General features: G+C 39.7%; 2 protein-coding genes across 2 annotated transcripts; both read right to left on the minus strand.

The window, feature by feature from the left end:
- Positions 1-28,024: 28,024 nt before the first annotated feature.
- LOC140949380 (aristaless-related homeobox protein-like) lies at positions 28,025-32,427 on the minus strand. Its single transcript, XM_073398538.1, has 4 exons — positions 31,024-32,427; positions 30,466-30,647; positions 29,734-29,990; positions 28,025-28,920 (listed from the first exon to the last, which is right to left on the minus strand). The coding sequence occupies exons 2-4, from the start codon at positions 30,605-30,607 to the stop codon at positions 28,390-28,392; spliced, it is 930 nt and encodes a 309-aa protein (XP_073254639.1). The 5' UTR covers positions 30,608-30,647; positions 31,024-32,427; the 3' UTR covers positions 28,025-28,389.
- A 133-nt stretch (positions 32,428-32,560) lies between these two features.
- On the minus strand, positions 32,561-57,418 carry LOC140949379 (importin subunit alpha-3-like). Its single transcript, XM_073398537.1, has 24 exons — positions 57,009-57,418; positions 55,179-55,223; positions 54,971-55,048; positions 54,678-54,704; positions 53,885-53,937; positions 53,378-53,425; positions 53,155-53,202; positions 51,991-52,076; positions 51,254-51,340; positions 50,517-50,599; positions 49,282-49,368; positions 48,608-48,652; positions 47,090-47,152; positions 45,881-45,949; positions 44,037-44,093; positions 43,537-43,608; positions 42,708-42,761; positions 42,085-42,135; positions 40,963-41,034; positions 40,006-40,074; positions 39,472-39,513; positions 38,301-38,352; positions 36,365-36,456; positions 32,561-33,573 (listed from the first exon to the last, which is right to left on the minus strand). The coding sequence occupies exons 1-24, from the start codon at positions 57,069-57,071 to the stop codon at positions 33,475-33,477; spliced, it is 1,542 nt and encodes a 513-aa protein (XP_073254638.1). The 5' UTR covers positions 57,072-57,418; the 3' UTR covers positions 32,561-33,474.
- Positions 57,419-58,457: the final 1,039 nt, after the last annotated feature.

Consider the following 58,457-nt stretch of genomic DNA (forward strand, 5'->3'; position numbering starts at 1 on the left):
TTGAGATGACTATAGTCATCAGCAGTAGCAAAGCAACCAAGAAAACGGTAGATAATTATTAATTATAGCGAATGAAAGATGGCGAGACTGGGTAACTGTTTACCAAGTTGTTGATGCGAGTTCGCAAGTTTACGAAGGCGTGCGATCGAAAGTTATATATATATACCTAACAATTATACATAACAATTTCAGAATGCATTAATACAGATGCAAGATTTAAAAGATTAAGGTAACGCACATTGAAAGGGAAGTTATGAGGTTATCCCTGTGCTGAAACTCCCCAAAATTTAAGCAATGAAAGTGAACCTTGACTACAGCACTCTACACATTACATGAACATGAATAATTTTTCACTGCTACTCAATTTAATTTTACAACAACACTTAAAGTTAATATAAAAACATATTAAGTGTTTAAGAGAACATACAGCATCTAACAAGTGTACGTATCTCAATACTGTGGTTATAAAACCAGTTTTTAACTTTCCCACCGATGCATTACCACAGCACCTTCAGTAGAAATAAAATGTCCGTTTAATAATTCAACAACTGTCACAGCTTAAAATAAAATTTTATCAGCAAATATAGCATCTACCTTACATAAATGGCTATTTCTGCATTATTCTAAATGGCTTATCCTTGACATTACATATTGCACTCATCATACTAATACTCTTTATTGAGATAACTTTTTCATATAAAAAATGTGGTTTAAAAAAAAAAAGGATCTCGTAAAAAAAAAATCATGCATGTGCAGTATATCAAAAACATCAATTTTATCTCATTCACATTGAACGCACTGCAAATCTCTTCCCTCGAAAAGAGAGAGATTGTTAATTACCCAATTGACAATCGTTAATGTCGTCACGTAGTCGAATGTTTATAGTCATCACAGTCACGCGCAACTTTAATTAATGAGTATTCAGCACTATAAAAAGTTTATTTAGATATTCTCGCAACTCCATTTAAAATTTAATCATTTTGAGATGACTAAATTCAAGCCGAAGCGAAGCAACCAAGAAGAATGTCGATAAAATAGAGAATGAAAGATGACGAAAATGGGTAACAGTGTTGTACTGTTTTTTTTGTTTTTTTTTTAATACGAGTTCGCAAGTTTACGAAAGCGTGAGATCGAAAGTTACATATATATAATTATTTCAGGATGCATAAATACAGATGCAAGACTTAAAAGATTAAGGTAATGCATATTGAAAGAGGGAAGTTATGAGGTTATTCCCGTTATCCCCAAAGTTTACAATGAATGCAATGCAAGTAAACGCTAATTACAGCACCGCTCTATACATTACAAGAGCATGTGTAATTTTTCACGGCTACGGAATTTTACAACAACACTAAAAGTTAATATTAAAAAATAGTGTTTAAGATAACATATAGCAGATAACATATAGATAACATATAGCGGAATTTTACAACAACACTAAAAGTTAATATTAAAAAATAGTGTTTAAGATAACATATAGCATTTAAGAAAAGTGTACAGATTTGGTTAAACGTGGCGATAGCTATTTAGACGTTTTGCGGGAGCGCGCAAAAATCGATGCGCAGGGCGGTACCCGACTGTAATGTAATTAAGGTGATGCATAATGAAAGAGAAGTTATGAGGTTATCCCTGTTATAAAACTCAATAAAGTTTACAGTGAATGCAGTGCAAGTAAACGCTGATTAGTTCAGCACTGGCTTAAAAGTTTTTTGGGAAAATTTTATTCTCACAATTATTTTGACGATGTCAGTGTCGAGAGCAATTTCGAAAAGATCATTTAGTTGTACGTGAAGGGTCAAGACGTACTTGCGCTCTACTATGCAAGCAGAGAAGCTCTCTGGGCTCGCGCTTCCGTATGTGCACAGGGACACACATGTACACATATACTTCCTTTGGCTTTACAATTTAGAATGCCACGCTAACACAGCTTCTGTATGTGCACAGGGACAAGGGTATTGACACACATGTACACATATACTTCCTTCGGCTTTATATTTTAGAATGCCACGCTAACACAGCTTTGTCTTTGCGTTCATCATATTAATGTATAGAAGTAGGGAAAAACGTTTACGTAAAGTGATTGTAATTTAAAGGTCCAACTTAAGTTACTTTATGGCCTATAAAACCCGGCTCTTATAAATTGTAAATTAAAGTAAAGTGTAAATTAATTAGCGTATCCAGCAACATTTTGGTAGCGGACTTAAAGCTGGAAAATGCCCAGCAATGGTCCCGATGAGAACGAACAAAATTTGTAATTTTCTCTATTAGCGATTAATCACTTACGTGCGCTGTGAACGATTGGACGTTGGGTTGAAATAATCATATATTATGATGATGTCTGGAAAAACGAACAACTCAAAAATTGATGTTCGTGTACCAGTTTTTTTTTTACTGTTTTGTTTCAAACCTGTTATTTTTTAAATTATTAACGTTTACTTCCCGCCTCGATTAGCTAGGCTATTTTGCGGGCAAGGGTCAATATGTATCCAAAGTGTTTTAGTAAGAGAATTTGTGTTAATAAAAGAGTACAAAAGTTGAAGGCGGAACTATGCACACTTACAACGCAAATTAAGTGACAACCATGTGGCCTTAAAGTGTGCGATTTTGGAGGCACGCTAAGCCGATTGCCGGGAAGCGTAACACTTCATTGTATAACAAAGAACTCGAGTTAACACAAGCAAATGATAGTCGTAGGAGCATTAAGGTGTTTATATACATTTAACGAAATTGATAAACATATGATGGATTTAACAAACTTTATACGAATACACCGAATGTTTACTGATTGCAGTTTGTGCAGTTTGACGAAGACATAGGTAATGGTCAGTAAACAAGAACATAAACGAAAGCCGAAGTACGTCGACGATAGTTGTCGCAAGTTATCGACAGTAACCCGAAGGGCGGACAGTGTGCAATTGGCAGACACATCAGAGTTTACGATAGCGCGCGCTCATTGCAATGGTAGGTAAATACGAAGATTAATGCAAGTCGAAGTAGTCGATAGTGGTCGAAAGTAACTGAAAGTATCCCGAAGGATGACGAGAAAGTTCATTACACTGTACGCATTTTGACTAAGTCAAAAAAGAGTGTACGATAGAGAAAGTTCGGTAAGTAAACACGAAGATAAATGCAAGCCGAAGTAGTCGATAGTGCTCGCAAGTTACCAACATAGCCGACAATATCCCAAAGGATGGCAATTGCATTCATAACAGTGTACGCAATTAGGCAAAAGGATCTATTAATAAGCGATTATAATATACTGCGCGGTCTTAGTAATGATGAGTGAAAATGGAGATTAACGCAAGCCGAAGTAGTCGACGTTAGTGGTCGAAAGATACCGTACCCCAGTACCGTCGAATAATGACAAGATTGTTCAGTACAGCATACGCCATTTGGCGAAGACAAAAAAGCGTGCGATCGTAGAAAATGGATAAAGGAAACAGACACATTTAACGGAAGCCGAAGAAGCCGACAATGTAGTAGTCGAAAAGTGACCAACAGTGCCCCGAAGGTTAGCGAGAGTCCAACATATTTGACGGATCGGCATTAAAAGTATTGAAACACTCTTATCCTTGCAATAAAGTAACTTCAAAACAAAATAAAAAGGCCATTGATGCTTAGTAGCAGTCATCTTAGCAAGAAGGATATTCCTCCTTTACAAAAATGACTGCTAGTTAAGCATAAGTCTACAAAGTTTTTATTAATTTGGAAACATTAGATTAAGATCCTAAAATAATTCATCTTGAACGATGCATCTTCCTGATGACAGCCTTGACTGTAATTGTCTTGTAAGTCACAGGCACTTTTCCGTTGGGGGAATCCGACAGCCAGTGAGATGGTGGCTATGAAGTCCATTTAGGAAACACGTCCTAAAACAGAAGAAAGTGCAACGTTAATTAATAGACCGTAGATCAGTAATGAAGAAATTTTAGTCCTGGTATTATTTGCTCTTGTTTTTTATTGCAATGGGTAGTTATTAAAAAACTATGATAAAATGCCTCGGAATACTCCTGCTCGAAAACCTTCGGAACAAAAGCTAGTAAACAAATCACATACCTTACAGTGTTGATATTTTCGCATCAATGACACGACTTTCCTCAGATGAAAAACAAGTGCAGTTGGGAACGAACCTAAACTCAGCGAAGATAACGACCAAAGCAACCATTCGTTAACAAAATAAAGCATCTAAAATAAAAGAAAATACAGGTACTCGAGCAACACCCATAACCATTTTCTACCCGTACTTGGTATGATAAGCGTAAAAAGAAACTTTCTTTCTGGCTCCGGTTTTGCAACAGGGATAAATGAGTTCATTTTTTTCTCTGTTGTTTTTTAAGTTCTCTATTCTCTGACTACAATGTACTACCTTACACTCTTATTCTAGATTTTATCGTCAAATAAAGGATAAGTATTTAATATCAATCCTATCTTCATAATTGGTATCAGTGCTTAACTCGGGCCATGGGGCTTGATATGCAAGTCTAAAGAGAAAATCGGGGGGTTAATACCAAGAAAAAAAAACGTTATATTACAATATACCTGAAGCTTAAAAGACGTTTTCCCACTTGATGAGCGAAGTCGGCTACTCAGTTTCATTCCAACGTATTTTGGGGATATATCTAATCTACAAAATAAATATTCTCAAGAAAAAGAAACAATCGGTTAGAAAATGTTACCAGCAGATATCAGTTACACTACTATTGAACCTTTGATGCGGAATCCGTTGATTCTTGCAGACCGGTCTTATTGACCGCGTCATTCCCGTGCAAAGAGCCCCTAAACTGAGTTCTAGAAATCTGTCGGAGTAACGTATCTAGTTTCTTTAAGACCCAATAATAAATAACTTCTACATTCGTGTTGCCATTTTAAAACAGTCCAATATTGTTATTACAGGTGGAAAAGTAAGGCACTTCAATTGCTTCTAGCAATACGGCATAACAAGAAAGTTCAATCTACATATATCATAGACTGAAGTAAAAATCATCGACTTCGAAGACTAAGCATTACCGGTAAATCAGTCTGGAAAACTCCTGTCTATCTCCCTCGCTGGGTTGGAATCCCACTTTCTCTAGTTTAAAATAGTAAGTTTCAACTATAATAGACCGGAATATTAGTTCACGAAGCTCCTCTCTCCCTAGCTCCCTGGCTTGGAATCCCAGTTTATCTAGATTTAAAAGGAAGTTTCAAATATAAGAAAACAAAGAATCAGTCGTGGAAGCACCTGTCTCCCTTGCATCCTAGGTTCGAATCCCAGTTTACCTAGATTTAATAGTAACCTTAACCTATCATAGACTAGAGGATCAATCCAGAAAGCTCCTGTTTCCCTTCCTTGCTGGGTTGGAATCCCAGTTTATATAGTTTTAATAGTAATTTTACACCATAATAGAATAAAGTATCACTCCAGGGAACTCCTGCCTCCCTCGCTTGCTCGGTTAAAATCCCAGTTTATCTAGTTTTAAAAGTAATTTTAAACAATGATAGACTAAAGTATCAGTCCAGCGAGCTCCTGTCTCCCTTGTCTGCTGAGTTGGAATCCCAGTTTTAATAGTAATTTTAAACCATAAAAAAATGAAGTATCAGTCCAGGGAGCTCCTGTCTCCCTTGCTTGCTGGGTTGGAATCCCAGTTTATCTAGTTTTAATAGTAATTTCAAACCATAAGAGACTGAAATATCAGTCCAGGGAGCTCCTGTCTCCCTTGCTTGCTGGGTTGGAATCCCAGTTTTAATAGTAATTTTAAACCATAATAGACTGAAGTATCAGTCCCGGGAGCTCCTGTCTCCCTTGCTTGCTGGGTTGGAAACCCAGTTTTAATAATAACTTTAAACCATAATAGACTGAAGTATCAGTCCAGGGAGCTCCTGTCTCCCTTGCTTGCTGCGTTGGAATCCCAGTTTATCTAGTTTTAATGATAAGTTTCATCTATTATTGACTGAAGTATCAGTCCAGGAAGCTCCTGTCTCCCTTGCATCCTGGGTTGGAATCCCAGTTTATCTAGTTTTAATAGTAATTTTGAACCATAATAGACTAAAGTATCAGTCCCGAGAGCTCCTGTCTCCCTTGCTTACTGGGTTGGAATCCCAGTTTATCTGGTTTTAATAGTAATTTGAAACCATAATAGACTGAAGTATCAGTCCCGGGAGCTCATGTCTCCCTTGCTTGCTGGGTTGGAATCCCAGTTTATCTAGTTTTAATAATAATTTCAAACCGTAACAGCCTAAAGTATCAGTCCAGAGAGCTCTTGTCTCCCATGCTTGCTGGGTTGGAATCCCAGTTTATCTACTTTTCATAAGAATTTTCATCTATTATTGACTGAAGCATAAGTCCAGGGAGCTCCTGAATCCCTTTGCCTGCTGGGTTGGAATCCCAGTTTATCCTAGTTTAAATAATAAGTTTCATCTATTATTGACTGAAGAATCAGTCCAGGGAGCTCCTGTCTCCCTTGCTTGCTGGGTTGGAATCTCAGTTTATCTAGTTTTAATGATAAGTTTCATCTATTATTGACTGAAGTATCAGTCCAGGAAGTTCCTGTCTCCCTTGCTTGCTGGGTTGGAATCAGAGTTTATTTAGTTTTAATAATAATTTTAAACCGTAACAGACTAAAGTATCAGTCCGGGAGCTCCTGTCTCCCTTGCTTGCTGGGTTGGAATCCCAGTTTATCCAGTTTTAATAATAAGTTTCATCTATTGTTGACTGAAGTATCAGTCCAGAGAGCTCCTGTCTTCCTTGCTTGCTGGGTTCGAATCCCTATTTATCTAGTTTTAATAATAAGTTTCATCTACTATGGACTAAAGTATCAGTCCAGGGAGCTCCTGTCCCCTAGCTTCCTGGGTTGGAATCCCAGTTTATCTACTTTTAATAAAAAGTTAGATCTATTATTGTCTGAAGTATCAGTCCAGGGAGCTCCTGTCTCCCTTGCTTCCTGGGTTGGAATCCCAGTTTATCCTAGTTTTAATAATAAGTTTCATCTATTATTGACTGAAGAATCAGTCCAGGGAGCTCCTGTCTCCCTTGCTTGCTGGGTTGAAATCCTGGTTTATCTAGTTTTAATAATAAGTTTCATCTACTATTGACTAAAGTATCAGTCCAGGGAGCTCCTGTCTCCCTTGCTTCCTGGGTTGGAATCCCAGTTTATCTAGTTTTAATAAGAAGTTTCGTCTATTATTGACTGAAGTATAAGTCCAGGGAGCTCCTGTTTCTCTTGCTTGCTGGGTTGGAATCCCAGTTTATCTAGTTTAAACAATAACTTTCATCTATTATTGACTGAAGTATCAGTCCAGGGAGCTCCTGTCTCTCTTGCTTGCTGGGTTGGAATCCCAGTTTATCTAGTTTAAACAATAAGTTTCATCTATTTTTGACTGAAGAATAAGGCCCAGGAGCTCCTGTCTCCCTTGCTTGCTGGGTTGGAATCCCAGTTTATCTAGTTTTAATAATAAGTTTTATCTATTATTGACTGAAGTATCAGTCAGGGGAGCTCCTGTCTCTCTTGCTTGCTGGGTTGGAATCCCAGTTTATCTAGTTTAAACAATAAGTTTCATCTATTATTGACTGAAGTATCAGTCCAGGGACCTCCTGTCTCTCTTCCTTGCTGGGTTGGAATCCCAGTTTATCTACTTTAAACAATAAGTTTCATCTATTATTGACTGAAGTATCAGTCCAGGGAGCTCCTGTCTCCCTTGCTTGCTGGGTTGGAATCCCAGTTTATCTAGTTTAAACAATAAGTTTCATCTATTATTAACTGAAGTATCAGTCCAGGGAGCTAATGTCTCTCTTGCTTGCTGGGTTGGAATCCTGGTTTATCTAGTTTTAATAATAAGTTTCATCTACTATTGACTAAAGTATCAGTCCAGGGAGCTCCTGCCTCCCTTTGCCTGCTGGGTTGGAATCCCAGTTTATCCTAGTTTAAATAATAAGTTTCATCTATTATTGACTGAAGTATCAGTCCAGGGAGCTCCTGTCTCCCTTGCTTCCTCGCTTGGAATCCTAGTTTATGTAGTTTTAAAGATAAGTTTCATCTATTATTGACTGAAGTATCAGTCCAGGAAGCTCCTGTCTCCCTTGCTTGCTGGGTTGGAATCCCAGTTTATCTAGTTTTAATAGGAAGTTTTATCTATTATTGACTGAAGCATCAGTCCAGGGAGCTCCTCTCTCCCTTGCTTGCTGGGTTGGAATCCCCATTTATCTACTTTTAATAATAAGTTTCATGTATTATTGACTGAAGTATCAGTCCAGGGAGCTCCTGTCTCCCTTGCTTGCTGGGTTGGAATCCCAGTTTATCTAGTTCTAATAATAAGTTTCATCTATTATTGACTGAAGTATCAGTCAGGGAGCTCCTGTCTCCCTTGGTTGCTGGGTTGGAATCCCAGTTTTAATAATAACTTTAAACCATAATAGACTGAAGTATCAGTCCAGGGAGCTCCTCTCTCCCTTGCTTGCTGGGTTGGAATCCCAGTTTATCAAGTTTTAATAATAAGTTTCATTTATTATTGACTGATGTATCAGTCTAGGCAGCTCCTGTCTCCCTTGCTTGCTGGGTTAGAATCCCCATTTATCTAGTTTTAATAATAAGTTTCATCTATTATTGACTGAAGTATCAGTCCGGGAGCTCCTGTCTCCCTTGCTTCCTGGGCTGGAATCCCAGTTTATCTAGTTCTAATAATAAGTTTCATCTATTATTGACTGAAGTATCAGTCCAGGAAGCTCCTGTCTCCCTTGCTTGCTGGGTTGGAATCCCAGTTTATCTACTTCTAATAATAAGTTTCATCTATTATTGACTGAAGTAACAGTACAGGGAACTCCTGTCTCTCTAGCTTGCTGGGTTGGAATCCCAGTTTATCTACTTCTAATAATAAGTTTCATTTATTATTGACTGAAGTATCAGTCCAGGGAGCTCTTGTCTCCCTTGGTTGCTGGGTTGGAATCCCAGTTTATCTAGTTTTAATAAAAAGTTTCATCTATTATTGACTGAAGTATCAGTCCGGGAGCTCCTGTCTCCCTTGCTTGCTGGGTTGGAATCCCATTTTATGTAGTTCTAATAATAAGTTTCAGAAATTATTGACTGAAGTATCAGTCCAGGGAGCTCCTGTCTAGCTTGCTTGCTGGGTTGGAATCCCAATTTTGTAGTTCTAATAATAAGTTTCATCTATTATTGACTGAAGTATCAGTCCAGGGAGCTCCTGTCACCCTTGCTTGCTGGGTTGGAATCCCAGTTTATCTAGTTCTAATAATAAGTTTCATCTATTATTGACTGAAGTATCAGTCCAGGAAGCTCCTGTCTCCCTTGCTTGCTGGGTTGGAATCCCAGTTTATCTACTTCTAATAATAAGTTTCATCTATTATTGACTGAAGTAACAGTACAGGGAACTCCTGTCTCCCTAGCTTGCTGGGTTGGAATCCCAGTTTATCTACTTCTAATAATAAGTTTCATTTATTATTGACTGAAGTATCAGTCCAGGGAGCTCTTGTCTCCCTTGGTTGCTGGGTTGGAATCCCAGTTTATCTAGTTTTAATAAAAAGTTTCATCTATTATTGACTGAAGTATCAGTCCGGGAGCTCCTGTCTCCCTTGCTTGCTGGGTTGGAATCCCATTTTATGTAGTTCTAATAATAAGTTTCAGAAATTATTGACTGAAGTATCAGTCCAGGGAGCTCCTGTCTAGCTTGCTTGCTGGGTTGGAATCCCAATTTTGTAGTTCTAATAATAAGTTTCATCTATTATTGACTGAAGTATCAGTCCAGGGAGCTCCTGTCACCCTTGCTTGCTGGGTTGGAATCCCAGTTTATCTAGTTCTAATAATAAGTTTCATCTATTATTGACTGAAGTATCAGTCCAGGAAGCTCCTGTCTCCCTTGCTTGCTGGGTTGGAATCCCAGTTTATCTACTTCTAATAATAAGTTTCATCTATTATTGACTGAAGTAACAGTACAGGGAACTCCTGTCTCCCTAGCTTGCTGGGTTGGAATCCCAGTTTATCTACTTCTAATAATAAGTTTCATTTATTATTGACTGAAGTATCAGTCCAGGGAGCTCTTGTCTCCCTTGGTTGCTGGGTTGGAATCCCAGTTTATCTAGTTTTAATAATAAGTTTCATCTATTATTGACTGAAGTATCAGTCCGGGAGCTCCTGTCTCCCTTGCTTGCTGGGTTGGAATCCCATTTTATGTAGTTCTAATAATAAGTTTCAGAAATTATTGACTAAAGTATCAGTCCAGGGAGCTCCTGTCTAGCTTGCTTGCTGGGTTGGAATCCCAATTTTGTAGTTCTAATAATAAGTTTCATCTATTATTGACTGAAGTATCAGTCCAGGGAGCTCCTGTCACCCTTGCTTGCTGGGTTGGAATCCCAGTTTATCTAGTTGTAATAATAAGTTTCATCTATTATTGACTGAGGTATCAGTCCAGGGAGCTCCTGTCTCCCTTGCTTGCTGGGTTGGAATCCCAGTTTATCTAGTTTTAATAATAAGTTTCATCTATTATTGACTGAAGTATCAGTCCAGGAAGCTCCTGTCTCCCTTGCTTGCTGGGTTGGAATCCCAGTTTATCTAGTTTTAATAATAAGTTTCATCTATTATTGACTGAAGTATCAGTCCAGGGAGCTCCTGTCTCCCTTGCTTGCTGGGTTGCAATCCCAGTTTATCTAGTTTTAATAATAAGTTTCATCTATTATTGACTGAAGTATCAGTCCAGGGAGCTCCTGTCTCCCTTGCTTGCTGGGTTGGAATCCCAGTTTATCTAGTTTTAATAATAAGTTTCATCTATTATTGACTGAAGTATCAGTCCAGGGAGCTCCTGTCTCCCTTGCTTGCTGGGTTGGAATCCCAGTTTATCTAGTTTTAATAATAAGTTTCATCTACTATTGACTGAAGTATCAGTCCAGGGAGCTCCTGTCTCCCTTGCTTGCTGGGTTGCAATCCCAGTTTATCTAGTTTTAATAATAAGTTTCATCTATTATTGACTGAAGTATCAGTCCAGGGAGCTCCTGTCTCCCTTGCTTGCTGGGTTGCAATCCCAGTTTATCTAGTTTTAATAATAAGTTTCATCTATTATTGACTGAAGTATCAGTCCAGGGAGCTCCTGTCTCCCTTGCTTGCTGGGTTGGAATCCCAGTTTATCTAGTTTTAATAATAAGTTTCATCTATTATTGACTGAAGTATCAGTCCAGGGAGCTCCTGTCTCCCTTGCTTGCTGGGTTGGAATCCCAGTTTATCTAGTTTTAATAATAAGTTTCATCTACTATTGACTGAAGTATCAGTCCAGGGAGCTCCTGTCTCCCTTGTTTTCTGGGTTGGAATCCCAGTTTATCTAGATTTAATAATAAGTTTCATCTATTATTGACTGAAGTATCACTCCGGAAGCTTCTGTCTCCCTTGCTTACTGGGCTGGAATCCCAGTTGCCCTAAGTGCATATTACTTTGAAAATCAGTGATAATCTTTTTAGAGCAACAACTCTTTCCAAGAAAATCTGAAATTATACCTAAAATAACTGAGATTTTTTGTTATTTAAACAACAACAACAAAAAAAAATTTAAAGGCTTGAAAAAACCTGTTTCGTTCCAGAAGCTGAGATATGGCATGACCTAAAGAAAAGGGTGTATGGCCTGTGCAGTATCCGAGACGCACGTGAGTGCAACGGCCATATAAATTGGGGGACCTCCGCTTGCGTCCATACCGGGACACCTGGGCATGAGCGCTTACAACAGACTTGTTTCGTGCCAGAAGCTGAGATATGGCATGACCCGATGAGCGGTACACCGCTACGGCCCGTGCAGTATCACTCGTAAAGCTCTGCACCACTACAGAATGAGTCGATAAGCACTTGAGTGCAACGGCCGTTTTCTTATCAGGTGCCCAATACATCACCTGTCGGTCAGAGGCGACCACCCAGACCTCGGTGTAACTGATGGCTCAGTACCACTCTCACCGCATAAGTAGACAAGCACCCTGTGGAACGCACGAAACCCTCCACCTGGCTTGAGGCCACTGTATTGGCAACAATAGGCCAACTTTGTTTTTGGAATCCCCTTTTTCTACTTACGGCTGCTATTAAATTTATTGAAAGAATTGCTGCTGCTCGAACATTATAATACTATAAATAATAATTAAAGCTAAGATCTAATGCACTTCATTTAGTTCTAGAATTAGGGTATTAAAGGTTCTACCACATGCATAATAGACTGTAGTATCACTCCAGGAATTACTTATCTTGCTTGCTGCGTTGGAATTCCAGAGAATGGTTTCTTTTACCAGTAAGTTTCATCTCTCATTGACTAAAGTATCAGTCCAGGGAGCCCCTGTCTCCCTTGCTTCCTGGGTTGGAATCCCAGTTTATCTAGTTTTAATAGTAAGTTTTATCTATTATTGACTGAAGTATCAGTCCAGGGAGCTCCTGTCTCCCTTGCTTGCTGGGTTGGAATCCCAGTTTATCTAGTATTAATAATAAGTTTCATCTATTATTGACTGAAGTATCAGTCCAGGGAACTCCTGTTTCCCTTGCTTGCTGGGTTGAAATCCCAGTTTATCTAGTTTTAATACTAAGTTTCATCTATTATTGACTGAAGTATCAGTCCAGGGAACTCCTGTTTCCCTTCCTTGCTGGGTTGGAATCCCAGTTTATCTAGTTTTAATACTAAGTTTCATCTATTATTGACTGAAGTATCAGTCCAGGGAACTCCTGTTTCCCTTGCTTTCTGGGTTGGAATCCCAGTTTATCTAGTTTTAATAGTAAGTTTCATCTATTATTGACTGAAGTATCAGTCCAGGGAGCTCCTGTCTCCCTTGCTTGCTGGGTTGGAATCCCAGTTTATCTACTTTTAATAATACATTTCATCTACTATTGACTGAAGTATCACTCCAGGGAGGTCCTTTCTCCCTTGCTTCTGGGTTGGAATCCCAGTTTATCTAGTTTTATAATAAGTTTCATCTATTATTGACTGAAGTATCAGTCCAGGGATCTCCTGTCTCCCTTGCTTGTTGGGTTGGAATCCCAGTTTATCTAGTTTTAATAATAAGTTTCATCTATTATTGACTGAAGTATCAGTCCAGGGAGCTCCTGTCTCCCTTGCTTGCTGGGTTGGAATCCCAGTTTATCTAGTTTTAATAATAAGTTTCATCTATTATTGACTGAAGTATCAGTCCAGGGAGCTCCTGTCTCCCTTGCTTGCTGGGTTGGAATCCCAGTTTATCTAGTTTTAATAATAAGTTTCATCTACTATTGACTGAAGTATCAGTCCAGGGAGCTCCTGTCTCCCTTGTTTTCTGGGTTGGAATCCCAGTTTATCTAGTTTTAATAATAAGTTTCATCTATTATTGACTTAAGTATCAGTCCGGGAGCTTCTGTCTCCCTTGCTTACCGGGCTGGAATCCCAGTTGCCCTAAGTGCATATTACTTTGAAAATCAGTGATAATCTTTTTAGAGCAACAACTCTTTCCAAGAAAATCTGAAATTATACCTAAAATAACTGAGATTTTTTGTTATTTAAACAACAACAACAAAAAAAAAATTTAAAGGCTTGAAAAAACCTGTTTCGTTCCAGAAGCTGAGATATGGCATGACCTAAAGAAAAGGGTGTATGGCCTGTGCAGTATCCGAGACGCACGTGAGTGCAACGGCCATATAAATTGGGGGACCTCCGCTTGCGTCCATACCGGGACACCTGGGCATGAGCGCTTACAACAGACTTGTTTCGTGCCAGAAGCTGAGATATGGCATGACCCGATGAGCGGTACACCGCTACGGCCCGTGCAGTATCACTCGTAAAGCTCTGCACCACTACAGAATGAGTCGATAAGCACTTGAGTGCAACGGCCGTTTTCTTATCAGGTGCCCAATACATCACCTGTCGGTCAGAGGCGACCACCCAGACCTCGGTGTAACTGATGGCTCAGTACCACTCTCACCGCATAAGTAGACAAGCACCCTGTGGAACGCACGAAACCCTCCACCTGGCTTGAGGCCACTGTATTGGCAACAATAGGCCAACTTTGTTTTTGGAATCCCCTTTTTCTACTTACGGCTGCTATTAAATTTATTGAAAGAATTGCTGCTGCTCGAACATTATAATACTATAAATAATAATTAAAGCTAAGATCTAATGCACTTCATTTAGTTCTAGAATTAGGGTATTAAAGGTTCTACTACATGCATAATAGACTGTAGTATCACTCCAGGAATTACTTATCTTGCTTGCTGCGTTGGAATTCCAGAGAATGGTTTCTTTTACCAGTAAGTTTCATCTCTCATTGACTAAAGTATCAGTCCAGGGAGCCCCTGTCTCCCTTGCTTCCTGGGTTGGAATCCCAGTTTATCTAGTTTTAATAGTAAGTTTTATCTATTATTGACTGAAGTATCAGTCCAGGGAGCTCCTGTCTCCCTTGCTTGCTGGGTTGAAATCCCAGTTTATCTAGTATTAATAATAAGTTTCATCTATTATTGACTGAAGTATCAGTCCAGGGAACTCCTGTTTCCCTTGCTTGCTGGGTTGGAATCCCAGTTTATCTAGTTTTAATACTAAGTTTCATCTATTATTGACTGAAGTATCAGTCCAGGGAACTCCTGTTTCCCTTGCTTGCTGGGTTGGAATCCCAGTTTATCTAGTTTTAATACTAAGTTTCATCTATTTTTGACTGAAGTATCAGTCCAGGGAACTCCTGTTTCCCTTGCTTTCCGGGTTGGAATCCTAGTTTATCTAGTTTTAATAGTAAGTCTCATCTATCATTGACTGAAGTATCAGTCCAGGGAGCTCCTGTCTCCCTTGCTTGCTGGGTTGGAATCCCAGTTTATCTAGTTTTAATACTAAGTTTCATCTATTATTGACTGAAGTATCAGTCCAGGGAACTCCTGTTTCCCTTGCTTGCGGGGTTGGAATCCCAGTTTATCTAGTTTTAATACTAAGTTTCATCTATTATTGACTGAAGTATCAGTCCAGGGAACTTCTGTTTCCCTTGCTTGTTGGGTTGGAATCCCAGTTTATTTAGTTTTAATACTAAGTCTCATCTATTATTGACTGAAGTATCAGTCCAGGGAACTCCTGTTTCCCTTGCTTGCTGGGTTGAAATCCCAGTTTATCTACTTTTATTGGCTACTTATAACTATTATAGACTGAAGTATCAGTCTAGGGTGCACCTTTGTCCCTCGCTTGCTGGGTTGAAATACATAATTTTAATAGTAGATGTAGACCCAGCAGGCTTTAATATAATCATATGAAGTGTGACATGAATGTTGAGGCTTTTTGAGGAAATTATTTTTCGGATACAATGATAGTTTAAAGTCATTACAGGACGTAAAACAATGGTGCAAATAGCACTTACACTTTCAAACCTCTCAGCTTCATGTTTCTTGAGTTGAATTTCCTTTTCTTCAGACATTCTGTCTCCTTTTTTTCTAATCCTTGATCTGCTAAAATGAAAGGGTAACAAATTGAACAAATCAAGATACCATATTAATTTTATTCGAATAAGCGCTCAACTTCTAATTAGCACCCACTTCGAATAAGAGCCAACCCCCACCTCACCTCCCTTCCACTGAAACTCAAACTTAAATAAGCGCCCACCTCCAACCCATTGACCAATCAGAGCATTCAGATTAAAATTTGATTAGAGAAATTAGCGCCTGAAAAATAAATGACGCTATTGCCGTGGGTTATTGTTTTTCTGCCTGCTTCTTAGCTGCACCATTATCAGTGCTGTCAACTCTCCCAGATAATCCAGGAGACTCCAGATGTTGGACCGTATCTCCCAGTCTCCACATTAGAGTCTGATATCTCCAAGATATTCGTCAAAGTTGCTATTTCTTGTAGACTCCACTTTCCGACCATAAAATTTCAAATATTTTGCATGGTTTGAGCTACTGTTAACATAGAAAGTTTCCTCATAAATATTATTCTTATATGCCACTGTAATTTAAGCAATAATGTGGCTAAATATGTTTATCTGCTACATACGTCGATCAGAATCAACAAGCATTTTTGGCACAAATGACGTCATTTGTCGCGCGATATGACGTTGCCTAACATCCCTTCCCTATCAATTCTCAATTATATTTGATGACGTGGGGAGTTGACAGCCCTGCATTACTTTTAAAAGCAGCCCCTGAGTGCAAAGTGCAAAGTGTTATATCATATTAGCTCCGGCGTTCCAGCGTTTGTATGAGCGAAAAATCGGCACCTTGAAAACTGGCCGCTTAATAGACCTTGTCACAGTTTTCGACGCCATCTTGACGAGTAGGCAAACGCGTGAGAAATTACAGTGTTTGTATGAGAATCTAATTTCGAATAATTTCCGTAAAACGACTGTTCTGAAAAACATATGATTTTTAAACCAAAACTTCACTCCTAAGGATTCTACTGAAAAAATCTGAGGGCGTTACGTTCACTAGAAGACCTAGAACCACTTTTTAAATTTCCTATACATTTGTCTGTAAGTAAGTCCCGGGAAAATTACAGACAAATATATGGAAAATGTAAAGCAAGCCTCTGGAGAAATTTAAGCACAGGTAAGCCTCCAAAATGTTTTAGGACAATCCTTTGCACTGTAGCTTTAGTTTACAATTGATATTTTTTTCAGAACAGCCGTTTTACGGAAATTATCCGACATTAGATTCTCATACAAACACTGTAATTTCTCACGCGTTTGCCTACTCTTCAAGATGGCGTCGAAAACCGTGACAAGGTCTATAGAGGGTGGCCGCTTAGTACAGGGACGTGTATATTTCCTAAGTGTCAAAAACATTGAGATTTCACTCTATACATGCGCAAGCTCGACAGTTGCTTCTACTTTCAACCCAAGGCAATACTTCCTTTCGCTTGAGATTCCTAAACAAATATCTTACTCATTCTGATCATACTCCTGTATCATATATACCCCGCATGGCAGATTTAGAACCTACTTGTAACTTCATAATTGATCATAATTGTCATAATTGCGAAACGAGAATTCTCACACGAGAAATAACAAACCTCTACATGCAAGTCCTTTGTGTAGCAAACCAATAAAGGTCGGTCAATCAGGTCAAAAGTCAAAACTCAATTAGTATATTTTCTTCTTAGTTGTACGAGAAACGCCAAATTATTCGAAAAAAGTCTCTTCCATTGCAGCTGCCGGGTTCCGACAGCCATGTTGTTCTTAACACGTGACTTGTAATGGCGCGAAATAATGTGACATGCTACCACCAACGGTACCCCTGGGGGAGACCATGAGGAACTATGATATTTATGTCAATTTAATTTTGATGAAATTGCTAGTATAACAATTCATTTATCATCTTCATTTTTGTTTTTGAAAATTCATGAGAAAAATTTTGGACGGTGTCAAGTGTTCCCAGGAAATTTTATTGAAGCTAATTTATAAAACGACAAAATTTGTCATTTGTACTTACATCTCTGGGCGTTGTCTGTATTTAGGCGGCTGAATTCCTTGGCCCTAGTAATCTGTAAACGGAGAGAGGTAACAACAGGAAATTAATCAATGCAAGACTACGGCCTTGCCAAAAAAAACTACATGGCGGAAAATAAGAATGGATCACTCTAAGTGTTATGGTAAATCAAAACTGATACAATATAGTCCTGCATGTATTCTGTATTTAGAATACTGGCCCCGGTTGTTCTAACGTTGGATAGCGCTATCCCACGGATGAATCAATATCCAGCGGATAAGTATTACGGAAATCAACTACGCTCCCCGCTGGATAGTGATTTATCCGGTGGATTGCGCTATCCAACGTTTGAACAACCGCGGCCTAGTGTTACTCGAGTTAAAGAATGGAATTCTGTTGCTTATGTGTGAGGTGCGAGTTAACTAAAAAAATACTCGAAAGGTAGTATTTTGAAAATAAAATAGAAACACTAAGATAAAAATTTTTAAAACTTTCATAGTGCACGAATTCCCATACTAAAAAAAACGCAACTGAGTAACTTCGCTATATCCAGAAGGGAAGCGTTTCTTCTAAGTTTCCGGGAGATTCTATGATATTACCGTAACTTGATAATTTTCTGTTTTTAAGACCAGTTAACTCACGTATTAGTTATTGCAAATGATTTACATTGCTATAAATCCACATAGATTAGAGCAGGAAAACCTCGACTAGTGGTGCTCGTACTCCGTTGATTGACAAGTCGGGTACAGTAATTTCTCTTATAGTATCCCTCGTCAGATGCCTGCTCATATCCGTACATCCTCAGCTTCACCAATATCGATCGATATCAGTGGTTTTTTCTTTTCGGTTTTTGATTCAGGATCAGGATTTGATTTAACGAAAATTAGTTAGTTTTAAGGGACCGGTCATTATTTATCACCTGGGGGGGGTCGGAGGATTTTGGGGGGGATCACTTGATTTTTAGGAGAACAGAGGGGGGGATCAGTCGTAACTGAGAGCCCAAAAGGGGGGATCACTGAAAATTTTGGAAGGATTCAGAGGGGGGACCACTCAAATCTGCTTGAACAATGCCAGTTTGAAAGCATACAACATAAATGTGCCCATTCTGCTGAGAGATGATTGCATTTGCAATCTCAATTTGTTCTATTAACACAACTTTATTTAAAAAACGGAAGTCTGACACACTGGCGAATGTGTGCATTTCAATTTATATCGAGAAAGCTTTGTTTTAACGCTTTTATATTTTTCCTTTTATAACGTGCTCATGACTTAGCTAATCTTCATCTTTAAACATGACAGGTGAATTCTAAATTGTGAACTATATAAACTTCTGATAACTGAAACATTGTAAAAAGCGTGTTTGTTTAAACATAAACCATTTATCGCCTCTCCAGGAATGGGCGTCCTGTGTCAGCTCTATACTAAATTCGATTCAACTGCTTCATCTGCCTCATCTTGAGCCTCATCATCCCATTCAACAACTTCATTTGCCTCTTGAGCCTCGTCATCCGATTCAACAGCAACATTTAGTCCCCTTCGGCAGGTTGACCCTGGACTTTGTGCCCTTAAAATGGTCGCTACTTGCTCTAGATTTTTTGCTAGGGTCGTGCTAAAAATACCCTTTTCTAGTAGCCATAGCAAAGGGTCTAGATGCAAACGATCTGCTGATAGGGACTTGGCGGACTGCTATTTGGCACTCTAAAAAAAGTAACTTTGCAGTTTCAAGCACTGATTGCAGTTTCAAGCACTTTGCAGTTTTAAGCAAGATTGCTTGTATGTCAACTGAATTCAGATGTCTGGATCCAGACTAGAAAAAGACACGGATCAAGAGACACTTTTTAAAAAAGACTGCGCGATAACGGCTTTATTATGCTGTAAGTACATCATAGTTAGAAGTACTACCTGTATATGAACGTTTAAAACACTAAATATACAAGTCGAAAGGTGAATATGGGTACAAAGACATGGGGGGGGGGGGATCACGAAAGTTATATATAGTTATGAGGGGGGATCACTTCAATAAAATAACATTTAAAGGGGGGATCGGCTAAATTTCATCGTGTTTAGCCCAAAATCCTCCGACCCCCCCCAGGCGATAAATAATGACCGGTCCCTAAATACTTACTTTTAAAGAATATCCCTTCACTGTTTCTTTATCTGCACAATCGCGAGCCCTGATCGTCCACGGTCTGATGTGATCTGAACATGCAAAAAAATGGCAAGAAAAGAAAAAAGGTTGTGTTAAGAAAATATGATTGAGTTAAATTTCCCGTTTTTTTGGCGACAGGACAATGACAATAGAAGTATATAAATAATAATTACTCACATTTTCGTGGCTCTGCTCCTTGGTAGCGTGGCGTCAGGCGATGCAACTGCACTTTAGTTTAAGCATGGATAAAACCCTGTATAAAGAAAAACGAGAAAATGGTCAATCAAAACATGAAATAACCCTAACAAAAATTAAGGGGTATTTTTTGTCCGTGGGCTACTTAGACAAGTTAAAGATAGATCCATGTGAAATTGTTAGTCTACGGTTTTTTAGCAGCGCATTGAACATCAGTCTAAGGCTAGTAAGCTATATTCCTGCTCGAATCACAAACTTTGAAAACATTTGAGTTGTGAAAAATATCTTGGCCTTTAACTATAAAATTAGTAGCTCCTACTTACCAGTCGTCAACCGATTACAATGTCGCCTCGTCAGTTGGTCAAGAAGCAAGGATAGCCTTGAGGTTCAGAGCTCTCTTTACGATCAGAGTTGACCCACGATACATTTTCAGTGAGTTCCTGAGACTTAGCAGTTGTTCAGATCTTCTAAATTGTCCATAAAGTCGTCCTGGCAGCTTGACTTTCCTCAGTTTCATGAAACGCAAGCGATCCGCCATCTTTCAGCGGAAGATCAGAGTACCACCTGACAAAGATGTCGTTAAGAATTTTCAAAAATAATGTTGACCTGATTTGCGCATGGGTGAATAAATTTGAATCATTCTTATATTGTTTTGCAAAAATTCGTGAGAATCTATTTTACGGAAAAAGCATCCACAAAGAAACGCTCGTAAAATGTTCATCTCATTAGCATAGCAAAAAAAGTAGGTCCGCGTAAATGACACTTTAACTGCATGGGAGCTGTGTTTCTTAAAGCTAAAGTACGATTTCAGGGAGAGAGAGAATAGACCTAACTTATAGTCTCTAGTAACGTACCTTCCAAATGTCTCTTCACTGAATGCAATTAAAAAATGAAACGGAAAACCTTGTCAATCTTTTTCTTGTGTGTGAGTGCTGTAATAAATATCAAAAATGAAGTTCGCCCGGGAAAACAACGATAAAAATTGTAGTTCAAACATTTTCTATGGTCATTATTTGAGTAACCTTCAGACTATTTTTTGAGTTGGCGCTGCTAGAAGATTGGGTTACGAAATTTCTGGTACGCGTCGTCATTTGCTTTTATTGATATAATAATATAGTAAACAGAGAATATTTGCTCAGTAAGGTCGGTACCTATACTCCCTTGCGAGTCTTGGACTTACACCGACAAGATCTGTAGCTATTTCAATAAACGTTGTCGGTGTAAGCCCACTCGTTGGAGACCCAGAGGCAGTCAGTCGGCCTGGGAGAAAAAAGAGGCGCGAGGAAACTAGTTTTCAAGCACAGGCGAAAGAGCCCCCGCGCGCCTTTTCTCCCGACCCGACTGACTGACTGTCCCCGGGTCTCCGAGGATTGCAACACAACTGCAATGAATTGGCACGAGGAAGGTATCTTAACTTTCAGCAGCGAGCCAATCAGAGGAAGCTTAATAATTGATGTGTTTAGTCTAATTTAACGCGTAAAAGCGGAACTCACTTTTTCAATTGCATAATCAAAATACTATGAATGTCCTATAATACTGATTTCTGCAGTGTGTAACTGAACCATGACCGCATCACTTGAACTTTTTGGTGTGCTTGTGTCAGGCGCACCCAACGAGAATATAGTTCAAAACCACTTAAACATAGCATTGTTAAACGTATTTTAGTATTTCAACTGTATAGGCATATTTTTGTCCCCCAAAAATTTTTCATCTGTTCGGATTTCCTAGCTGAAAGTCTAATGATCCGAAAATTATAGGGATCAAAACTTACCTTTTCGAAAATTTCAGCCAGAAAAAAGGGTCCCGAAAATTCTAGGTGACCTTTTTAGGGTAAAAATCCGTTAAAAATGGGCAATTATACCATTTTTTAGATGTTCGAAAATCCTTGGAGAGGCAGGCAAGCAAGAGTTTTAAAACAAATGTTCCGAAAATTCTAGATCTCAAATCGTCTTCCGAACAGATATTTTCAGAAAATTGGCGTTGGGTACCCCTGTTGTGTCTGCATCTTCCTCAGTTCTTGTTTATTGGTGGATTAGTTCCAGCAGAAATTCACTTTAGGAGACTCCAAGATATGAGTTTCATTTACTTCCAAAATGGTAGGGGGTTCCTCTACCGAGGCCCTGCCAGGGTAAATTCCGACAAGCAACATGACCCAAAAAATAGCGACAGAGCGTAAAATGAAATCGCGGAAAGACGCAACCTCCCTCACCCAAATTGCGACAGTGACGGCAAAGCCGAGAATAAGCGACAAAGAACAGTGGTCTGGCTAAATTATCACCAGTCTGAATGCCAAGAAGATGTAACTTTCGTCAATTTTCCTTGCGTTTCAGAGAACGTATCTTGTCAGTGAGCTTCAGTGGACCCTCCCGTGAATTGTGTTGACTGTGAATGGCGATGTATAGGTGTTCGATACGAGAAACGTTATAGAGAAATTGCAGAACTAAATGCATGGTTTCTTTACAACGCATCGCTATCCCCTTTGGCTAAAGTTCCGACAAAGACAAAGAATTTTCGTTCAATTTCCGACAGCGGCACGATTCAAGCATTTATAAACACCGACACGAGAAGTTTTAAAATTCAGACGAGTGACATACCCCCCCCCCCCCCCCCCCCACACACACACACCCCTGGCAGAGCCTCTTTACCGAGTCTCACGTCATTACTCACGACAATTTCGCATTCAGGAAAGGCTTAATCATATCTGGTCTCATGCACAATAGTCCTGCTGAAGCAATGCTTGCCTGTTTGAACCCATGAATATGTTTTTATCCCTTCTCCCCTTTTACCCACTTGTTCAAAAAAATAGAACATGTAATTCTGTTTTACCTTTTTAATAGAATTGTACTGTGCTTGGAGCGGCTTTGATTTCATATTAAGGGAAACATTCTGTATAAGTGAAAAGTTCATTATTTTACTTTAAATTGATGGTTTTTGTTTGTTTGTTTACTTGATTGTTCACTTGATTTTTTGATTGATTGATTTATTGATTGATTGGCTAACAAAGAGGTGAAGTTAAAACTACATGTATTTTGGTGATGAGAGACTGCTTGATTTTCGCTAGTTTTGCTTTATCTAAGGATAAGTACCCGAATTCCCAAATCCTGTAGGGTCAAGGAATGCAGCCTGGCTGTATTCCCCGCGGTCTCCCGAGAAAACTGAGCTCTGACAACTTTCAGATACTTTCGATGTCCGAGCTTTTCGCGAATTCTGTCATCAGTAGTATAGTAAACATAAATTGGTAGCCTATTAATGAAAACCACCGGATGTCACTTGATCATTGTCTGGATTTTCAGCCTTGATCTTGTAGCTATTGGGGTTGAACAGGACAGAGATTATCCAATCATTTTCGTCAGGTTTGTTATGGAAAAAGACTGAACAGTCATCTTCCCAACTAGAATGTATCCGAACAGGCCTTAAACAGTGCACATTACGTTCATTATCAAGCTCATTTGTGAGATATCGTTTGGTATATAATTCGCTGTTTGCCTCTTCAAGTTTAAACCTATATGTTCTCAACCCGTATCCAGTATTTCAAATATCTAAGTACCATGGCCTCAAATCAGAATCGTACTCCGTAGCATTATGTAACAATTCTGCCAATTCAACTAACACCACCTTATCATTGAGGTTATACATGCAAGCTTCGGGCCAATCATTAATATCATTTATCTTACTGATAATGAAATCAAATACTTTATTGAAAAGGTAGGCTGATCAATAATGATGGTCGTGTCAACAACCAAAGACTGAAAACAGATTTCATGATCGGATTCGTATTTTACAAAGCTCACATCATTCTGCTGTATGTTTCTGCTGAGGAACTTTGTGAGGGAGTCTCCTCGCCAAACCGAGCGGTTAAGGCGTTTGGATCTGTTTTGGATGCTACTTGTAATGAGAAGTGCCGGCCCTGCTCCCATGTAAAATCATCACAAAGGGTAAACGAGACGGCGGATTTGCCATTGCCAATGCTTGTGCCTTCCACAAATGGCAACAGAAAATTTATCAGGAAAAACGAAAAGGACACCAACACGCTCGACAGCCTCATCGTGCTTTCTACCCTTCTTTCTATGAGAAGTGTCTGGTTCCCGGCCGCCGCTAGACAAAGCTTCTACTCTCTCCGTTACAATGTCGTAAGGTTTTTGGAATGAATCAGTGATCTAATTTTTTGCCGACAAGGGGGCGACCATACTCGGAGACCCAGGGGCAGTTAGTCGGGTCGATAAAATGTTCGTGGAGAAAGTTTACCGACTAACTGCCCCTGGGTCTCCGAGGATGGGGGCGACAGAAGCGACGGGGCGTGGATTTTCATGATTATTTTATATTGTGGTAATGTTAATGGAGCGAGACCCTTGTTTATGTTAACATGATGGAGTATTTTTTTCTCATCAATGCAATGTTACTTGAAGGAAACGGTTTAGAGAAGACTTTAAAAAAGTTGAAATTCAAAAATGTGCTTTTACCAAGCAAGCCATTAATTCGCTTTGCAAGACAGGTAGTGATAAGCACGTGTGATAATTATTTCATACTCCGTCAGACCATGTCACCCATGTAAAGCAATCCGGATTCCGATATCCGGGAAATTTTTGCTTGTGGACTCCGGAATCCGGAATAATTTTGCATGTGCAATCAGGAATCCTGAGCTTTGGAATCTGGAATACAAAGACTGGAGAGAATCCAGTACCTGGAATCCGAAATCCAAGCCTCGGAATCCAGAATCCAAGACTGTCTTGGATTCCCTTACATGAGGCCATCACCCAGCCTGGTTATCATGTCAAGGTCATATTAACATTTACATGTATACCATCGTTTCACCGAAAACTAGACACTACCAGCTGACAAAACATCTTGCGACATTTCGGTTTGGATTATTATCCCAGTAAAGAGGAAAAATCGGCGAACATAACAAGAGGGTCTTAATGGGGTGGTGGTTGACGGTTGCTTTTTTTTCCAATTTTAACGGTTGACGGTTAAATTTTAGAGCTTTTGACGGTCGACGGTTATTTAGCAGACATTTTGTCCAAGAATTAAAGAAAATGTTAACTTCTATGTAAATTAATAATGTTGTGTTTTGAAAGATGCCTCACATATAAAAATTTAAAAATATATTCAGATATAAGCAAGTTGTAAGGTCTTGTTAATTCTAGAGAAAGTGTTTTTGAGAACATGGGAACTAGTTTTTTTTCAGTTTAGATGTTTTTCAGGAGCCAGAAGTCCGAAACAGATCATATGAAATACTGAGATTTATGAAATCCCTTGAAACGTTTTGACGGTTACTGTTACCCTGCATTTTTGTCGGTTGACGATAAAAAATATCCTTTTTTGACGGTTGACGGTTAATTTTAGACCGTTTGACAGGCTGACGGTAAACCCCATCGAGACCCTGTAACAATTGAATGACCTACACGCCAAATGCGCAACAGGAAAGCAACTGGTGTGCGCACTGGTATTGCTAAGCATCATGGGCTTTATTCCAATCGGATTATTTGCGTCAGGAAGGCGTGGAGTAAACATCTCGCAGGAAGCGACTGTGGAGACGAATATTCGTTAAATACGCTTTAGAAATCAGTGATTTGCTTTTACTTTCTTCCAGAGACTTCGAATTCTCGGATGAAAACAGTCTTACTCCTTTATTGTACTTTGTTCGTAACCGCTTTCAGTCGGTACAGGATTGCTGCTTTGTTCTATACTGATACATGTATGCTTTAGTCATAAAAGCACTGAAGGTAAGACCCGTGGTTCGCCGAAAATTTTGATTTCACTATCAAATCAGTGCAACTTGAACCTGACGAGTTACTACGACGATTTTTTTATCACGTGATCAGTCACTGGCAGTGTGGCCCAGTAGTCTGGGAGCCGCCTATACCTTTGGCGTCAGTTCTCTCTTGCCCCGTTGTCTGTGCCAAGTCTGGGAAAGAGAGGGTGAGACTCTCTCGGTGACGTCACAGCTCATGTACTGTAGAGTCCAGGATTGGCCGAGCCGAGAACGCAATGGGACTGGGTTTGTCTCCGATCCTGGGAGTCCCGGGGGCGGTCAGTTTGGTCAAGAAAATTTTCAAGAACGGTCAGGAGCGGGGCGAGCCCCTGGGATGCTACTCGTATCGAACTAGTTCCACGACTTCTTCGAATACTTGTCTATGTTTTGGGCACAAAAATAATCAGAGACCAGCGAGCATCTATCGTGCTGCGTTCGTCATCTTCTTACACAAAGGAGTTGACCTGCAAACTCGACTGCTCCCGCTACGCCCGTGTTAAATTGTCTCCCGTATTAGACGTCTGGCTGGTGCAGGAGAGCTTTCTTCGAGAAGAGTTTTCAGTGAAAATTAGCCCCAAATTTTATTCTACCAGTTTCATTCGATCCTCTTGTGTCATTGAGGAGAAAAACTGAACAACAAATTTACAAACTTTAAAGGGCGAAAAAATTACTCCTGCACGTGCCTGATAAGTATGACGAGCAGGCGTAAACAACCACCCAGACGATTTCACATGAACACGCCTAGATGTACTCTGGTGTTTACGAATTTACCTTCGATCAGTTCACAGTTTAATTTCTTCAACTGGTGCATTTTTCGTTTTGTTTTATTTTGCTAACATGCTAAATTATAGGGTAACCCCATACATGCTTTACGCATGCATGTTTCTTCTCTGTGCACATCAACTATTTGTGTGAAATAGTATGAAATTGCTGCATACATAATAAATTTATGAGTTCATACGGAAATTTTACCAATTATGGAATTTCTTTGGTTTTGAGCCCATTTCACTGAAAACTCCTCACGTCTTCAAGACAGCTCGCCTTCATGAGCCAAACATGTCAGGCAAACAGTCGAGTTTGCAAGTGAACTTCGTCGTATAAGAAAATCACAAAAGCAGCGAGATAGATGATAGCCTCTTATTATTTGTGCCCAATCATAGACAAGCATTCGAATGAGTCGTTGAACTGGTTCGTTAAGAGTAGTATCCCAGGCGCTGTTTCGCCGCCGTTTTCCCGGAGCGAACAGACCACCCCTGGGTCTCCGAGGATGGGCTGGTCTAGGAGTTAGCTTCTTGCGTAGGAGGTAACTTTTGTCTCTGACACAAGGTTAACACACGACTCTTCCTGTCATATGATTGGAGGGGGACTGGAAGATAGTGAGGCTTTTGACGTCATTCCGATTTTCGCGCCTTTCTTGCACGAGAAACTTGCCACGCAGGCTTAATTACTTTGAACGCGCGCGTGCGACAAAATTCGCGAAAACCACGAGGATCGAGAAAGTTGGCTCGCGGGCTGCTACCAGTGTTTGTGGTCAAAGTGAGACTTCTTATTCTGTACCACTTCATATTACTTCACACAGTATTGTCGGATAAATGGTTCAGTCTGCCCTCCTAATTAAAGGGGTTTATAGCGGTTACTTAACGAAGAGTTCCCCAATTCTTCAAACCGCGTAACCGCAAATCAAGTAAAATCGAATGTTTATGGCGACGTAAACCTTTTGCTCAGAGGCGCAATGTCACAAATTTTGACATTACTTGTGTTAAAGACATATTGAAATCAGAATTAAGAAATCAGTTGGGCAACCGTTGCAAGGCAACGAGAATTTGCTCTGCATAAACGCACTGAACTAATGAGTAATTCTATGATCCTCTTGTAACTCTTATTTAACAAGTAAAAGAAAGCCGTCTCGGATCAGTTTTCGTTAAAGTGCGGTGCCTTTTTCAAGTGCTAATATCTCGGTAATTTAAAGGGTAGCTCAGTTTATTCCAAAAGGAAACAAGTTACACAAGAAAACCTCCAAAACACCAATCACACGCGTCAGAACTAATCGAATTTCATCCCGGTAATTAAAAGTCGTTGATTACATATCTGCGTATTGCTTGAGACGTAATTAAATTATTCAAATTTGTTGTTTTCATAAAAGGGTTCGATTGTTGTGGTAACTTAATGACAGCCTGCTTTGTATGTCGATTAAAACCCGGGCAAAACTTGCAGCCATCATCTTGCCGATATTTCAATCCAATCTTCATGGTCAACTAAATTACCCAGCAGCCCGCGTGGCAGGTGCCGACCGGTGTTGCTACCAAATAAGGCAAACTAGTAATATCAGGTGGTGTTTCAAGTGGCGCTGTAAACGATTCATCAATTATCTCATTGATAGATAAGTCTAATGCGACTAATTCCTTCATAATCCCAGTCTCGCACTCTTTTCCGCTATCCTATTAGTAAAGTAATATTTTTCTGTCGACATCAACAAAGCGACCGACAGCGGTGGTTCTGTGTGTTGCTATGATAGCTTCCCAGCGTGACTTGTGTGACCCCGTGTTAAGAACTCGTGTGCTACTTACGCAAACAAAGCCGTTTATTAAATTATTGACCGGGTGGTTAGTTCTCACTGAGTAGCCCCCAAACAAATTAGCAGCTCTTTAGTTGCTAGACATTTGACACTATTCACGAACAACGCAATCCAGCGTAATTAAAACAAGAAAAAAAGGCGAGAGCGAGAGAGAGAGAAATCTCATACCTTGGCGGGCGAAAAATTCAGTCTACCGATCATCCTTTTGGGATAAAGGGATTTAGCAAATGAAACTTTTCATTTAAAACTTAATTAAAAATTGATATTCTAAGAACTGTTGTCCAAGAGGAGTAGATTTCTCTGGTAAATGTTCTTTCATAGCAAAGTACATTTGTACGAGCAAGACAAACGCTTTAGTCAGATGATGACAAATAAGTAAACGAAGCCGAGTGTTCTTTCGCTCGGAGTCTTAAAGCCGCGATACTTGATGTTCTCCTGTCAGACTCCACTGGTGAGGCGCTTCTTGGCGGCGCAAGGGGAGGAGAAGAGCTACGAGAGGTGATGCTGGGCGAAAATTTAAACACAGGCGTCTTGTATCCCGCAGACGACGCAGCAGCGGCCGCTAGAAGCGAGCCGCTTAGCACAGAGGGGTAGTATTCGGAATGGTGAGTGTAGAAGGGCGAGTACAAGTGGCCAAAGCTTGCTGACTGGGGACAAGCTGGATGTAAGGGAAGACGAAGCGTCGGGAACGATGGCGAAGGATGAGGCAGACCTGGGGGGTATCCATCCCAGTCATGATCATGTGTCTTGCTGCTTAGCTCTGAAGTATAAGCGGATAAGGGTGGCGGCACTAGAGCGTTGTTTAAACCGAGCGGAGCGTGTAAGCGAACGCCTTGCGCCTTCTCTCGTTTTCTCCACTTGGCTCGTCTGTTTTGAAACCAAACCTGTAAGAAAATTCACACAACAATTACCACCTTTTTGGTGCAAAAAACGCCACCCCTGGAAGCTTAGTTGACTGGAGCGAAAATTTCTACTTCTTGTTTTAAGCTGCGTTGTAAGCGTTTTTCTTTACTGCTATTAAACCAGAGACCATCCAAAGTCAACATCCATTTTGCATAACTACTGCGAAAATCGCGAACATTTGTTATGAATGTGAAACATAATAATAATAAATTGCCTATATAGAAAGGGCACTTAGTTTTTATTGCACTTAAAGTAAAACAAAACTCTTCCTTTTGATTGAGTAAGAACAACTTGTCTCGGAGTTTTAGATATATTTTCATACTAATTCGCTCTCAGCAAGGGGCTTATAAATCAACAAACCGCCTCAGTGCCGCGCTATAAACATGACTAAACTGATTAGAGCCTGGCGATGATTTCCCCTGACAAATCTTGCCGTAAAAGTTTTAGGCACTGAAAAAATCATCAACACAATTACAAAAATAATTGCTAGAGGCAATCAATTTTCAAGTACTGGACAAAATTACAGTGGCGATTAATTTCCTAGCAGTAATAGTTTTATGATGGCTCGCTTATCGTGATCGATCACCGACAGATGCCTCTCATTTGAGGAGGATAATTCGTTTCCACTTCTTATCTTTTCCAATAAAGTGGTTTTCATCCGTAGCTAAATTGGACTATTTAATTACCCGCCGGCTAAATCAGCTCATAAACGTTTCCCGTGATATCTGTTGAAGAATATTGCCTATCGCATGGGATTGTAATCTATAAGGATATTAAAAGTTTAAAGTTTTTACCTGAACTCGAGCTTCAGTAAGATCAATTTTCATAGCCAGTGCTTCCCTCGTGAAAACATCTGGATAATGAGTCTTCGAGAATGCTCTCTCCAGTTCTTCTAGCTGATAGCTTGTGAAAGTTGTGCGATATCTGCGCTGTTTCCTTTTTCCCGACGAACACTTGCTATCTTCCCCGTCTTCATCCTCGCTTTTCTCTTTTTCTTCTCCGTTTTCGACTACGTCCTCTGCACTTGTTAAACTCGACTCCAAATCGTCTTCTATAAAGAAGAAAGAAGTTCTAAATAAATTGTGGTCTGCTGTTTAGAACTAGGAGAAAAGGGTGAATATTAGATTAAGAAAATTAAGGTGATTTGTGTTTAATGCTTGTATGACAATTAGAACTAATCTTCCACACCATAATGAAAGCGAAGTGGGTGAATCTTATTCACTAATCAATAAAAGAAATTCAGAGAGCCTTTACATATGTTTTACCTCTCTTTGTAACAATTAGTCCACAAAAGAGTTTTCAAGTTTGATGAACAATAAATTCAGAGGCAAAATATTGATATACAGCCCGCCTTGGTTAACAGAGGGGAATATGCCACCAGCACAAACAACAAAAAAACTGTGGCATTAGAAAAAATGTACTCCCGCCCTGTTCACTTTCACTTCATAAATTTCTGATGCGGAAAAAAGAAGAGACTTTCGAGGTAACGAAGCGTTTTAACAAGAAATAGTAAAACTATAGGGTACCTCTTTCCCTCTTTGTACTTTGACCCAAGAGTGTTTGGTCGATGACTTGGTCAGGTTTTGTCCTTTGCTTATTGTCATCGTCTCGGCTTAGTCCAAGCAGACCATCAATGCTGTAGGAAGAAGGGATGGATTTGGCAGACATTTTCCGTGCTGGCGGGCTGAATCGGTTCCGTGAATGGAATCTGCCAAATCGTGTAAGTGCGTTAATAAAGCAACGCGCACCGGCCAACCGCACGTGAACAGCTATTGGTGTAAAACCAATGAAATACCTAGCCGATAATAAAATTAATAAAACTGCGAAAGTTCATTAGGGCCCGTCATGATATCCCAGCGCATATTCTTTACATTTGCAATTAGTTTAATCTCATTTGATCAAATAGCCGAAAACAACGAAAAAAAAAATGACAGATCCTTCATAACGACCGTGTGCCAAAATACCATGATTTCCATTTCCTAGCGTTTTGATAATGCCAACTACTAGCGTTTGCCAAAGACACGAGCAATTCCACGGCACTCAACATACAAGGTTAAGTGAGTTAAAGAACCATGTTGACTCACCGCTGTTGAAGATGTTTGTTCGTGATCGTCTGCTTTCACAAACCACTCAAAAAGATGTTGACGATGCGCCAGCGAACCCTTTCTTTTCGCGTCGAATCATCCACGGGGTCAAGATCACAATAGAGGTGGTCTCTTCACCCCGTGAAAACAGTTTATGTACTTGTGTTGCGTCGTGGCAACATTGTGCCAGCGAGAAACTGTGGACTGTGGATTCTATGGCACGCTTTCAAGCGTAATCTCCAAATATTCTGTCCTAATAAATAAGAATTAAAACCACATTCAACTGTAAATAGGTTTAACAGCTGAAATCTGCAGCTGCCCAAAACAATAACCCGGTAAGAAGGGAATATTGAAAAACTTGCACCCTTCTCAACGTTTTGATTGGGTTAATTAATCACCATTTGTCCCCGTAATTAATTAATTAATACCGTTTATCTTGAGTCGATACAACCGTGACGGGGAGCCAATGAAATCGCGTGTCCATTCAGGCGTTTGAGGCGCGCCGCTGACGGGAATTACACATTATCGCATAGGTGATATTAGTTGTTTACTCAATGCCACAATTCTAAGCGCCGCGATAGCTATTATCATAATAATAAAATGTCTTTTTATCACCAACTCATTCCAATTTAATTAAACTAATAAGCTCACAAAATCATCGCGACCACAAACAAAAGCACTCTCTCGCGATTTTGAGTGGGTAAAATTCCGAGGGAACTCCGATACAGCGTTTTGATTTAAGGGTTAAATTTGAGTCGCTTGAAAGAGCTCTTTCACAAGCGCTTTTTCAGCAATTAGTTTGTTGTTCCTGAGAGCATAAACAAGGAGGAAAGGGCAAACACAGGAACAATGTGCTAGTGAATATTAATGGCATAATTGTGTGAAAGGAATCGGAATCAACAGTGATAATGTAATAACTGTATTTTGCCAAGCCAAGCGTTCGCGCGAAATTAATCGAGTTTATAAATAAAACATAGTACAGGGGGAGTTCTTTTTCCTTTAAAAAGGCGCCGAAAAGGCTCTTATTACTAAAATAATCACTAATTATCGCCAAATGTACGAAAATTGACGAGGTTATAATAAGCACAACAAGCCCGATGCAAATGAGAATAACGTCAATTCGAGAGAAAAAAAAATGAATTTGACAGTTTTGAATTGATAAGTAGCTCAGAAAGGTAGAAATTTAGGATTACTTAATCCTGTTAGTGTCAATGTGAAGTAAAATTACGCCCTCTTTTATCCTCGGTTTTAATTGCGATGATATCTAGCTGTATTTAATAGATAACAAAAACCCAGTCCCACTCACGATTTTTCTGTTACCGATTGATATTTTGTTTTCAAAGATTGTGAACGGAAAGGAAGTTCACATACATGATCTGTCGCAGTGTTTGTCTTCTCTCAAGTGTAAAATAACAACTTCCAAACAAACACTTCACTTGTGAGTTTTTCAATATCCGCTACAAACACAAGAGTGGAGTTTCTGAACTCGGCCGACGATTGCCCTCAAAGACGCACTAGAATAAACACAAGTCAAATCTGAAGGATGGTTAAAATTTACTCATAAAATTCGGTACTTTACAATTTGATACATCGTTTTCTCACTAACAAGTGCTTAAGAAGGCAATAAAACACAGCTGCGATTTACGAAAACTAAAACCACAAATTACAAAAAAATAATACTGCAAAGAGAATTCAGTCGCTGGCAAGATATGGAAAACTACTGTAAATCTCTAAACCGAAAACGGCTAAATATTTATCCTGGACGCTTCGTTCCTTTCTTAGAGGCTAAGGGAGATAAAAATTCCAGTCCAAGTACAGTCACTATTAAGTGAAAAAGTTCTCCTATGTGCCTTTAAAAAGAACATAAGATTTACGTGCAAAGCACGTGCCATGTGCTATTTAAAAGTCGCCGACACAGGCTTGTGTTACTGTAGGCTCCAACATCATCTCTGATATTTAAACACTGCTGAGTAAGTCCTTTAACAAACAATTCCGAGCTTCAAAAGCATTGCGACATTCCAGCCGCACATAAGAAGTCGCCAGGCGATTCTCGTTCGTCAATTGCAACCCTTTCCACGTTCCGGCCGACGAAAATTAAACCACATTTAATTAAAAGCCGCGTTGCTTGGTCCAAGCAGAGCCGGCAATAACTTGTCAATCAATCTGTCGGGGGGCGGGACTTAAGGATCAGCGATTTGTTCTATGAGTCTGTTAACATGACACACTCCCTCGCTCGCTCTCTCGCTCACGTTCACATTTTCTATGGCGTTTGGTTCTCTCTCACACGCGCGCTATCTCGCTCGCTCACGTTCATTTTTTATCGCGTTTGGTTAGTTCTCTTCTCGCACGCGTATCTCTCATTCGCTCTCTCACTCACTCTATTGGGTAAGTACAAGTCTCTGTCAGTTGTCAGTTTTTTTTTCGACAGCACATGAGGGTAACAGACGAGCTTTATAACTTGAATCCACCAGGTGGCAGGTTATCTTTGGCCTGGAACTCGAACTGTCCATCTATTTCTGTAGGGTTAAGTTCCTCTTCACCGTTGTCACCCTGACCAAAAAACAAACAAGAATTACTCAGCAACAAAGAAAATCATCACAAGAATGTAAAATGACTTTCAAAAGAAAACAAAAAGGAGATATGAAGAGAAGTTTCGCTACAGAAAATCATTAGACAGGTTTTTACAAAATTTCCTCTCAATGGTGCACCCAACGTCAAAATTTAGCAGAATTTCAAAAGTTCATTCAATAAAAATACTACAGGACAAATAGCACCTAGCAAAACTACCTTTGACGAGATGGCCGCACTATAAGAATTGGTCCACAGACCTGATATTTAGAAAGACACTGCGAACTCGCTATTTAAACGAAGTCTACTGAAGCAAGCCTGCCGTTTGTGACAGTGGGATATCTGCTTGTATGTAGGATAATGTACGTAAATAAATAGTTTTGTAGTGTGTGCTACAGGCATTTCTAACGCTGTCGTTTAAAAGTACACAATGTTAGATACTAGGGAAGCCAAAGTGAAAAAATGACTCAGAACGCGTTTTGTTCACATCTTCAGGAACTCTATTCAAAATATCCGACCCTACATGTTTCCAAAACTCACTCCAGCAGATATAGAGTTACCAATTCAGGAGATTACAACACCCTGACTTGTTGTTGACATTCGCCTGTGTTAACATTCCACATAAGAATCTTTTGCAGCTGGCTGAGCGTAACGACATTTAACGGACACACGAGTGTTGGCAGCCATGCTTGGTTATCCATGCAAGCTACGAATGATTTCACCAAGAAGTCATAACATGCGAGGACCAGACATGCGCAAAACACGTGTTTTGAAACACCGGTCCCCTCCGAAATCAAAATAAGAATATAGACCTTTAGATTTTCAGACGAGGACGACTACGAAAACAAGATTTTCCCAATACTAAGTAGTGCGCTTGCGCGAACCAGCGTCATTTTGGCGGGAAAACGTGATAATCGTCTTCATTCTACGACGAATTTTTGCAAGAATGTCGTGGTGGCGAAAAAAAAAATCAAATGAAAGAAGTTGTGTCATTTTGCGTCTTAACCTCTTACAATATAGATAACAATGCTAACTTTTCTGGTGAAAAGAACAAAGTGTAATGAAGCTTTCCGGGGTGTCTATTTTTTGAGAATACGCAAAAAAGTTAAAGTTAAATCTCGTCTTCGTAGTCGCTCTGTCCGTTCTCGTCCTCGAATCCAAAGATCTCTAATGTTAGTTGAAAATCGTCGCAAACTCACACTGATTAGCCCTTCACTATCAGCAGAGTGAATGATGGAATCATGTACGGTGGCTCTCACTTTTGAGGGCAGTGGACCAAATCTTGCGGTGTGACCATTCAAATGAAACCTTTTTGCCAGTCCTTTCACATAGTACTATTTGTTCTTCCAAACTTTCACAAAATTAAATTTGGAATTTGTCCAGTTTGGACTCTGGCTACTTGTAGGGTTCAATTGTCATTCGTAACACTGAGGTCAAAAACGCGGAACATCTTCACTGAACCAAAGACACAAATATATTGAACTGTTGTTACCCTAGAAGACGTTGTGTTCCGGAGGAGAATCGCGCTTTAAGTATCGGTGTAATACTTACTTTGCAAAATGTGGTTTCTCGGTTAAATTATCACATGCAACGGCGATAACAACAAAGCTTAGAGCAAATTCCAGTTCAAACTCAAGTAGTTTTGAAACAGTCAACAGGTCTATAGATACCTTAACGGTTATCTTAACACAAGCGGCAGTTGTGTTCGCGCTTAATGCACGGGTTCACGCGAGACAAAATACAAGGTACGCAAAGGAAAACGGATTCGATAAGAAAACAAAGCCAATAACAGGTAAAGAGGACGGCTGTTTAGTGAAAGCGAACTGAAAGTTTGTGACTGGTGTTGGTACTGTTTTGTACCAGCAGTTTAATGAACAGCTGTTGTAGACATTACAAAGAGCACAGAAATAAACAACACTCTTGACTGGACCATATCGCGATACTTCTCGTAACATTTTAACTTACGCCTGGTTAACTCGGACGGACCAGGGTTAGGAGGGGCTAGTCTGTGTACAGACCCGCCTCCCCTCAAGAAAAATCGGAGAAGGGCAGAGGGGGAGGGGGGGGGGGGGGTTGTACACATAGAGGGGCAGGCCCAGGTTTGATAGACCCTTCCACGTCCTTTTTCTAACTTTTGACGGGGACCAGTTAGCGAAAATCCGTCAACACGACTGAAAACAACGCCTTAAAATCAGTAAAGTTGCCAAGTTTAAAAGTAATACACCGTGGCGAATTAAAATAAATCAGTAAATAGGAAAACCATCTGATAAATATCATCAAGCTAATGACCTGTGATCGCACGATGACGGCTCAGGTATTCGGTCAATTAGCTACGAAGTCTTTCCGCTGCACAGCCGATTTGCTACAATGTTTAAGACCAAGATAAGTTATTGCAGATCACAATACTCGTGTGAGGAGCTCTTTGAGCTGAAAATTATGTCTCAAATCAGTCAATTTTAAAAAGCAGGAAGTCGATCAAGCTGCAGTGTAGCGAAACATCCCTACTCGCTTTTCGCAGGTCTTTTCATTATTTGTAAATATTTTGCATGTTAGGGATGGCAAAGACACTTAATAAAGCAGTCAAGGGCAAACTGAATAAATGCCGTTCAAAATAGATTTCTATTAAAAATAAAAAGAAGTAACTCGAGGAAACAAGGCGGAGAATATCGTGTCACGGCGCATTTTGTGGCTAAAAGAAAAATTATAAATAAACTCATGGCACGTACGTACAACAGACAAACCACCATAACGCTAATGATAAAAACACACATACCTCATTGGAGAAGTACTTATCAATTATTCCAAAAGCAAGCTTGTAGATTTCTTGGTTCTCGTGGTTTTGCAGGAATTCGATCTTGTCCAAGCCTAACGGGAGAAGAAAGCATAAGTCATTCAACTTTCACAGCGGCCTATGATCAACAAGGGTTAGGAAGGACTAAAATCGAAGTTGATCTGAAGGGTTGAAAGGGTGGTAGTCACGTTCGGAATATCAGGACTGTACGTGTTAGTCAATTTTGGGAGAAAAGCCACAGATTGTTTGGAAGGGAAATAAACTGCAGATGGATTTGTTAGCTTATTTAGTTTCACATCTAGTGGTTTGATACCAGTTTTTCCACTCGCGTTGTTTTCCACCCCAGGCTAAATAACGTCTGTCAGGTAGAATAGGCGGGTACCAGCCGTCAAGGCTGTTCAAAAAGGTACCCTTTTGATGGACAAACAACTCTTACAGGTAAGAAAGAGAGGAGGATATACCTTCCCATTCAGTTCACGGTTCTAGGACCTGGGTGAAATATAGCCTGCGAACGCAGGCTTAGGGCCTGTTTACATGGAGGTGGGGACCCCAGGTAGGTGAGGTAACCCGCCTGTCCATACAATCTCTCATTTTACATGATAGGTGCAGGGGTGACCCACCGCATGTTACCTCGCCTATCTGGGGTCCCCCACCTCCATGTAAACAGGCCCTTACTTCTGTCTTCGCTTCTCTCTTTTCGGGTGGAGAGAGGCGACGACCGTGAATAGGTCTGCGTTCGCAGGGTTGGTGAAATAGGACTTAAGTAATGATTTTGTTAATCAACCTTAACTTAAATCTGCCACTCTCACGACTGCTTCAAATCAAGCTTTTGCTGAATTCGCTCATGTAGTGAATTATTTACAAAATAAAAGGCGTTTTGCTGATCACAGTAGGATTTCATCCACAGACTTAAAAGCAAAGACAACTTCTTTTCATGGGCTCTCTATTTACCCTTTAAGCCCTAAGAGCCATCAGCACGAAATTTCTCTTTATAATATCAATGCTTTAGAAAACAGAGTGGTCATGAGAAGTGAGTACATGATCAGGGAAGATGTGTCTAATTGATATTTCAACAAATTCTCCCCACTACTTCTATTGAAAAAGTATAGGGACAGTAAATGAGAATTTCAATTTTTATCTTCCGGTTTAAAGGGTAAAAACACCTTTCCTCCTCACACTCTAGAGGAGGACCTTTTCTCACAAAGACAAACCTTTGCCTCTTTGTAAGGTTGGGCTATCATTTGTTAATTTCAACAACCGAGGAGCTATTTCACGCCACAGAAAACAGCAATGTAAGGAGGAGGACAGTCGAAGTCTAAACCACGAGTAGTCCCCCATTTTTCCTCAGGGATAGTAGAGCGAGCGAAACATAAGGGCGCGTGAAAATCACCCCACGCGAGAAAAGACCATTTTCTCGCGTGGGGTGATTTTCACGCGCGCTCGCGTTTCGGTCGCTCTACTATCCCTGAGGAAAAATGGGGGACTACTCGTAGTCTAGTCGAAGTCAAGCCTGGGAGCCAAGTATGAATTTAAATATATCGAAAATGGTCTATTAATTCTCAAAACCACTTCTCTTGATGATGTACTAACATTGCTGGGAGAAAACGCAATGTCATGAAGTTCTAACTCTTGAGTCTGTGAACAAAATCATATCTTGTTGCTATTTCGTCTTCCCCCCGCCACGACTAGCCCTTTAGTTGGGGGTGGAAGAATTTTTGTTCCTTGCTTTTGAATAAAATAAAACAATTTTGCTGTTGTTTTCTTTCAATTAATAACTTAATTGGTTAAATATCTTTTCATAAACCTCACCAAATCAAATTGACGTTTTTCGTAAATTGGTCCTTGGCAATCTTGAGTGTGAAGGGATTCATTAAGATTAATGTAAATTCAAGTAAAAAGGTAAAAATAGTCTAAAAACCTCCAGCTTCCTCGATGATAGTAGCAATGGCTTCTGATCTTTCACCGGCCATCTGTAACAAAATACAAATCAGAGAATAAGGAGCGGTTTGTGAGAACAGTGGAACCTCGATATAACGAAAGGCCAAGGGACTGGCCAAATTGGTTCGCTATAACGAGATTTCGTTATCGTGGTTCTTTCTACTTGGAGTACAGAATATCGTTCGTTATAACGTTCGTTACATCGAGGTTCGACTGTATGTAGCTATTTCGAGAAAGATCGTCGGGAAAAATGTGCAGGCGACATCCCGAAAGGTAATACCGTAAAATTCCGAAAATAAGCCCCGGGGCTTGTATTTTTCAAAGGCCCTTTTTCAGGGGCTTATTTTCGGAATTTTACGGTATGGAATATGGTCAGTACACTGTTCCTGACACTGTAGCTGTGGAACCTACTTTTATATCTTTGAAAAACAGTGAACTCAAAACCACCCACAATATCTTTTGGGGTTGTCATATGCACTTTATCCAACAACCTTTCTCGAAATAGCTGTAAACGGACATGTGGGAGTGATATTGTTGGTGTTGGCGAAAGGGAAACCGGTCGTTTCGATACAAGTCGTTGCGATGCATTGAAAATAACAAGAATTTTGATCACTTCAAGTATACCTTGCGCGTAAGCAAGAAAAACATTTAGGGTTAATATTCGAATATTCCAAAGACATGAAACTATTTACAACGCGCCTCAATCAACTTGTATCGAAACGAGCGGTAACCGATGAAAGTGTTGTTGGTTGTGGCGTAGGTATTGTATAAATAACTTTCTACACGGTTCTCTGTTTCTCGTGGCATGCGATACCAATATCGAATGCATAACCTTGCGAAAAAACATGACACAAACTCAGTACTAAGTGTATCGTCAGCAAGTATTTGAGGTTAGCTCTGTTTAAGTTTGGAGGACAATGCTCTTGACCGTCAGAATAAATGCCTTCAGTGATAAACACTGGTAGACTACTTGCGTCCTTAAATAACAGCCCCTTCTGGCATCTCTTAACTCGGACCTGCAACTACAAGTCACACACATGATCTCAAAAAATTTCCAGAAAAATCGTGCACTTCGTGAATTGTGAACATAGGAGAAAGCGAGGTACAGTCTGGACAGAAGCCAATGTGAAAACAAGGGAGGGCCTACCTACCTTTAAAATATTATTAATGCCATCCAGTACAATCTGAATAACCTGTTAAAAAGAATTTTTTAAACGTCTTGTTTTATTATTTTTTTCAAATAACCCGCTCTGTGGTTCAGAGTGACACAGATTAACTCGCGAAACGCCTAGCACTGAGCGAATTTTAAAGTATATATGTTTGCCGCTTCTTTTCTTTCTTTCTGCTGTCATTAGAGCATGTCGTAAAATTAAAAGACAAAAAACGTATAACGGTCGATAATACGTTTTCGGGATATGCTTAATGCTTGCAAAGAAGGCCGCACGAGATATATACGCCAGTATTTCGTAAATATAAGGAGAACAACTCATAAATATAACAACTTTAATGGTCAAGGTCAAGAAACGTTACTTCAAGAATAATTTCAGAGAGTCGCTCAGCGAATAATTCCCTCGAAATTTTGTTTCCCACTCAGACCCTTCTATTTAAAAAAAAACTTAGCAAAGAAATACAAAATCGACAATTCGATGCGGGCATTAAAAGGGTGAAAATGAAAAGAAGATTACCTGAGTGTCCATACACTCGAGTAACTTGCAGAAAGGAGCAATCGCACCGCATTCAACAAGGACCCCAACCTACGAAGCATAAACATGTAAAACAAAGGTCAAAAAGCGATCCCGGCATGAAACCACGGGGACCTCTCAAAAACTCTTTTAACAAGAGTTTATACATTGAAATGATGAGTATATGAATTTTATAATATTGTAACTGCGGGGTGAGCAAGTGGACGCAAAAAAGATCACCACAGTTAAAGAAGCAACTTATGCAGTTGCAAAAAGGAGGCCTGAGAAATTCACGCTTGGCGGGATTCGAACCTAGTCTGCTACGCAGCCGTTTTTAGTGTCGTCACGCAACGCTCCTCCCCACTAAGTTAGTGGGGAGGAGCATTGCGTGACGACATTAAAAACGGCTGCGTAGCAGACTAGATTCGAACCCTGAGCTCTGCGAAAACGGCGGAGCGCTTTAACCAATTGAGTTGGCAAGCCAGGTCTCAAAGCAAACCGTTTATTATCAATTATCTTAATTTCTAACCCGGCCTGCAGAACACATGTTATGTTTACTCGCTTTACAGCAGTGCGCAAATTCACAGAAAAGAGTGCGGCTCGAGTAACGCTCAAAGGTAGAGACAAGAAAAAAAAACAACGCCTTCTTACGGAGGCGGTAGCGTGAGAATTCTCTCAAGGATAGCTACACTCCCTGATAAACAAAACTGCCTTTGAAAAAAAAGCTGAGCAGTGCATTAATTTATTCTCCAAGTTGGCAGCTGACCATAATTCATGGTTTAGAACGATTTTTACCGATAAACACTAAAACAGCTTTTGCGTCTCAGCATAGCACCTTTTAACAACCTTACTAACTATTAGTGGATTTCAATCACATCAAGAGTGCTGTGTGATTTTCTAGATGTATTTGCCCCTATATTACCCGCACCATAATCAGCAACATGTGCTAGGCCCAACTACCTGTTGCGGTGTTCCACTGACTGTGAAGTTACTGATCGCCCAAGCTGCCTCCTTTTGGGTTAAAAATTCTCCCTAAAATAAAATCATAACAATGTTAATAATAAGAATGATGATGATGTTAATGATGATGACGATGGTAAAAATAATTGAAAATTAATAACATCAGAACGATTAAGGCCTAGTTCAAACGTCACGCCTAATGTGTGCCGGCACACAAACGCCGTACGCCGTACCAAACTAGAGTGCCGAACGTAACTGATTTCAACACCACTCTTCTGCGGCACCTACATCATCAGTTAGGTTTGACACATGGCCAAGTTAAACTTTTCTTGGCGTCTAAGCCATACGTGGTTTTTTTTTGTTGTTGGTTCTCTCCCTTGCTGCGAGAGGTTTTTGTCCGGGTACTCTGGCTTTCCCCTCTCCTTAAAAACCAACACTTCCAAATTCGAATTCGATCTGGAACACACGGACGCGTTTCGACGAGTTTTTAGGAACTCCTAAGTGCTCTGTGGGTAAACAAATTACAATTACAATTACAGTGGCAGGGCAACTTTAGGCCGAACGTTTCTACAGGCTGACTAAGTTGTCACATTTTATTCCTAATTTTTCGGTGTAAGTATAGGACTTATAACTCCACGCAAGAGTGTTGTTTCCGTTCTGTTCGCCAGATATTTTATCTGAGATGGTCCATCACCTTCCCTGAAAATTCGGCCCCACTACAGGGGGAATGAGATACAGAATGCCTTACGGGAGATTCAACAGCCATTTTGTCTTTTTTCAACAATGGTGAAACTCATTTCTTGATTAGACATTGCCTGTTGGCACAGGCAGCTAAATAATAACCGGGACATTCGATTTGAATAGTTAAAACAGAGGGTACATGCAACGATTCAAAGTTAGAACTACACACTATAATATAGCACCATTTGAACGTACAACTGAAGAGTTTTCATTTGAGTACTTGATCCACAGACTCAAAGTTAGAACTATACTACATTTCTACACAATTGACTGAGAGTGAGCTAAAGCAGAAGCAATTTCTAAAGAAGCTTATGTATGATGCAGCGAAAGCTGCAATGTTAGCTACCACAGTGACTCACTATCACACAGAAAAGTACTTACATTTTCTAAAGTCTGAATAATAAGTGGAACAAGGCCAGCATCGATGATTTCCTGCAAAAGAAAAAAAGACCATTAATTTAATGATTCATTCACTCATCTTTCAGGACCCCAGATGAGGACCAGCTGTTGAGGTGAATGGGCCACTCTGTTAAAATCAAGTTTTACTTTACCTTATTCATTGGTAGATGATACAAACGGTGTTAAAAGAAACGTTTCATTGATGGTCCTTGAAATGGGAATTTTTCTAACAACGATATCAAATAAACCAATGAAAACCATGGAAAATGTTGCGTTTCCTACCTTTGTTCTGTTTGAACAAAATGAAAACTTGATAAAAAATGTATTTATTTATTCATTTTTTGAACTAGGCAAAACCTGGCAAAAACGCTACTTGACTTGAAACATGACCCAGCCTGTTTGCAGACGACTACTTTAATTGTTTTTGAAGGAAAATAACCTTTGATGTACATTTTCCGCGAGCAACATAGGACATAAGCTAAAGCAGTCCAGACAACCAGGGTCTATAACCCTTTTCCTTTCGAAAATCGGAATGGTTTATTTTACGCCCCGTTTCATCCTGAACGAGCAAACCAAGGACAGAGACAACCTTGGCTGATTTTTACCTGTACTTGGGCCTGATTGCCAGCGGTGATGTTGGATAGAAACCAAACTGCTTCCTGTGACACACAGAAAAAAAAACACACACACACAAACTAATGTAAAATCCTTGTTTCGACTTTCTTTTTTCCATTTAGCTTTACGTACCTTTAAAAGGGAGCACCAATGGAGAGAGAGACAGGGATGGGGTGGGGGACGGTGGGGGCGAGTGAAATGAGTACACCATCGGCCCCAAGTTTGTTAATTAGACGATAAATATTTTGGCTACTAACGTAAAATAAGGACCCCTTAAGCCCCGCGCAAAGGGATGCTACATTTTTGAATGTTACAAATGCGTCTGTTTGCACACCCTGTTGAATGTTGTTGTGTGTTGTTGGGAGTTGTTGAAACCGGTCAGACTTTTGAACCAACAGCTCCCAAAATTTCTTGTTCCGTGATCACCAAAGCGTAGCGCAACAATATTGGATCCGTTTGCACAGCTCTTCCAACATTGTTCAAGCCACGAACCCGCGTTACACATGGTCTCCAAAGTCTTCAAAGTCTTCTGGGTTGTATCCTTCCCACAGTGCACTGCAGGTCCCAACATTGTTGGAAGTTGTTGCATCCGCTTGCACAACACTACCAATACGGACGCAACAACTCCTAAAGTTGCTGGGCCTACGATGTTGGGAGTAGTTGCGTCTGTTTGCACGAAGCTCTTACCCTTTAACAACAAATACATACATTTGTTGCCTTCAACAAGGTTGTCACTAATAAGAACAACAAAATTTCCTGACTTTACGTGATCATGGTAACAAAGTACAAGTCTACGAGGACAATTTTTGAAAAACTAACCTTTTTAACTTTCTCTTTATGGTGATTAAGTAACGCCGGAAAGTGACGAAGGGCTCCATGATCCAACACAACCTGAAAACAATACAAACAGGTAACAAACCAAAATCATAAACAAACCAAACTAAATGAAATCATCTCAATTATATTACATTTTTGTATAGAAAAGCTGGTAACTGTCATTTTTCCTGAAAACCTTTAGTAACCTCTAACGATTGTCTAACACTTTTAGACCCTAAAATCACATTTCTACATCATTGGTGTCCATTTGGAGTAACTACACTCCCACGTGAAGACTAACTACGCACAATCCTGTGCATTGTTTAATTTACAAACTTCAACACCTTTCTGTCATGATTTTACAAAATGAAATTTAGAATGTTAACAGCTGCCACACAGGTAAGTTCGGAGAAAATGTTGGCGCAGAGCTACCAGCGCTAAAATAATTCGCGTACTACTGTAGTCAACCTATTTAGGTACAATTTAACATGGACTTTGCTTACTTGTGTCTGTTCATCTGTTCCAGTCACAATGTTACCAACTGCTCGAAGAGCTGCTGTCTGCAAAACAAGCAAAAAAATGTAAAAGTAAAAACCTTACAAATGAAAGATTCATTGCAATTCAACACACTTTTTCCACAAATAACTCCAGACTCACTCCAGCCAGCGAACTGTAACGTCCATTTTCTATTAGCCTGCGTGGCAGGTGTTAAATGGGAAAGCGGGAGGAGGAGGGGAAATTTGAGCACGAGAGCGCGAAAGACATGCGGAGAGAGGGAAAAAGGAAACCCCTCCTCGTATGCCCGAATTCTTCCTTCCCCTTCCCATTAACGACGCGACGGCAACGAGAACGTCAAGAAGAGCAATAGGTTTAATTAGCAAAACAACAACTTTGCTCATACATCACGCTTTTTTTGTACATCTCGTTGCCGTTTTGCACGACTACGGCGTGAAAATGCGTAATTTAACGTTTTATGGGGGACGTAAACAACCGTCGACGGAATTTTAAACTTGGACATGGTTCTTAGGAATTCACTGACTCCTGAGGGGTTCACCTACATTTGACAAAGTAAGTGGGTAGGAATAGTCGCGATGAAGACTGAAAAAAAGCAAGTTCACTTTTTAAGCGACGTTTTCGCCGCCGTCGTGTCCTCGGATCTTAAATTCCCTATTTTCTGTGCACAGAAACAAACAGGGTGGGGTCAAGGTGTGTTAGACAAATTCAGGAAAAAAAAGTGACAGTTTTTAAAAGATAAAAGGCCAGAGGTGTGAGCTTTTACTGGGGTCCATCGTGCTGATCCCCAAAACTTCTTGAAATTTTAACCATTGAAAATGCCACGGCCTTTTGTAAGGTTATGTTCAAACCATACCGGATTGGGCGTCTGTTCACATATGTGATTTCGAAGCAATTTCTATAAAGATATGAAGCTACGCCGCACCGATTTGAAAGAGAGGAGTCACATAGCGCGATTTTCGTATGACCTTGAAATGAAAACGTGCGAACAAAACAGAAATTGAGCGATTTGATTGGTTTGTCGAAGGGATACAAACGCGTGTGGCTTTTGGTTGGTTAAGCAAACGGTCAGGTGAAAAAACTTCATGCCCAAAGAACTTTCTAGAAATCAACCGATACTTCGCTTTGACGTCATACTGCAACACGATTGGCTAATCGAACAATGCCTTCTCCATATTAGGGTTTTCTTTGGCGGGAAAACGAAGAGTCCATGTTTTGATCTTTTCATCCACTGGTTGATAAAACAAATAACGAACACTTACTGAAACCATTTTTCAAGGTCATACGAAAATCGCTCTATCAGATAGGTTCTGTGCCATACTTTGTTAGAGTGTGAACAGATATTTGAACCGTAGAGGAAGTGAATACGTAGGCGCAAAGACTTGAATCCACTAAGACAGAATTAAATATTCAGGAGCGAGGACTGGGATTTTGTGCACTAAACCCTTTTGACAGACTACTAGGCACGATGTTCCATGTGTACAAAGGAATTGTTCCAGTCCTGGACTCTTGGTGTTCATACTATACTACATAGCTTTTCGCGAGGACACGAAAAGTAGGGGCAAAGACTAAATCTGACCATTTTGGAGGAAACTCCAAAAAAAATCCAGTTTAGATTCAATCGTGGTGGTGCAGTCTCTCTTTCCTCTTGGTCCGTCGAGCAAAACGCACGAGACACGCAAATGACGCTCGTGCAACTGCTCGCAGTCTAGCTAGGAAGAAGCACTCTTACAGACACAAAAAGCTAGAAGGAGCTAAGTTAAATGAACACCCCTAACAACATGACTTTTAGCTGGACTCATTCATCCAACAAGATCTGAGCAAAATCATTTACCTGCAGTTTAATTTCAACGTGACTTAGCAGGGGTATAAGATGAGGTACCACTCCACTTTCAATAACAACCTGCAAAATAATATCCAATTAACATAATTAAACTTAATGATAGCTTGTAAACAAAAATAGTCTTGCAATTGGATCTAAGTGTACATGTAGTTAATATTACTTGACCAAGTTTTAAACGAGCTGCGTCACGAATTTTACCAAAGTTCTAACAGTAGGAATTGCAACAAATTGAGTGAAACATAAAAATAATCGCTCAGAACATTAAAAGAAGATATTCATAGCACAGCGAATATAAAAGAAGGAACGGACGGACAATCTTGAAGACGTTTAAAACGGACTGAAACTGTGGGTTTCTGAAAACTTGTAAGCCTAACGATTTTGTTGTTTCTAACGTTTGATAGACCTATGTTTGGGAAGTACAAGAAGCTGTGATTTTATCATTTACAACTACCCTCGGTTGCATTTAAGCGCGTAAACAAGAGGAAAAAAACATGTTCTAATTGGGTGCAAACATGACATGTTTTGGCGCCAAACATTCCAAGTTTGGAGTAGGCGGCAGTTGTCGACTTGATTTGTTTTCGATCAACAAAATATTCTTTGTAAGAATTTTTAGACGTTAAGAATAATTTCTGGAGGCAAGGTGCTATTTCTGAGCGAAAAAATATGCCTGAAAGTTGAGAAAAATGAAATAGGGGCTGAACGCGCTGATCAAAAACGTGTAAACAACTTACCTTTGGCGCGACAGTTTGCTTTAACGGCTGTCAGACTTCAAATGTTTGCCCACAAAGCTTGTCACGTCTGGCCCCCTATTAGAACATGTTTTTTTGTCTCGTATCCACGCTTGGATGCAACCGACGGTAATTTCTTCTTTAAGGTTGGATTTTATAGCGTATAAGAAACCGTAATTGGCAATCTTAACAACATAAACTAGACAGGCGTGACACAGCCCTTCAAATCCTAAAATTAGAGGTATAGTTAGTAGAGGTAACCATTGATTCGCCACTCACGGAAACGAAAGCGAGTCGAAATGAGTCCAGTTTCCCGGCCGGGACACCCATGATAAAATCAGCAGGCGCGGCTTATCGGCAGTCGCCCGCGATACCTCGAAAATTTGCCGCCTCGTACCACAGGAACACCAAGATTAGGATGCGTTCTGACGAACGCGAAAAACAAATAAAAATAACACCGCTAAAATCATACCTGAATTTGATTATTACCCCCATCAGTCAAGTAAGACAATGCCCACACTGTGTCAACTAAAATCTGAAAAAGGATGTTACAAAATTTTGAGTTTCATTAGTGCACCAGAGTATTTCCAGAATGGAATTACTGAAGCCTATTAAAAAGGAACCTGTTATAATTGTATCAAAAACGGCCTTTTTCAGTTGCAGGTTTTAGCACTAAACAAGACTAACTGTAAAAGAGGCCACTTGCTGAAGTCCCAGAAATCATTTCCCTTAATTACTGTAAAAAGTGACCCGTATTAAGCAGTCACGGGCACCTTTTCCGAGGTCCCAACAAATTATTTTTTATTGTCTTCATCTCTACTAAACGGTCACTTTAGCAAGATGCTAGACTGCAAAACAGTCCGTATTTTTGCGTATTCAAGTACGCGCGAGCAGTCAAACAAAAGGTCTGGAACGAGGCTGAAAACAGAGAGCGAGACTGGGGAGAGATGCTTTGCGCGCGTAAGACTCTTACGCCACGCTTTACCGATTTCTTGACTGATTTTGAGAAAAGAACCGACTGTTTTGCAGTCTAACAAGATGCACCATACTAGTCCAACAGATACACTGTCAGTGCATGGCGTTCAGTGGTCTCTTACTTCCTTTCTTTTGACACAAGAAGAGGTAGAAACACTTTGAGATCAATTTGTCGTGCAATAGATATTACGCTCTTTCATCATCCTCATTTTCTTGAGTAGTTCTTAAGTTTGTCAGTCCTGTATTAAACGGTCAACCTGTATTAAGAGGTCAGTCAGCCGGTATCAGGTCCTTTCGCCCACAGGTCGATTCGCCTGACAGCAGTTTGCACATTAAGTCGGATCGCCCGATGCATATTTGTCTTTCTTTAAGCCTTTAAAAAAGGAATAAGTATGGAAAGACAGTGACTGTACATGTTGAATCCACACATGTTGTAGAGTGTTGTATGTCATTGGGTGAATCGACTTAAGGTGGTACCGGAGGCTAATTTGGGCATTTTTTTGTAAATTTTAGTCATGTGAAAATATTAGAAGTATTTAATAAAAATAACAGAAATTTTTGGATGCAAGTCATACGTGTATGGGGTTTTGGAATATTGCACCTTCTTTTGGATAACTATTAAGAAATTTGCGGATATTATAAAAATTTTAGACTACGAGTAGTCCCCCATTTTTCCTCAGGGATAGAACGAGCGAAACGCGAGCGCGCGTGAAAATCACCCCACACGAGAAAGGCGAGACACGGTGGGGAGAGACAGATTTTTCTCTTTCCCCACTGCGTGTAGCCTTTTCCCGCATGGGGTGATTTTCACGCGCGCTCGCGTTTCGCTCGCTCTACTATCCCTGAGGAAAAAAGGGGGACTACTCGAAGTCTATAAAAATTTAGGGTGTGGCAAACGCCGTCAGGCAAAACGACCGCAATTGAGTAAGCCATTCTCCAAGAGTGACCGCTTATTACAGGTTTGACTGTATGCACGTGCCTAACATCATCATAACATTCAGGAGTGTTTACATACATTTAGATCTTGGTGGTGAATAAGAAGAGCGAGTGCTGGAAGGACCTACAGGTGTACAAAAACAAGAACAGTAATGAAATATCTTTAACCTAATAACGGCTCGTTAGAATGGCACTAATAAAATTCACAAACGCAAGTTGTTCAGAGATTAACACAGTTTTTGGACACAACCGTGTTGGACACCCTCACTGTGTAGCAAAGTTTTAATTTAAAAATATAAAAGCAGTAACTTGACCGTTCTGTAACTTGAAACTCTTACTTATTGGGACCATTTGTTTACATACAGTCTTAGGAAGTAACATCACTATTATTGTAAATAGCTTTATCAGGAACCGTGTAACTTTCTAAGCTAGGGTTTGAGGGGTGAATCACCCTCCCCCACCCTCCCCTCCCCACCGACTCTGTTAGAGGGGTCTAGCTTTCATGGAGAAAATTTTAATTCGGAGAGGGGGGAGGGGCATGTTGAGTGACCAGGGAAAGAATTCTAGCCATGAGGATGGCACTTTTATTTACGTATATTCGCTTTATTTCATATCATGTTTGCTTTCATCCAACAAGGTACTGCAAACCAATAAGACCGATATATTATCACTCTTAAAAGAGTTATCTTCTGTGACGATTCACTGATTGCTGGAGAATCTGGAGAACCCTGCAAAGCCTGCTGTTTAACTTACCTCTTGAATGGTTGCCATAGGTGGAGGAGGCTCTTTATTTCTACACAGATTTACTATCACCCATGTCACATTTCTCAAGAAGCTTATCTGCACAGTTCAATGAGAAATAGATGAACGGTCACAACAGGCCATTTGCACGATGGCGTCATTTTACTACTACGACCAGAATTCTTTTCGTTTTTCCTTTCACATTTAAATTTGGTAATCCCAGCAAGGTTTAATTAACAAAGGCGATAATTTGCACAAGAAAGGAAAAACTCGAAGGATTCTGGTCGTAGTAGTAAAATGATGCCATCATGCAAATGGCCTATTATCATAAAATAAACACTTACATGGTGTAAATCATGAGTCAACCAAATATATCGAATTTCATTGAATAATAGCCGTCCCTTGATTAATCACTTCCCTCGAATAATCATCCCCCTTTGATGGAAATATTTTAATAAATGACTCCCTCGAACAATGCCCCCCCCCCCTCCAACCCCTCTCATCATCTTTGCTTTCTTTTATCCCCTTCCTCTCAAGTTGAGGTGGAAACTGATCAGTGAAGATTCAAGCTCTGAAAATTAATAAGGGAAGCAAATTTGGAACGCTTAAAAAGCTCATGTTCAGTTTATTTCACGAGATAATTTTTTTTTAATTTAATGGGATAATAAAACAAAATATTCAGGGCACAACGTCAAGGGAGCAATATTTGAATAATCACCTCCTTTTGATGTTAAGAAAAAAGAAATAATCGCCTCCGGCTATTATTCAAGGAAATACGGTATATGTAAATAATTTATTTTATACAATGTAGTCAATGCTATGCATGGTGTGATTGGTGGTGGCCCATGATCAATTACACAACAGAGGCATGGATGGTGTCACTGGAAATTTATTTTCCTTCTTGTGTTCAACCTGGGCGCGGTTTAGAAAATGTTTACAAGTTTTTTTGGATTAAGCAAGTGCAGGCCGCAAAAACGTTTTGCAGGAGCTGTTTACAGGTAAGAAAGGCAGAGAAACCAAGACAAAAAGAGTTCTTGATGATTTCAAAATGCCTAAACTGGAAGAAAGCCATCATGTGTTATTGGTACAAGAGACTTGCAGTTTTGAAAATATTCTTGTGATTATTTAGCTTCGAGTGAGGCGTGAAAAATTTAATAAGCACTACCCTGCATATTCAAGGAAATACTGTATACATGTAAGCGCGTGGCTGACCATCATCACAAGGCCACAAAAAGAGAGATACTTACAGGAACATTAGGGTTGACAAACTTAAGCAATGGTCCCACCACACCATGACGAATGACAAAATCTCTTAGCCCAGGACCATCACCTATAGTGAAATAACAAATTCAGTCTTCAACAAAATTCTCCAAACTTTATAGAAAGGAAAAATGTGATGTCACATTGCCATGCTTGATAAATTTCTGGTTCTAAACAATCTTTCTTGACAGAGATGGCTATTTGCATTGCTGAACATTGGAAACTTCCACTACTGTATATTAACGTAAAAAGCAAGTAGCTTACTCTCTGATTGCTACTTACAATGCGTGTTTCCCATTTTCACTGAGAACATGTACGAGACTACTTTATATTGTACATTTGGGGTGGAAAGTGATTCAAACATAGTCCAACCCTCTGTGTGGAAGTACGGATATTTTCTGGATGAACACATTTTACATATGATACTGTTAAGTGGTAACATGCAGAGTTTTAAAACACTTTTTGGTATATTAGTTTTCAGAATGTTTACACCAAAAATGTAAAATGCTTAAATAGTCATTTTATGTTTCTGAACCAAAACCAGGCAGTTTGTACCATCTGAAGCATATGATCTTACACATAGCTGCACCCACGATTTCAAGCACTCAAAATTAGGTGTATGTTTCACAAAAGTTCCTATGGTAAATGTCATTGCCGTTTACCTGGCAGCAGTCATTAAGAAGCCTAGGAGTTACAGTACGACTTAGGACAGAAAAATTCTAACCAATTATGTTCCCCAGAGCCCACACAGCTTGTTCACAGACATTCTGATGTGGTGATTGCAGTAACTTCATAAAATGCTTCACGGCATCTACAAACAAATATAACATTTAATGTGGCTTAATCACATAGAAGCATGAAAATGAAACCCTGATTTACTGGTTCAAGGACATTTTTTTTCTATAACCTTTTTAAGAGACAAAATTTATGCAAACAGATCTCATTATACGGAAAAACCTCAATAATAATAATATTACTTTTGTGAAAATTAGTTGTTACTTGAAGCAGTTTATGTACCAGTCTAAATTTTGCGAAGGGTAAGATAAAAGAAATCTAACTCTGAAGATACATGTACACAGTGCTTTTGTTCCAAAATATCACTTAGCTTTTAAATCACACCATACATGTACAAAGTTGATATGACATAGTTATTCAAAACAGAACATTGTCATGGAAGGTCAGACTGTTTGCGACAAATCATGATCAGTCCGGCAATCTGCAAACTAACCATGTCTGTTCACAGTATCACAAAAACTTCAAATGGTAAAGGAGAAAGAGGGTAAATAACCTTGTCAAACTTTTGTCATGATGAGGGAAAAAAATGTAACAGCCCAGGGTCATGCTAAATCTCTAAAAAGGGAAAAGGTTCTAGGGTCTGACACCTGCCCTCCCTGACAAGGACACAGAGAAGAGATCACCCAAAATAAAATTCTTTAAAAACTGGGATTTGATCCTGCTTACCAGCCTTGACGACAGCGTTTGTTTGTTCTGAGGTACCAGATGCAATGTTTGTTAATGCCCATGCTGCTTCGAACTGAAGAGAGGGACTGTAAAAAAAAAACAGTAACAAAGTAAGTGATATCAGATGACAAATAATAATATATTTTTTCAACTACGACATTATGTACCTCCTAATATCAAATGTGGCTTAAGGTAATTTAGGCGAAGTTAACCCATTGGTTGCTGAACTGCCCGTAACTGCCCATGCGGATCCAGGTCCCTTCTTCCACTTGTGCTGAAATCAGTTTTATTGTTCATGGACAACTTTGTCTGCTAACTTGTGCAGGGAGAAGAGATCTTTCAAACCATACCAGAATGAGCATGATTCAGTCATGGGCACCAAAGAAAAAGGCAAAAAACCATGAAACATTGACCTGAAAATTTCCATGAAAATCCTGTTCCACTACCGACCAACCTTTCCTTTCCTCTGATCCTATTAAAGATCCTACAAGCCTTCGTAAAAACTTTTCCCACCAAAATGAAGCCTACTAAATCCCCAGCAAAAGGAAAACAAAATGAGGTGAGAAACGTGAAAAAAGAGGGGAGGAGAGAGAGCAAAAAGTAAAAGTCAAGACTGCTGTGTCACCTTTAAACCCAAAAATTTTGCTTCCTGCGCATGCCTGAACTTTGCAAGCTAATAGTTTAGCCACCTGAATCAGAAGGCCATGAAGTGTACGACCTGTAAATGGCTTTGTGGTGAGTTTTAGGTGTTTATAGCACAACAGTGACCAGAAAACCACTCGACTAGCTTCAAAACGCATTTTTCCGCAAAGTTTCCACGGGTGGATGGCTTCAACTTGAAACAAGGCTGCAAGGCGGTTTCGATTGAGGTGGCTTACTCAAGTTGCTGAGATTCACCGTGCAATTAGGTATGTTTGAGTCAAAGCTGCCCTTTGCTAATTGTTTCCCCATCCCTCCCTCACTTTCAGAAAGGTATGACTGTACTATATATGTTCATATTCCACTGATCTATTTGGTCAGTGTGACAGTGCCACTGGTGGCTGCTGGTCACTGGTTGCCCTGGATATGTTGTCTTTGACTCTTATGTGTTTCCACTAGAGTACTGAAACTCAACCTCATCTCGATGAGTTTACATGTAACAGTCTCTTGGTAATTTTTACTCACTTGTCTTCTCTTTCCAAGCAATTCACAAGCACTGGAAGTATGCCCGACCTGCAAAAAACAGCAATACACAGTGAAAACCTGTGACTAAGAACCTGGTTTTTAAGAACTTTTTGGGTTTATATTTGCCAGTTAAACCCGTCTATACAGGAACTTGTTTAGCCTAAAATTTGAAACAAGTTCTTATTTTCTAAAGTCTTGTAAACTTGAAAGTTGTTATACTTACTCAATTAGCTCATCAATAGGTGGATTACGATCTTTTGAGAGCAGTTTTCTGGAAAATAAAATATAAAGTACAGAACTACAGCATAAGCAATAAAGAGTGTCAGGTGAAATGAAAAGAAAATCAAACATAATGCAGATGAAGCTGGCCACATATAGCAACTAGAACATTACTGGGTACAAAATTCAACCCTAGTGTAAACAAGCATGTTTCAACTTCCGCTACTCTGTCTCACAAGATAGGAGAACATAATTATTAATAATAGAATTACTTTTACAAAGCCATAATTTATTATTCTAACTGCACAACAAAGAAAGAGAGCATTGAAATGCTAAATAGTATCACAAAATTAGGAGTAGAATACCTCATTAACCATGGGTAACTCGTCCACCTAAACATTCACTAAGGTCTAAGCTACTAACTTTGGTATACAAGAAAACGACACTTGAGCTTCTACAGCTCAGTGATATTCTCCACAAGAAATCAGGAAACCAGAATTCTATGACTAACCTGGCTGCTTGTACAGCACCAAGCTGCTCTGTTGGATCTTGGCTGCTTGCATTCTACAGGAGTGAAAAAAGCACAGTTACACTACCACTGCACACAGATCAATGATGGTACATGTAAATTAACATTGAAAGAATGCATGAAAGAAGGACTCAAATGACTGCTGATCTAATGTCAAAGTCTTGCTTGTTTAACTAGCAACAAGACAAACTGAAATGAGAATCCAGCGGGTTTAACAAAAGTCTCTTAGGGGCTTTTCTCCAGGTGTTCAGTTGTTTGTGGATACTTGTCATCATCAAACCTGGCTGTTTGTTTGCATGCTGTGGTTGCAAAATAGAAAAAGCTTCAGATTCATTTCTGCTACTTCCTTTTATTTTTCCAGTTCCCACTCAGATTCATTTTTCCTGTGTCTTTTTATTTTTCCAGCTCTCCTCAGTCTTTAGAAATACAACAAAAATGAAGAGCAACTTTTTTAAAAAATATAAACAAAAGTGCAACCACATTTTCTGAACACCTGGAACAGGCTGTTACACTGTACATGCATCGCTGGAGCATTGGGCAAAATTGCTTTTACTTGGACATGCTTTGGAAGATGTTTTCAACCTGTACAAGTTGTCAGTCAAAGTCAATTTAAGAAGTGATGGCATTGATCGCTAGCAGTAAATATTTACAGAAATTATACAGTTCCACACATGAGGTAAGGGTAATTTAGGCATCAAGAATGGGTTCGAGTAAAGTTGTAGGTCCTGTTTAAAAATACAGTTCAAATTGCTCAGGTGTGATTTTGTTCACTTACCAAGACAATACTCTGAAGGTTCTTTCCCTGTGAAGTAAAACAACATAAAGACAAACATAAGAAAACAACAGGAAGGAGAAAGGAGCAAGACTCTCATGTAGAATTATCAAAAGAAATGGCTTCATTAAAAATACTAAAATAACGACTACTTATATATCAATTATTACTTGGATAGCAGACATATGAAGGGTGATACAGAAAGTTTATGCAACTTGTATGACACTAATACACAAAGACACCTGGAAGGAGGAAATGGCTAGATGATGCTTGTTGACTTGTTAACAAAGTTTTACCTGTAAACTGTCATCTTTTTCATCCACAATGTCTTGAGGGACATTTCTTTTCTTTTGGACAGTGTCCTCTCTTTTCGCCTAGTATAAAACAAAAAGAAAGAACAAGGGACTTAAGACATGTACATGTGCAGTAATTTGATGCACCAATGATAAAACATAATCCCTTCAAATAATAATTTTGATTCCAAAAACACTTAAGCCCTCAAACCTTTCTAAGCTCAACAGTGACCTCATTTCTTCTCCTCCTTAGTTCCTGGAAATCAAAATTTATCATGTCAAATGGTGACAAACAACACTCTACAGACTACAAAACAGCTCACAAGAGACATCTCTGACTTCAGTTAAGCTTGCTTTCCTTTCCCCGTTGCTAAGAAAGGTCCATCGATCTGAACAATCTTAGTGACCAAATTCGATATACTGAATGAAAGTGTATAATACTGAAGTTGACATGTACCTCAGCCATCACAACGATTGCTATGCCAATATTTAAGATATTCTATGTGAAGTTTACACTGGAACAGGCTGTTGACCCATATGTGCAGTCACTGTCCTTTTACTTTTACTCCAGTTTTTAACAGGTTTAAAAGATCAACGAACAAATATGGAAGCATCAACTTACACCCAGGTAACCTGACGTTGGGTGAATTAACTTTTGGGTGAAACAAATTGTTACCACTTAGACTAGGTAATATATGCAAGGTCCACTGCTGATTATGACTGATGTTATGATATAAGGTTGGAACACACTTGGTGACACATTGATACAAGACATTGCAGCAACAAATCACTTTTTTTGCACAGATCGGGGAACAAGTTGCTAGAAACATCGTAGCAACAAATCACTTGGTGTATATAGGAGAATGTTTGTGAAAAACTTTGTGTCTGCAACAGAATTTCGTTGCTGCAACAAGTTACACAAATTTGATTTTCAGACACCTGTTGCAGTGAGAAAATTCTGTTGCCAAGACAAACAGTTTGACAAAAATTCTCCAGTACACACTAACCCATTTGTCACTGCTACATACATATGTATGACCACGACACATTAAGACATCTTGTTGCTTAGTTTGCTCTGACCTTTACGTAACTGGCTCCAGGACTCGACTTCTGATGCAGTAGCGGTATTCAACTATAATTCAACTCGCTATTTAACACTTACTTTTAAACAGAACACATACGAATTCTTAGGTATTGACTTTGGCACTACAAAACTACAGACTTCAGCAGAAGCAGCCCCTTGGGCAATTTTTAGCAACATTTATTGTGTAATATTATCATAGTCATTATTTTAATTGGCAACTATGGGATTGTCGGCTATGGTACATACATATAAATGTCAAATTTCACAATTTTACAGATTTTCATTTACTGGCAAGACTCAGACCACAGACTACAACACATAACCGGGTAACAAAGCCTCTGAATATGCACAGCTGGATTTTCTTGAATAAATTGCATCCAAACGAAGTTTCAATGGCTAACTTGAAAACTGTGCTAGCCTTTTCTACCACGATACCACTAACATCACATGCCATTTCCAGGAGAATTGAGAAATACTCTTATATAAGGTTTATTCTTTTCTCACGGCATCAACCATTTTGATGGATCGGCGAGGAAAGCACAACTAGTGTCTTTTTAGCAAGTGACTGTTTATAAATTAAAGCAGTCCTTGAAATGAAAATTTGCCAGTTAATATTTCTCTCAAGCTTCTGATATAATTCTACTATTCAAAGTATATTTCCAGCGAAGTAAACGCTACAATTCGGTTTTTCAGGTTTGGACGTCTTGAGAACTGCACGATCCGAGAAAAACTTGTCATGCATTTCAAGAGAATAAAATCTGGTGATTTATTGACTTTTTCCAATTTTAAAGACACCACTCCCCTTCCAGCTGTTTCACAAATCAACAGTTTGACTCTTCAAGTAGTAGTACCAGTAATCGAGAATCGAGAAATCACATGCCGCACAACGCATGCATGCCAACAGATAACATTCAAATTACCCCGCCATCCATACGGCAACATAAAGATATAACTCACCGATAGATCCTTGTCCTTGTTTTTATAGTACCTTTGTCTCGAGTCTACTGCTTTCGTGGACATTTTTTGTTGCTTATGTAATGAACAGTTTGTTTGACTTTAAAAGCAAGGAGAAGCGAACAAATATCCAAGTCACCGGCAACTAAAGTTCTGCCATGGAAAAAACTTGTTTCTCCGCGAGGTGTGCTTAAGCGCATAATCTACTGAAAAAGTTGCTGACCAAGCCATACGCAGGCTCAATATTGAGAGCGATAGAGTCGGAATGGGCTTTTTGGAAAGCTACAAACGGTTACCACGAAGAACAAGAATAACTTTAGGAGTTGTTGGAATTATAATTGGTCTAGCAGGCCCTTATCTTCTGCCTTTTACTCCTGTAGCTGAAAAAACAGGGAAGGATAAAGACGCAATGTCGTCGAAGTCATCCACCCCGTGACGTCACTTAACTTACAAGCCACTCAGTTGGAAAATTCAGGAAAATAACAGGAAGCGACCTCTCCCCCTATCGTAAGACTATTTTGATGAAAAGTTATTTGCCGCCATTAAAATAATCATCAGCAACGAAGGATTTTAAAACTCTAGAAGAAGCAAAGCAGCCTGGCTTGATGAAGACGAGTTCAAGAACTCATATTGAAAGATGTTCACATGCATTACAAAATGTCAGTTGAAAACATCAAAATTCTGCATTGATGACACATTTTCACAATGGCTTCAAGCACTTTTTATTGTGTTGTTGCTCAGATATGAGAACTTTCTGGCTGACCTTGCAGAGTTTTAATTATCAATGAATATTTTAAATGATCATGATTAGTGTGAGGAAACAGACATAATTTTTCACTGTTTCAGAAGTGAAAACGGATAATATGAGGCCCTGTTTGCGTAGAATTTCAACAAGCAACTAAATAGCAACTAACTAAGTAACTTGTAGTTGTCCTTCAAGTAGTGGTACAAGACAGATTTGATGGTGATAAATGATACAAAGTTGGTTTGAAACTGCCCCAGCGACAAAGATAAAGGGAACTGAAAATTCAAATACTGACGGGGGACAAGTTTGGGCTTCCTCCTCAGTACATACCCTCCACCGCCCTCACCCCCCCACACCCTAAGATTGCCTTAGATATATTATGGTACAGTGAAACATGGTATTAGGCAGATGTTTATGGAACCCTTGCCAGTGTATGCGGTTTATGGTCAAGTCACCCTTAAGTCATCTCGCCTTTACCCTGCGTGGTAGGTGTTCGAAAGGAAAGGGAAAGGGAATTTAGGGCGTGAGACCATGCACGAGGGAGGAGGGAGGAGGTTCCTTTCCTTTCTCCCCCGTGCACCTCACGTGCTCTCACACGTTTAAATTCCTCCTTCCCCTTCCCCTTTTAATGGCTGCAACGCAGGCTATCTCACCCGAAGTTATGTAACCAGAAGTCAGAGTTAAGTTGCCCAAATTTTCAGTTCAAA

This window comes from Porites lutea, chromosome 10 (assembly GCF_958299795.1).
Source record: "Porites lutea chromosome 10, jaPorLute2.1, whole genome shotgun sequence".
Classification (NCBI taxonomy): Eukaryota; Metazoa; Cnidaria; class Anthozoa; order Scleractinia; family Poritidae; genus Porites; species Porites lutea.

Excerpts from the sequence above, each read along its gene's own strand:
- LOC140949380 (XM_073398538.1), bottom strand. The coding sequence starts at position 30,607 with ATGTCTGCCAAATCCATCCCTTCTTCCTACAGCATTGATGGTCTGCTT. Across the intron at positions 29,991-30,465 it reads AAGTACAAAGAGGGAAAGAG|AAGACGATTTGGAGTCGAGT; the intron begins GTACCCTATAGT and ends TCTTCTTTATAG. Across the intron at positions 28,921-29,733 it reads TTACTGAAGCTCGAGTTCAG|GTTTGGTTTCAAAACAGACG; the intron begins GTAAAAACTTTA and ends ATTTTCTTACAG.
- LOC140949379 (XM_073398537.1), bottom strand. The coding sequence starts at position 57,071 with ATGTCCACGAAAGCAGTAGACTCGAGACAAAGGTACTATAAAAACAAG. Across the intron at positions 50,600-51,253 it reads GGCTCTGGGGAACATAATTG|GTGATGGTCCTGGGCTAAGA; the intron begins GTTAGAATTTTT and ends ATTTCACTATAG. Across the intron at positions 39,514-40,005 it reads TCGAGTGTATGGACACTCAG|GTTATTCAGATTGTACTGGA; the intron begins GTAATCTTCTTT and ends TCTTTTTAACAG.